General features: G+C 35.3%; 1 protein-coding gene across 1 annotated transcript; it reads left to right on the top strand.

Moving 5' to 3' along the window:
* Window positions 1-35444: 35444 nt before the first annotated feature.
* Window positions 35445-68259, top strand: LOC139898824 (7-deoxyloganetin glucosyltransferase-like). The gene is made up of 3 exons (XM_071881607.1): window positions 35445-35986; window positions 66675-67169; window positions 67771-68259. Exons 1-3 carry the CDS (start codon window positions 35491-35493, stop codon window positions 68184-68186), a joined length of 1407 nt encoding a protein of 468 aa, XP_071737708.1. The 5' UTR covers window positions 35445-35490; the 3' UTR covers window positions 68187-68259.
* The last annotated feature ends 3830 nt before the right edge of the window (window positions 68260-72089 follow it).

Here is a 72089-nt window from a genome sequence, read left to right as displayed (position 1 = left end):
CATTAAAGATATGGAGACATTATCTATATGGTAGCCAGTTTACGGTGTACACTGACCATAAAAGTCTTCGACACATCTTTGATCAAAAACAGCTGAATATGAGGCAAAGCCGATGGCTCGAGTTATTGAACGATTATGACTGTAAGATGGAATATCATCATGGCAAGGCAAACGTAGTTGCCGATGCCCTTAATCGAAAAGATGATGTTAAACGTGTTCGTGCCTTAAACCTGAAAATCAAATCAAATCTTATATCACGAATCTGCGAAGCTCAACTGGAAGCTATTAAACCAACACTTATCGAAGGTGAAGGACCTATCGGTTTCGAGAACCAACTCTAAGTGAAAGCTAATGGTACACGGTACTTTGGAAACAGAATTTGGGTTCCTCGCTTTGGTAATCTCCGTGAACTAGTCTTGGATGAAGCGCATAAGACTAGGTATTCTATTCATCCGGGTTCCAGTAAGATGTACCACGATGTGAAGGAATTCTACTGGTGGCCTAATATGAAAGCCGACATTGCTACTTATGTTAGTAAGTGTCTCACTTGTTTGAAAGTCAAGGCTGAACATCAAAAGCCTTCTGGTCTGTTGACACAACCCGATATTCCGCAGTGGAAGTGGGAATGTATCGCTATGGACTTTATTACTAAATTGCCCAAGTCTTCTAGTGGCAATGATACTATATGGGTCATAGTAGACCGTCTTACTAAATCTGCTCATTTCTTACCGATCAAGGAGACCGACAAGATGGAGAGATTGTCACAACTGTATATCAAAGAAATTGTCTCTCGTCAAGGTGTTCCTATATCAATCATATCCGATCGCGACAGTAGATTCACTTCCAGATTCTGGAAATCCTTACAATCTGCTCTTGGAACTCAACTCGACATGAGTACTGTTTATCATCCGCAAACCGATGGTCAAAGTGAACGAACCATTCAAACATTGGAAGATATGCTTCGCGCTTGTGTTATCGACTTCGGCAAAGGCTGGGATAGACATTTGCCTTTGGTTGAATTCTCTTACAATAATAGTTACCACTCAAGTATTAAGGCTGCACCTTTTGAGGCCTTATACGGACGAAAATGTAGATCCCCACTGTGCTGGGATGAATTAGAGGACAGACAGTTAACTGGTCCTGAAATCATACACGAGACAACCGAAAAGATAGTTCAGATTAAGAAACGAATAGAAACTGCCCGCAGCCGACAGAAAAGCTATGCTAATAAAGGTCGGAAAGATTTGGAATTCCAAGTTGATGACAAAGTCATGTTGAAAGTATCCCCTTGGAAAGGCGTCGTTCGTTTTGGTAAACGAAGCAAACTAAGTCCGCGTTTTGTTGGACCCTTCAAGATTACTGAAAGGATCGGACCCGTGGCTTATCGATTAGAATTACCTGCTAAACTTAGCAGCGTACACAACGTATTTCATGTCTCGAATCTTAAAAAGTGTCTCGCTGATGACACTCTCGTTATTCCTTTGGATGACATTCGCATTGATGATAAAATGCACTTCATAGAGGAACCCGTAGAAGTCATGGACCGATCTGCTAAACGCTTAAAACAAAGCACCATACCTATTGTTAAGATCCGTTGGAATTCACGACGTGGCCCCGAGTATACCTGGGAACGTGAAGACCAAATGAAACAGAAATATCCCCATCTCTTCTCAACCGCTGATGCATCCGAGAAGTCTACCTAAAACTTCGGGACGAAGTTTTTATTAACGGGGAGGTACTGTAACAACCCTCACTTTTTGACTTCTAAATTACTGAATTAACCCTAGGGTTATATGTCTGACTATATGTATTAAGGGTTGTTATATACAATTAAATATTGACCGAATAGTAATTTTTAGTCAACAATGTACGCTTAAATAAATAATATATTATTAATTTATATAATTTGACATAATTTAACTAAGTATATAAACTTTGTATCACTTTTATTATTTAGTTAATGTATTATATATTTAACTATATAATAAATCCAATTATATATAAATGTAATAATATTTACAAACTTACTAAAACTATAGTTTAATAATTAAAATCATAATTATTATTAAAAATATAAAATACCGAATTATTTATTATTTTTATGCAAAATTTGTATTTATTAATTAAATAAATCAAAAATAAAAAAAATAAAAATATAATATTATTGACAAATATTCTTGGAAAAGCATTAAATCAGTTTGTTTATTTATATAAAAAAAATCCTTAAAATAAATGAAAATAAATAAATAAATAAATAAATTACTTTTTAATTAAAAATTGTAATAGAAAACTACTTTTATTATTTTATTTTGTGCATTATCCCATGACCTAACATTTAATATTTTTTAATTTTAAAATCCCATTAAGAATTAAAATATTTCTTTTTATTTTAATTATTTTATTCTTTTTACCTAATTTTTTCAAGTATAAATACTCCTCATTTCTCATTCAAACTTACACCAAAATTTCTCTCATTCTCTCTTTGAAGAATTACTACTAGTAAGTATTCTTTTCTTACTTTTTATTTTTTTTTACTTTTTACTTTTTACTTTTTACTTCGGTTATTATTTTTACCGAAACATGTAAATAATGTTATAAATTATATGCAATTAAAAATAAAATAAATAACATGTATACACTATTACTATTACTAGCACCTATTGATAGTGTTCCAAATGAACATATATTTAGTAGCAATATCGTTCCAATATGTAATGTTTTTAAATGTAATTTCCTTATTTTTAGTTGTAATAGTTAAATAAATAAGTGCGAAGACGAAAGACGCAAATCGCTCGAAAATGAAGATTTAAAGACAAAAACGAAGATTTGAAAGACCAAAACGTCCAAAAAGCTCAAATGTACAAGATACAATTCAAAAGGTTCAATTTATTGATGAAGAACGTCTAAAAATGACAAGAGTACAAGTTACAAAACGCAAAGTACAAGATATCTCAGCGTACGCAAGGACGTTCGAAAATCCGAAACTGGGACATGAACCAACTCTCAACGCTCGACGCAACGGTGTAAAAATTACAAGTCAACTATGCACAAGAATAAAATATAATATTTAAATAATTCATAATAAGAATAATATTAAATAATAAAAAGTTGTTAATTGAGCATAGTTCAGGGGTCGTAAATGAAAATTTGAATTCTAATTTGCCTATAAAACGAACGATATGTTCGATGAATTAGGGAGAGATTTTTTACGATCTTTTTCTTTCTTTCTATCTTTTTCTTATTTTTCTATATCAAATATCAATATCTATATTCTATATCTCTATCATAATGTTAATGTAATAAGATATAACAATAATCTTAATTTTAAATTTAAATTATGATAATAATAAGATTTATGATAGAGATCGTTTGAGTGTGTAAGTCGAAATTCTGTCCGTGTAACGCTACGCTATTTTTAATCATTGTAAGTTATGTTCAACCTTTTTACATTAATGTCTCGTAGCTAAGTCGTTATTATGCTTATTTAAAATGAAGTACTCATGATGTTGGGCTAATTACTAAAATTGGGTTATTGAACTTTGTACCATAATTAAGGTTTGGGCAAAAGACCGACACTTGTGGAAATTGGACTATTGACTATTAATAGATGGGGGGTATTGTCTAATTGAGTGACAACTCATTGGAGTCTGTCGAACCTATCTTCAAATTAATTAACCTAATAATTAATAATGATTATGGTTGTCCTATTTAGTGACGTTCATATGGAATCTGTTATAATCATTTAATTAATCAATTGGGTTGGGTAATTGATTATTCATTCTGATCAAGTGGATGAATTAATATTCATAAACTAATTAAAACAGGGGTGGATTACATACAGTGATAACTGGTGTAATTGTTGACAGAAGTGATAACTGCGTCACAGTTTAAATCCTTAATCAGTTGGAATATTTGACTTCGGGTATAAGGGTAATTTGACGAGGATACTCGCACTTTATATTTATGACCGATGGACTATTATGGACAAAAACCAGATAGACGTATCAAATAAACCAGGACAAAGGACAATTAACCCATGGTAATAAATTAAAATCAACACGTCAAACATCATGATTACGGAAGTTTAAATAAGCATAATTCTTTTATTATATTTCTCATCGTATCTTTATTTACTGTCATTTTATTACTCGCAATTTTATTTTCTGTCATTTTATTTATCGCAATTTATTTTACGCACTTTAATTTTTGTCATTTATTTTTACGCTTAAAATCGACAAACCGGTCATTAAACGGTAAAACCCCCATTTTATAATAATACTACTACTTATTTATATATATATTTTTACAAATAAACTTAATAATATAGCGTTAACTTCACCAGCTCCCTGTGGAACGAACCGGACTTACTAAAAACTACACTACTCTACGATTAGGTACACTGCCTATAGTGTTGTAGCAAGGTTTAGGTATATCCCATCCGTAAATTAATAAAACTTGTGTCATATTTTGTAGTATTTTGTATTAAAAATAATACTATTTCGTACCCTCACGCTACCACATCAAGTTTTTGGCGCCGCTGCCGGGGAGCGCTAAAACGCTATATTTTTAATTATAATAATATTGAAATAAAATATAATAATATAATAATATTGAAATAGAATATAATAATATAATAATATTGAAATAGAATATAATAATATAAAAATATTTAAGAATCTTTACGTAAATTTTTAAAAAAAAAAGTCGTATTTATTAAATACTTCAGGGGTATATTATGTAACTTATAATTAATAATTGCTATCATGTCGCTTTCATGTGAATAGTAAATTAATTAATTTATTTTCATTTACTATTCATGAATAGTAAATGAATTAAAAAAAAAAAGTTTTAAAAAAAAAATTATAATTATAAAAAAAAGTATTAATTTGTAAAAAAAAAAAAAAAAAAAATTTGAAAAAAAAAAAAAAAAAATAAAAAAAAAAAAAAACGTAAAAAAAAAAAAAAAAAAAAAAACGTAAAAAAAAAAAAAAAAAAAAAAAAAAAAAAAAAAAAAAAAAAAAAAAAAAAAAATTTATTAAAAAAAATATATATATTTTTAAAATTTTGTCTATAAAAAAAAATGTTTTTTTTTAGTTTTATTACCTTTAGATTTTTAGACTATAGTCGCAACTTTTAGTATTAAGTTTAGTTTTGCCATAGTTATTTTTACTTCTAGAATTTTTAGGCTTTGCCGTAAAATCCCTTAAGTGCTTATTCCTTAGACTAAGTTTTAGGTGCTTTAGAATTTTACGACGCCGTATTTCGCACTACTTTCTTATTTTTATTTTTCGACGCCTATTTTTCGACCTTTTATTTTTCGACATTTTTCGACGCGCAATCTATTTCTTTCTTATTTCTCGCCATTCTAGTTTTTAGGACTTAGAATTTTTTTCTACTTCTTCTCTAAATTTCTTAAAATTACGAAAATTTATTTTAAGTGGTTAAATTGATAGACATCAAAATTTTCTGGTTCGTAGTAATAGTTGGATTTGTACGTGGACCGGGTTATTGGAGCCAAACAGTACTCAATTATATTGAGACCAAACGAATCCTGCCCCTCTGCTGCATCTTTTGGCTATTCGAAACGTGGGCAAAATCAGAAAAGTCTATTGGTTGGATAACTTATTATAATTTTTCTTTCCTTTTTAAAACTAATAGGATATTCAGTGAATGCACCGAGCAAGACGTTTACCACCTTTTGTACGTTCACCACCTGTAACTCGATCAAGACATCTAGCAAATATTGTCGCCGTTGATTTTTCTTTAGAATCGTCATCTAGTCGAACAAGAACTCCAACTCAAATTTCCGATAATCCATCTTTTGAACCCGACTTCACAATTAAGAACCCGGAGCATATTCAAGGACAATTCCAAGATCCTGAACCACTAATTATTCCTCCTGAACCACAAACCGTTAAATCAGAATCCTCTAGTGATTCGTATTCAACAAATTCAATTATGGAAGTAACGGAACCTCTAAGTATGGAAGACCGAATGAGAGCTAAACGCACTGGCCAAGGTCACGCCATTATTAAGCCAGAAGTTAATGCGCCAGATTATGAAATCAAAGGACAAATTCTACACATGGTAACTAACCAATGCCAATTCAGTGGTGCACCGAATGAAGATCCTAACGAACACCTTCGTACGTTTAAAAGAATTTGTACACTATTCAAAATCCGAGAAGTGGAAGATGAGCAGATCTATCTCATGTTGTTTCCCTGGACTTTAAAGGGAGAAGCCAAAGATTGGTTAGAATCGTTACCTGAAGGGGCGATTGACACATGGGATGTTTTAGTTGAGAAATTTCTTAAAAGATTCTTTCCGGCATCTAAAGCCGTGAGACTTCAAGGAGAAATTGTTACGTTCGCGCAAAATCCAAATGAAACATTATATGAGGCGTGGACAAGATTCGGAAGGATGTTGAGAGGATGTCCTCAACACGGATTAGATACTTTTCAAATAGTACAAATCTTCTATAAAGGCGTAGACATCGCCACACGAAAAGACATCGACATAACCGCTGGTGGATCCATTATGAAGAAAACCGCAACTGAAGCTTACAAAATTATTGATAACACAGCCTCCCACTCGCATGAGTGGCACCAAGAAAAAGATATCTTTCGATCATCTAAAGCGGCTAGAGCCGATTCTAGCCCTGACTTTGATTCCGTTTCCGCAAAAATAGATGCTTTCGAAAGACGAATGGAAAAGATGAATAAAGATATTCACGCAATACGAATCAGTTGTGAGCAATGCGGTGGACCACACTTATTGAAAGATTGTCACATTGAACCAACGATGGAACAACGAGAGAATGTTTCCTATATGAACCAAAGGCCGGGAAATAATTATCAAAATAATTATCAACCGCCAAGGCCAAACTTCAATCGAAATCAAAACATTCTTTACAATCCAAAAGGACCCGACAATAACTCGTATAACCAACAAGGTCCGAATAACCAACCAACTCAAAACAACACTTTCAATCAACAAAGACCTAGCTTGTATAAACCACCACAACAACCCGAAGAGAAAAAGCCAAATCTAGAAGAAATGATGGCAAAGCTGATTGAATCTCAAACACAATTCATTACATCTCAAACCCAAACGAACGAGAGGTTTGATCAGTCATTAAGAACTCAACAAGCTTCCATTTTGAATCTAGAAAAACACGTAGGTACTCTTGCTAGCATGATGAGTGAGAGGGAACAAGGAAAGCTACCGAGTAATACTGAAGTAAATCCTCGGAATGAGAATGTTAATATGGTGTCAACGAATTCTGAAAAACCAGCATCAGAAGATGGGAGGGTTTTAGATGAGAGTAACAATGAAGAAGTTACACCACCACCACCCGAGTATGTAAAGCCAGTGGTGGCACCATACAAACCACCCATCCCGTTTCCAAGAAAAGGAGTTGAGTATGAGCAAGTGATAGGTAATAAAGATTGTGATACCTCTGGAAAGAAGAAGAAGAAAAAGAATAAGAAAGTGCAAGAAACAAAAGCCGTAAATATAAACCCGGTGAAGACAGTTCCACCAAAACCTCCACCTAGGGTAGGTGATCCGGGTGAATTTATTGTTCCTTGTCTACTTAGTGATTGTGTCATGTATGATGCACTAGCAGATTTAGGTGCGAGTGTAAGTGTTATGCCTCTTTCCTTATATAAGAGATTAGGTGTAGGTAAGTTAAGTCCAACGGATATGAGTGTTCGACTCTTTGATCAAACCATTAAGCACCCAGTTGGAATTGCTGACAACCTACCCGTTCAAGTAGGCAATTTAACCTTTCTAGTCGAATTTATTGTCATTGACATAGAAGAGGACCCAAACATTCCTCTAATTTTAGGTCGGCCATTCTTAGCGTCCACCGGGGCGTTATTTGATGTAGGAAATGGAAGAATGACACTTAAAAGTGGTAACAAATCTATCACCTTTATGATTCGAAAGTCTAAATCTCCACCAACTAAAACCGTTGAACCAGTAAAAACGATTGGTAATAACCATGTTGTTTTACCAACTCCAACGGTAGTGCTTAGCAATAATAAAACGCCTAAGTGTGGGGAAAATGAAGTAAAATCTAATGATGACTTGATAATAAAGAACCCCGTTGTTGATACGAAATTAAATGACCCCGTTATTAACAGTTCAATGAAGAAACTTTTTAAACGGGCTATCGATGCTAGAAGTAAGGGGAACTTTAAGTTATGTAACCGGTTAGTATCCAATCTGTCGCCTAAAGAAAAGGCGAAACTAGTTGAATTTTGGGATATTACGGAAGAAGCCGGGCACTGGCTTAAAGAAAAAGTCACAGATAGGCAAGTTGATTATGGACCAAAAGAAATTGACGATGAAGTTAATCACAATTTCGACACCACAGCTACCTAAGTGTGGGGAGATTCAAATGTTCTAAGAAAATGTTATCTAGAGTTAGTTGTTCTGTTCTCGTGTAGTTCCGAGAATGGAATCCGATTGGTCTTTTCCGCTAGCAGACACTAAAGAACTAGTTTTCTCCCCCCATTCTGAATTTTTGTTTTTTTTTAGATTTTATATGAAATTAATATGCTTTTAAGTTTTGTGTGATATTTAAAAACAAAATTTACTTTATTTCATTAAGTTGAAAAAAAAAAAAAAAAAAAAAAAAAAAAAAAAAAATGATTTATAAAATTCGTCGTAAGTTGAAGACTAGGTCATAGAGCCGAAATTGCTTTACCCGAGGGTGGGACGGCAAATTTTGTTATCATTATTTTTAATTTTATTGATCTAAAGTATGCCAAAAAGATATTAGACTTTATAAATTTTTGAACGTGGGGTAATATACCCAACTTCAAAAATATGTATATATATGTTTGTATTTTATATTATGTACAAAACAGGGTAGAACAACGCACTTTCAAAGACTAACATCAAGTTCAGCAATAGCTACTGATTTTGACGACAAGAAGCAAAATATCAAATGTGATGTAAAATAATATTCTTACAAACTGGGTATTTTTAATCACTTTTCTACACTAATCACCCTCATGAATTTATAATTATAGTCTAATTTCATGCAAATGAGGGCATTGCATGATCTCAAGTGTGGGGAAGGGTTATAAATTCTCTCGGGTTTGCACTTAGTTTATTTGCCAAATTTTGTGAAAATTTGAAAAATTTTCAACTAAATGAATTTAAAATCATGTTTATACATATTTATGAACGGTGAAAACTAGGTGATAATACCGAAATTATCGTTACCTCGGAAAGGACATAAATTGAGAAACACCCTAAAACGCTTGAATTCATTTAAAATGAAATAAAAGAAAATAAAAAGGCAAAGAAAGAAACTAAGTGTGGGAAGAATGTACCAAGTTATTCAATTTAAAACATATATCACATATTTTTGTACAAGATTATTGCAGGTACTTTTGCTTTGGACGATACTAATCAGTTTTACCCGGTTTACTGTAATACATTTGAAAGAAAGATGGATCTACACGATGAATCAATTCCATCATTAAAAGGAAGTAAAGTCTTCCGAAAAAGACACGCGCTTCTTGATTTAGGTCATGAAGTTGTCGTCCAGACCAGCTGTAGGTTGACGAAAAATCTAGAAAAGTCATCTCTAAAATCAGCAGGAAATCCACGGACCTCAGCATTAAACAGGGTCGCCAAGTGGTCAGATTTATCCTAACCATGAGAAGGATTTATCTCGTACAATGGGGAGGCACCGTGCAAATTAGCTTGATAAGACTAATGAATCAGATCCCCAGAAAAGGATAATCTCCTTAAAGATTAAAAATCAGCTTTTAAGACTGATAATACTCAATCCTAGAGATTGACCTTAAAGATTGAGAATTCAAACTCATGGAATTCAATGATATCTAAACTCGAGCTTGAACGAGAAAATATTTTGATCAAAAATACAAACCGATTTGTTTTCTGAAAACCCATTTTCAATACGTTCATTACCATTGAACGTAAAATCCTAGGAATTCACCTGGAATTCATTAGGTCACCTGAACCAAATCGGGTGTCAACCGTAAGAACGGTGGTTGCATAGCATGGTCGGAGACAGGACCTTGTGCCAGACCGAAAAATCATAGGATGATCTTTACTATCGCTCCTACCAAGGATAGTTCTAGCATCCGACACGTTAAAAGACCATAATCATCTGCATGTCACGGGACATTGCCTTAACAGTTTCTTGTTCATCGCTTTCCTTTACAACCGGACGGTAGTTTGCCGAAAGGTAATATACGGGACAAGTAAACTGGACGTGTTGCTTTCCTAATACAAGGTTAGCAAGTGGGTAACACAAAACCACAAGTGTTGAGCTAAAATTTTCAAATCTGAAACCCACACAACCCACAAAAATATTTTGCAAACACCGGTGAAGGGTTATTCCGGAAAACTTATCTAGGGTAAAAGCTAGATTAAATTTTCAAAAAGATCAAATGTTTTCATAAAGATCCAATTTCCTTAAGGATCTACATTTTAATAGTCATGTGGGACTGTAAACCACCTTTCAAATGTGCACTTTGCTTTGGAAACCGAAAGTAAATCGGCTATTTGATTGCAAGTGTCGTTGACCTAAACCCGAGGCAACTGTGGATGACACACCCACCTTTAACCATCATTACTGTCATTGTTTATACCGCTATATCAAAATCACTGATGTACAAAATGTGATGAATAAAAAAGTGATTCATGTATGTTTTTATTTCAAGTTCTGTATTGCTTGAGGACAAGCAACGCTCAAGTGTGGGGATATTTGATAGTGTTCCAAATGAACATATATTTAGTAGCAATATCGTTCCAATATGTAATGTTTTTAAATGTAATTTCCTTATTTTTAGTTGTAATAGTTAAATAAATAAGTGCGAAGACGAAAGACGCAAATCGCTCGAAAATGAAGATTTAAAGACAAAAACGAAGATTTGAAAGACCAAAACGTCCAAAAAGCTCAAATGTACAAGATACAATTCAAAAGGTTCAATTTATTGATGAAGAACGTCTAAAAATGACAAGAGTACAAGTTACAAAACGCAAAGTACAAGATATCTCAGCGTACGCAAGGACGTTCGAAAATCCGAAACTGGGACATGAACCAACTCTCAACGCTCGACGCAACGGTGTAAAAATTACAAGTCAACTATGCACAAGAATAAAATATAATATTTAAATAATTCATAATAAGAATAATATTAAATAATAAAAAGTTGTTAATTGAGCATAGTTCAGGGGTCGTAAATGAAAATTTGAATTCTAATTTGCCTATAAAACGAACGATATGTTCGATGAATTAGGGAGAGATTTTTTACGATCTTTTTCTTTCTTTCTATCTTTTTCTTATTTTTCTATATCAAATATCAATATCTATATTCTATATCTCTATCATAATGTTAATGTAATAAGATATAACAATAATCTTAATTTTAAATTTAAATTATGATAATAATAAGATTTATGATAGAGATCGTTTGAGTGTGTAAGTCGAAATTCTGTCCGTGTAACGCTACGCTATTTTTAATCATTGTAAGTTATGTTCAACCTTTTTACATTAATGTCTCGTAGCTAAGTCGTTATTATGCTTATTTAAAATGAAGTACTCATGATGTTGGGCTAATTACTAAAATTGGGTTATTGAACTTTGTACCATAATTAAGGTTTGGGCAAAAGACCGACACTTGTGGAAATTGGACTATTGACTATTAATAGATGGGGGGTATTGTCTAATTGAGTGACAACTCATTGGAGTCTGTCGAACCTATCTTCAAATTAATTAACCTAATAATTAATAATGATTATGGTTGTCCTATTTAGTGACGTTCATATGGAATCTGTTATAATCATTTAATTAATCAATTGGGTTGGGTAATTGATTATTCATTCTGATCAAGTGGATGAATTAATATTCATAAACTAATTAAAACAGGGGTGGATTACATACAGTGATAACTGGTGTAATTGTTGACAGAAGTGATAACTGCGTCACAGTTTAAATCCTTAATCAGTTGGAATATTTGACTTCGGGTATAAGGGTAATTTGACGAGGATACTCGCACTTTATATTTATGACCGATGGACTATTATGGACAAAAACCAGATAGACGTATCAAATAAACCAGGACAAAGGACAATTAACCCATGGTAATAAATTAAAATCAACACGTCAAACATCATGATTACGGAAGTTTAAATAAGCATAATTCTTTTATTATATTTCTCATCGTATCTTTATTTACTGTCATTTTATTACTCGCAATTTTATTTTCTGTCATTTTATTTATCGCAATTTATTTTACGCACTTTAATTTTTGTCATTTATTTTTACGCTTAAAATCGACAAACCGGTCATTAAACGGTAAAACCCCCATTTTATAATAATACTACTACTTATTTATATATATATTTTTACAAATAAACTTAATAATATAGCGTTAACTTCACCAGCTCCCTGTGGAACGAACCGGACTTACTAAAAACTACACTACTCTACGATTAGGTACACTGCCTATAGTGTTGTAGCAAGGTTTAGGTATATCCCATCCGTAAATTAATAAAACTTGTGTCATATTTTGTAGTATTTTGTATTAAAAATAATACTATTTCGTACCCTCACGCTACCACATCACCTATAACCTACTACTTATATTGTAACTTAAAAACATTTTGAGATATGTATTAGAGATGTATAGATCTTCGAACTTTCTTGACGAATGGTTTCTATGAGATTCTAGGCAGAGGGTTTGGATTTCCGATTTAAAAGGTCCTATGGCTCAAGCCCCTAGATCTAAATTAGCCATTCGAAGGGAAAGGGGTGATTGGAAGCTTATCTAATACGGCAAGTATCCTAAAATGGAAAACACTGATAAAAGTAGAAACTCTCTAGTCATAGAAACTTAGTAAAATAAGAAACTTTCTAAAAATGGAAACTTTATAAAAATAGTAACTTACTAGGAATAGAAACTTAGTAAAACAAACTATACTTAAACACATACTTAAACTTAAACATGGGCAAAACACTTAACTACTCTTAAATGTCAATAGGTTGACTTTCCTGCTCACTCGTTCAACTCTTTACTCCGAGGAATAACACTCTCTCTACTTACTAAGGTGAATTCATAGCCCCTCTTTAATTGCTAGCAAACTTACTTACTTTTACTTGGGGTGAGACACATGCTGTTTTTACTTTTTACACTTTAGACACAAGTACCAAACTGTTAAACTATGCTATACCCGGCTATGTCCGACTAAGTCCCTACAGTGATATTTTTAATTGCTGCGGCATGCTTAATTATTGGGGGTAGGCCTATCGAGAGTAACGTCCCCGATACATTTGACCAAGTCATTGTATTACTTAATAATGAAATTAAACCGACAAGGATAGACACAACTTGTCATGGGGCAAACTTGAACGTTTAGTCTAAATATCACGCATTGGCATAACTTTTTGATCCTGCGGGAGATTAACTTTACAAACTAAATCTTGTGGTCTAAAACAACGACAAACTTTTTGTTAAACCTATGAACTTCACTCAACCTTTTTGGTTGACAGTTTAGCATGTTTTGTCTCAGGTGCTGTTTAATTCAAGCTCTTATACTTACCGTTTATGTGATGCTACTTGGACATAGGATCAAGAGATATCGCATTTATTACTTCTGCATGTGAACATTTACGATATTGTTATTCCTATCATTGTAACGACATTTCATTTTTCGCTGCGTACTCATTAAAGTTAAATTCATCATTTAGTATTGTTCTCGTTTATTATAATATGTTGGTATGTTTTGATATTAGTGACGTTCCTTCCAGACCCTATTGGGAGGACGTTACAATTTTTGCTGGTTCAACGGTTTTGTTTGGTGGAGATTTAGACTTTCGACTCACAAAGGTGATCGATTTTTCATCATTACTAAGTGTCATTCTACCCTCTCTTACATCAAATAATTCCCCGGTGGACGCTAAAATTGGTCGACCTAAAATTAGAGGAATATTTGGGTCCTCTTTTATGTCAATGACAATAAATTCGACTAGAAAGGTTAAATTACCTACTTGAACGGGTAGGTTGTCAGTAATTCCAACTGGGTGCCTAATGGTTTGATCAAAGAGTCGAACACTCATTTCCGTTGGACTTAACTCACCTACACCTAATCTCTTATATAATGAAAGAGGCATAACACTCACACTTGCACCTAAATCTGCTAGTGCATCATACATGACACAATCACTAAGTAGACAAGGAACAATAAATTCACCCGGATCACCTAACCTGGGTGGAGGTTTTGGTGGAACTATCTTCACCGGGTTTATCTTTACGATTTTTGTTTCTTGCACTTTCTTATTCTTTTTCTTCTTTCCAGAGGTATCACAAACTTTATTACCTATTACTTGCTCATACTCAACTCCTTTTCTTGGAAACGGGATGGGTGGTCTGTATGGTGCCACCACTGGCTTTACATACTCAGGTGGTGGTGGTGTTGTAACTTCTTCATTGTTACTCACATCTAAAACCTTCCCATCTTCTGATGATGGTTTTTCAGAATTTGTTGACACCATATTAACATTCTCATTCCGAGAATTTACTTTAGTATCACTCGGTAGCTTTCCGTGTTCTCTCTTACTCATCATGCTAGCAAGAGTACCTACGTGTTTTTCTAGATTCAAAATGGAAGCTTGTTGAGTTCTTAATGACTGATCAAACCTCTCATTTGTTTGGGTTTGAGATGTTATAAATTGTGTTTGAGATTCCATTAGCTTTGCCATCATTTCTTCTAGATTTGGCTTTTTCTCTTCAATTTGTTGTGGTGGTTTATACAAGCTAGGTCTTTGTTGATTGAAAGTGTTGTTTTGAGTTGGTTGGTTATTCGAACTTTGTTGGTTATACGACTTATTGTTGGGTTCAGTTGGATTGTAAAGAATGTTTTGATTTCGATTGAAGTTTGGCCTTGGCGGTTGATAATTATTTTGATAATTATTTCCCGGCCTTTGGTTCATGTAGGAAACATTCTCTCGTTGTTCCATCATTTGCTCGATGTGACAATCTTTCGTTAAGTGTGGTCCACCGCATTGCTCACAACTGATTCGTATTGCGTGAATATCTTTATTCATTTTTTCCATTCGTCTCTCGAAAGCATCTATCTTTGCGGAAACGGAATCAAAGTCATGGCTAGAATCGACTCTAGCTACTTTAGATGAACGAAAAATATCTTTTTCCTGATGCTACTCATGCGAGTGGGAGGCTGTGTTATCAATAATTTTGTAAGCTTCAGTTGCGGTTTTCTTCATAATGGAACCACCAGCTGTTATGTCGATGTCTTTTCGTGTAGCAACGTCGCATCCTTGGTAGAATATTTGTACTATTTGATAAGTATCTAAACCGTGCTGCGGACATTCTCTCAACAACTTTCCAAATCTTGTCCACGCTTCATATAATGTTTCATTTGCCTTTTGTGTGAACGTAACAATTTCTCCTTGAAGTCTCACAGCTTTAGATGCTGGAAAGAATTGTTTAAGAAAATTTTCAACTAAGACATCCCATGTGTCAATCGCCCCTTCAGGTAACGATTCTAACCAATCTTTGGCTTCTCCCTTTAAAGTTCAGGGAAATAACATGAGATAGATCTGTTCATCCTCAACTTCTCTGATTTTAAATAGAGTACAAATCCTATTAAAGGTTCGAAGATGTTCGTTTGGATCTTCTTTTGGCGTACCACTATATTGGCATTGATTAGTTACCATGTGTAGGATTTGTCCTTTGATTTCATAATCTGGCGCATTAATGTCTGGCTTAATAATGGCGTGACCTTGGCCTGTGCGTGTGGCTCTCATTCGATCTTCCATACTTAGAAGTTCCATTATTTCCATATTTGAATTTGTTGAATCTGAATCACTAAAGGATTCTGATTTAATGGTTTCTTCCTCGACAATCTCTGGATGAGTGATTTGTGGTTCAGGAGGAATGATTAGTGGTTCAGGATCTCTGAATTGTCCCTGAATATCCTCCGGATTCTCAATTGTGAGGTCTGGTTCAAAAAATGGATTATCAGGAATTCGAATTGGAGTACTTGGTCGACTAGATGACGATTCTAAAGAAAAATCAACGGCGAAAATATTGGCTAGATGTCTTGATCGAGTTACAGGTGGTGAACGTATGAAAGGTGGTGAACGTTTTGCTCAGTGCATTCACTGAATATCCTATTAGTTATAAAAATAAAAATTATATAAGTTATCAAATTAATAGACTTTTCTGATTTTGCCCACGTTTCGAATAGCCAATAGATGCAGCAGGTAGCCAGGACCCTTTAAATCGGAAGCCCACAACTCGCCACTAACAAATCCAACTATTACTACGAACCAGAAAATTTTGGATGTCTATCAATTTAACCGCTTAAAATAATTTTTCGTTGAAATTTAAAGAAATTTTAGAGAAGAAATAGAAAAAAATCTAAGTCCTAAAAACTAGAGCGTCGAGAAATAAGAAAGAAAAAGAGCGCGTCGGAAAACGTCGAAAAATAAAAGATCGAAAAATAATAAAAAGAACGTAGTGCGTCAAAACTTAAAAGTCTGAAAACTAAGAATTAAAAGTTGCATCTAAAAGTATTAAAGCTTAAAAGAAATTCTATATTCAAAACGGCAATAACTTAAAAAGTACAAAAATTTATAAAACGGCGTCGCAAAATTTTAAAGCACCTAAATCTTAGTCTAAAGAAAAAGCACTTAAGGGATTTTACGGCAAATCCTAAAAATTTAGAAATATAAATAACTATGGCAAATACTAAATTTAAAACTAAGTACGTATGAAAAATACAAATTACGAATTAAACGATTAAAATATACAATTTATAAAAAGATATAGAAAGTGATAAAATTACTGATTTTTATAAAAATATTATTTTTATATTATTATTTTATAAAAGTATTAATTTATAATTTAATAAAACTAATTAAAACTAAAAATACAAAATAAAACTAAAAACTAAACTAATTAATATTATAATTAAACCCTAATTAATAATAATAATTTAATTAAAACCCTACGCGTAATTAATGTTGGGATCAGGCCTGTCAGACAGCCTCATGCGATCGCATGATCTTTATGTGTCTGGTCCATGCGATCGCATGGCTTCGGATACCAGGCCAGGTCTTGGGCTGCTACAGTGTAGTGGCCCGATTACAATTTTAATTATTTTTTTTCTGTTTTTAATTTATTTATATAAAATAAATAAAAACTTAATTTTTAAAAACTAAAATAGAAATAGAAAAACTTTTTATTTTAAACAAACTCTTAAAAAATGTATATATTTCGTTTTTCTTTTTATATTTTTGTATTTTTAATATTTAAAAACGTATTTTTACAAAAAGAAATTAAAACTTAATAAAAATCTTTTTTTATAGCGTTTCGCTTCGGCGTTCCCTGGCAGCGGCGCCAAAAACTTGATGTGTGCAGCGGTGTATACGAAATAGTTATTATTTTTATTATGAAATACGGCGAAATTACGATACAAATTACACAAGTTTTATTTATTTATAGAGTGGATATACCTAAACCTTGCTACAACACTATAGCCAGTGTACCTAATCGTAGAGTAGTGTAGTTTTTAGTAAGTCCGGTTCGTTCCACAGGGAGCTAGCTGAATTTAACGCTATATTTTTAACAACTATATTTATATAAAATATATATAATTATATATATTAATATTATTGTAAAAGGGGGTTTTTACCGTTTAATGACCGGTTTGTCGATTTTAAATAAAGCGTAAAGATAAATGACGATAATATAAATGACAGAATTTAAATTGCGATAAAGTAAATTGCAGTAATTAAAATGACAGTAAATAAAGGTACGATGAAATATGAAATAAAGGTATTATGCTTATTTAAACTTCCGTAATCATGATGTTCGACGTGTTGATTTTAATTTATTACCCGGGTTAATTGTCTTTTGTCCTGGTTTATTTGATACCTATCTGGTTTTTGTCCATAATAGTCCATCGGTCATAATTATAAAATGCTCGTCAAATTAACCTTATTCCCGAAGTCAAATATTCCAACTAATTAGGGATTCGAACTGTAACAAGGTTTTAATACTTTGTTTAATGATTACACCAGGTTATCGACTGCGTATAATCCAAAGTTTTATTACTTTGTTAACAATTACACTAATTATCCTTGTATGTAATCCACCTATGTTTTAATGAGATATGAATATTAATTTACCCACTTGATCAGAATGAATAATCAATTACCCAACCCGAATAATTAATTAAATGATCGTAAAAGATGTCGTATAAACGTCACTAAATAGGACATACATAACCATTTTAATAATTATTAGATTAACTAATTTGAAGATAGGTTCGACAGGTTCCAATGAGTTGTCGCTCAATTAGACAATACCCCTTATCTATTAATAGTCATAGTCCAATGTCCACAAGTGTCGGTCTTTTGTCCAAACCTTAATTATGGTACAAAATCTAATAACCCAATCTTAATTTTTAGTCTAACATCACGATTACTTTGGCTTAAATAAGAATAATAATAACTTAGTTACAAGACATTAAATTAAAAGGAAGAACATAGCTTACAGTGGTATTTAATCGAGTAGCGTTACACGGACAGAGTTCCGACTTTAAAACCCGTAAAACATTTCTTACATTAACCCAACTAAACCAAAATTTATTATTAATCTTAATTATAATTAAAATTAAAATTATATATATTACATAGAGAGAAAGAGATATTGAAAAAGGTATATAAATTCGTCCAAAAAATGCTGAATTTATAGAATGTGGCCTGCTACAGTAACTCATGCGATCGCATGAGATTTTAGTGCAAATCTCATGTACTCGCATGGGCTCATGCACTCGTATGGGTTTTATGCCTATTTCCCATGCGATCGCATGGCCGTCAGATCCAGCTCACATATTTTTTGTTTGCTAGTTTGTCGACGTTATTTAATATAATATATAATATATAAATAATTTATATAATTATTTAAATATTATATTATATTCTTGTGCATAGTTAACTTGTAATTTTAGCTCCGTTGCGTCGCGCGTTGATAGTTGGCTCAGGTCCCGGTTTCGGTTTTTCGAATGTCCTTTCGTATAATTTAATATCTTGTACTTTGCGTTTTGCTACTCGTACATTTGATTATAACTTGTACATTTGAGCTTTTTGGTCATTTACGTCTTCAAATCGTCATTTTCTTCTTTTGTCTTCGCACTTATTTATTTAAACGAATATTACATAAAAATAGAACAATTGCAACTAAAAGCTTTAGATATTGGAAGGATATTGATACTAAATATATGTTCATTTGGAGCACTATCATATAAACACAGATATATACATTTAATATAAACAGATATGTACGCCAATCCTTTCTTTCTGTTTAATCTGTCGAGTTAATTAGTATAGCCGGCGACTTCAATTCAAAAGCAAAATTCCAAAATCTGTTGAACATCAATCTCAATTAACAATAATCAAACACAGAATGATAGCAACTCTTTTTATTTTTTTTGTATTTCTTTCCTGTCCTTGTGATTCCCTCTGTCGAGCCAATTTAACTACAAAACAAGCTTAAAAGAACCAGATTACATTATTTAAACTCAATTATATTTTATAAAGTCTGTATTTCAATTCAATCAGTGAAAATAAAATAGAAGAGAGAAAAGAAGAGGCACGACACCCTGTTCGTTCAACTTTTTCACAAAAATTCGAATTCGATGTCAATTGCCAAAACTAAAAACGTAGAGTGGTTAGGAATCGTGTCTTTAAACTATCTGCAAGATTTGGGTTTCCAATTTTCTATATCGATCCTAAATTTCGCGAGTCAAAGTGTTGGTTTCAAAAAGTCAACAAATGTTCTTCAGCCGAATTCGAATTTGTTTTTAAGTTTTAAATGAAATTGATGACTCAGAAAGTTTCTATGATCAATTTAGAACTTTTGTTATGTAGAAAGTAGGATCCAAAACGGGCTAGAATTTAAAATCTCAATGTGAGCTCTTCAAAGTTTGTTTTCGAACAAACAGGTACTGCAGTTTAATTTTTCTTTGTTTCTATTAAACTCAAATCACCAACACCAAACGTATCTGTTTCTATTTTAATATCTAAACCCAATATATAAATTACAAGTATATATATATTTTTTTTTTTGGCCGTCGACTGCTGGGAAGAAGATGAAGGGATTAAAAGCATTAATAATACGAGTTAAATTATCCTGGGTCTGATATTAAGCAGAAAAATAAACATGGTCGAATGGTGGAGTGCTTGTCGGGTGAATGGGAGGTTGCAGGTTCGAGCCCCGTCTTGGGCAATTCATTTTAGAAAATCTCTTTTAAGGGTATATATTCTTGTATTATTATTATTAAAGTTAATATTATTATCATTATTATTAATATTATTAATATTATTATTATTATTATTATTATTATTATTATTATTATTATTATTATTATTATTATTATTATTATTATTGCTAGTGTTATTAGTATTGCTAGTGTTATTTGTTATTGTTAAAAATTGTTATTATTACTAATATTATTATCATTACTTAATGTTATTGTTATTATTATTACTAATGTTAACATATGTATTATTATTATTATAACTATGATCATCATTATTATTATCATTATATTGATCACTAAGATTATTAACTGTATTATTGCTATTAATGTTAAGTATTATCAATATTATCATTTTTACCATTACAAAAATTATTAGTATTACGATTACTAGCTTCAACAAGCAAATGATATATAGATATATATATATATATATATATATATATATATATATATATATATATATATATATATATATATATATATATATATATATATATATATATGTTCAATATACATAACTTAGCTATATTAATACTTTTATATACAAAATGAATACATTTTAGTAAATAATGAAAAATATATAAGTGAATAATATAAAAATTATATCACTAATAATAATATATATATGTACTCGATTATGAATATGTGTGTTAACACATATATGAATGATATAGGTTCGTGAATCTAAGGCCAACCTTGCATTGTTCAATATCGTCATATGTATTTTTATTACAAAATACAGTATTGTGAGTTCATTTGATTCCCTTTTACTCTTTACATTTTTGGGACTGAGAATACATGCGCTGTTTTTATAACTGCTTTATTAAATGCTTTTGAAATATAGTTTGAACTGCGAATACATGAAATGCTTTTATAAATGTTTGACGAGATAGACACAAGCAAAACATTCCTCGAATGAATTATTATGCAGACAGAAGTTCTGTGGATTATTATTGAATTAGTTGGACGTGATAATTGCCACTAATTGTTGTAAATATTTTCCCCTGATTATTATTGCTTGGTAACTTAAGAATTAGAATCGGGTATGGCCCTAATTCACGCGAATCCTAAAGGTAGCTACCGGGTTTAACACCCCCACCCATAATGTTCACTAGACGGAAGGGCTAGTGGGCGTGGTGTTTAGTACTTCGAAGTTTATATGATTATTATACAGACGAGATATTCTGTTTTGGGGATATTATTATGCGCATTATATGTTAAGGTTGGTTACCAAGCCAAGCTATGAAAGCAATGAAAAGTGAATGTTATGTATCGAGAGAATGATTTTTTTATACAGGTTATGTGTATGTTATTTTTGTGCACAAGATATGTGTACGGTTACTAAGATTTATGAAAGATAATTTCGTACATGAGAAAGGTGTATTGTATTTAAAAGATATCGCATGTACATTACAGATGGGTATAGGATTTAGGCCCATTTGTACCATGCAGGATTTAAATCTTGTGGTCTATCAAAATGATGAATTTTATTGTTTTATGATAAACCTATGAACTCACCGACCTTTTGGTTGACACTTGAAAGCATGTTTATTCTCAGGTATGAAAGAAATCTTCCGTTCTGCGTTTGCTCATATTAAAGATATTACTTGGAGTCATTCATGACATATTTCAAAAGACGTTGCATTCGAGTCGTCGAGTTCATCAAGATTATTATTAAGTCAATTATAGTTGGAGGTATTATGAAATAGTATGCTTGCCGTCAACTTTCGATGTAAAGAAAGTTTGTCTTTTAAAAACGAATGCAATGTTTGTAAAATGTATCATATAGAGGTCAATTACCTCGCGATGTAATCAACTATTGTGAATCGTTTATATTGTATATGAACGGGGCATTTCATGCTCAACTCCCGACGCTCATCCTGGCAAAGGATATAAGCGACCCTTCTTGGATGCAATGCATACCTTGGGTGTACTTATAAAGTAGCATAGTCATATACATATTATATCAACCTTTCTTAACACCTTGGTGTATCACCCATGTGAGCGGTTATGATTATGTTTCGAATTATTTCATGTCAATGGTTTTGGTAAAGTCCAAAGGTGTATAGACAAATAAGAACCTCTAATGGTTCTCCGTCATCCTTAAAGTTTTAAAACTAAGTTTGTATTGTAGTGTGTTAAACTTCCATTTATGATTTAAACCAGCCTTTACTTAAATCTACCCAATAAATCTCTTAGTTATTCACAATGTACTTCATTCGCGGTGTTTCCTAGAATCTCTTAGTTATACACTTATAGTGGTTTTATAGTTTCTAACCTTGACCATGCTCAAGTGATCCTATAGTACATCGACATTTTACTATACTGTTGTAAGTTGTAACAATATTTTCGTGAGTCTTATACTCTTGACCAATGTCTTAATCTGGTCTGACGATAATTTCCAATGTACTTTATAATAATTCCGATGGGTTCATACCTTGACCAATGTATAAACATAGATAATTAATTACCTTTATAATTGTCGACTTTATAAAAAGGTTTTAATCACATTTATTGGTGGAAGGACGATTATAACGAGGTTTAAAATCATAGACAGAAAGCGAGTACGAAACGATAATCATCACTAACTAACATTATTAAATCATGGCAAACAATCAAGTAATTACTCACTAATCATGGCAATAAACATATCTATAATTAATAAATCACAAACATCAAACAAGAACATTATGACAAATTAATAAAAGAAGGGATATATATTACCAATAAATATTGCGTGTAGAATTATACTTGTATTTTTTCAAAATATCCAAAGCATTACATGTCTAAACTAGCTTCAACTCCAAACAATTACATAAATCTCATACTTTTCTCTCTCTAATCTAGGGAGAGTAAAAATGTATGTAATTGATGTAGAAGTTTGGTGGTGGCTGGAAGTGATGGTGTGGTAGAATGTGGAGCGAATGACCTTTAAATATGAAAAATTTAGCATGCATCCTGTGTAAACGAGTCGGGCGAGCTCGAGCCTTTGTGCAAATCGTGTAAACGAGTCGTGTAGTGGTAACCCGTGTAAACGAGCCTTGTGGGCAAAATGTGTAAATGAGACGTGTGGTGGTAACCCGTGTAAATGATCCATCTGGTGGTAACCCGTGTAAATGAGCCGTTTGGGCAAACCGTATACACGAGCCGGGTAAAAGAGTCGAGCCGGGTACACGAGATCGTAACTGGATTTTTCACCGTTTTCGCTCTATCTTCTTCGTTTCTCATCCGTTTTAAGCGATTCTTACGCCCACGAGTTCGTAATCAAATATCGTATAATATAAGATCAACTAAATCATATTTTCTAGAATTTATAAAATAAGTTATTTAAACGCGAGTGAATTGTCTTAACCGGTTTTTCCTCGTTTTTCATCCGTTTTTAGTGATTCTTGAAACATACACTCCGTAATGAAATAATCCATTAAAAAGAAAATAAATGCTTACTTTGATGATAATGTTAATTACTTCATCTTAAATGGGGAAAATATCAGTGGTAAAAACGTTACTTTTTAGCCGATATCAGAAGTCATTAAAGAATGGGCAAAGAAGAAGCGCGCGAACCAATGAACAATAAAGTTTGGACACCGCAGGAAGAGGTTTGATTTGCAAAGTGATGGTTTTAGGGAAGGATGTTGGTTTATTCTTAACGATAATATTAATCTTAACCAATGTCAATAAGTGTTTTAATGAAGACACCTGCACATAACTAAAAGGTGATGGTAGACATCTTGACATAAAAGGTGATGGTAGACATCTTGACATAAATATACAAGTTCATTGATTCATACTTACTCTAGCAAAAGACCAAACTAAATGAAGCTTAATCTAAAATATATGCCACACGGTTTGGTCCACGGTCGACCGTGGGTCAGACCGTGGAAGCCCTGCATACTGGTTTATGAAACCAAGTGCATGGTCGACCTCATGGCTGACCGTGGGTCGATCGCAGTAGGTTCATATGCGTTAGACACACCTGATCATATTGTAATATAGTTATGAATTCGTTCACAGGGAGCAGCGTTTAAGATTTTAAGACTGATAATTATTCTGAAGATTTATGTTGTAAAATGAGGGTTTGAATAAACTAATAACGCGATAATAAATAAAACGAATAACCAGATAGATGAAGCAGTGTTCACTCAGATGATTCACTAGTGACGTGGATTGTTCTTTCAATTAAAACTGATTAAATGTCTGATAAGTTATAATTCAATTATTTAAACTTGACTAACTCACGTTAATCTCATTTGAAACAATCAAATCATACATGATAAAACTATTGTGATTCAATCTAGGTTAAACTCACATAAAACCTTAATTACACCGATCACTCGGAGCAACTACACGACTGTGCTATCAAATTACCAATTAATTACCATTCACACTCACATGTAAATGTCTAAATTTCCTAAGAGTTGAAGCATAATCCATTTACCACTAATAAACTCACATAAACTAGGTAACTAATTATGTAATTAAATTAAAGTAACCAATTTGCACAATAATCATTAATCAATTAGATTCGGCTATTAAGATTTGATTCGGATTAAAATCACTTAAAATCCTAACTACAAAGATCACTCAATGTAATTATCACGATTATGATTCAAACCTACCATTCAATTACCGATTAGTTCCTTAATACAATCACTTGAAATCAAAGTCCTAATCGTCTAGATCACTAAATGTGTTGAAGTACACGTTATCTACCATCAATTATCTCACAATAATTAATTGATAACATATATAATTGAATTAAAGTAGAAAGCATGCATAACAATGGGTCTTTGACCAAACTTAAATAAATTAAATCAATCAAACATTAAATTCATGAGATAAAGAGCAATCCAACAATCAAAAGCTATTACATCTGAGTAAACACTAAGGGTTTTAGCCAAACATGATCATAAAATCAAACAAACAATGGAAATAATAAGAATTTATAGTTTTATCACTAAAAGAGATGAAATCTAGAGTACCAATGATGTTGTAATGATCAAATCTTCAATCCTAGATGAAAGCCCTTTAGATTTGGTAAAGAATGGCTTTTGAATGACCAAAATCGCCCAACCCTAACTCCCAAATCGTCAAAAACAAGTTCTCCCCGTATGAAGCTCGAATTTTAGGTTTTATAAGTTTTTTCCCGTTTTTAGCAGATCCCGGATAGGGAAGTAGGGATCTCGATTAGGGAAGTAGGGATCCCTAATGGTGATCCTTCTTTTTCAGCTTTTTTCAACTTTTTGGCTTGGAGATCCCTTATAGGGATCTATGGAGATCCCCATTAGGGAAGTATTTCTGATTAAATCTCATAAAATCATGTAGATCCCCAATGGGGATGTGTTGAGTTCCCTGATGGGGATTGCTACTATTTTAGGCGTTTTTTCTTTTGTCTCACCGGATCAGCTCGGATGACAAATACACTTCAAATCTTCAATAAAAACTCATAAATTAGCATGAATCCAAGTTTTCCCTCTATCATACGCAAGCTCAGTTTTCCATCTAAATAAGTACCAAAACTTCACACAACGAACGTGAAACCATGATATTTAGGACCGATATTGCGAGATATATATATATATATATATATATATATATATATATATATATATATATATATATATATATATATATATATATATATAAAATGAGCAATATCAGTTCTATCCAAATCTTTGATCAAATAAAGTTTGACCACTTCGGAGCATCTATAATTTATGAAACTTATTTCGACATGCTTAGAATAGTTGCCCCTTCATATCCAAAAGAGTTTGGTCACTAGAAGGCTAATCTTGGTTAATCACACATAATGACATCATAATGACGTTTTAGCCTTGATTAAGGATAACACATAAGTGTTACAGGAAAACTTGTGCTCCTAAAATGTTTTTAGAGATACTTAGGATGATCATCAAGTCCCAACCAAGAGTTTCTCCTTCCTTGTACATGTGTGGATATTAATGTATACTTATACATTAATCTTGCAAATGCCACTTTGCAAGTAAACTTACATAGCCTTGGCACAATGCTATGTCATCACTATATGTTTAATCCTAGATTAATTAGTGATCTCTTGTTGGTCATTACATAAGTATTACTTGACTACTTGCTACTTGACTACTTTCTATTAATACATGAGTATTATTTAACTATGTGCTAAATGACAACTTGCTAGTAGTTACTTAATATATGTATGAACTTTGTCTTGCTATAAGCCATAGGTTAGGAAATTACAAATGTATGCTTAGTCTACCCAAATGCATTAAGTGTAACTTAGTTAATAACAATTGATATGTCATAATCAAATAGTCTTAAGTGCTTAAAGAAGTATTAACACACTTATTGAAATATAAAAAGAAACACGTTTAAGTTTAGTGACATGTCTAAGAATGATTTAGTCTTGATTAACATGATGTTTTACAACATACTTAATTAAACTTATTTGTTTCACTAGGTAAGACATTATTAACACATCTAATTAATCCATGTGTAAGCTTAAAGATGAATAAATGACATGCATAGTGATTAATTAGGTTTTTGTCATCAATGACATGTTGACCAACCAATAGGACTTAAGCAAGTGTGTTAAAAACAAACAAAAGATTATGACAAATCTAAGATTACTTCAATTGGTTATCAAGACTTGTATTCAAGAATGTTGGGGTTCCCTCTTTGGTTATGACAAGTCACTATCAAAAGAATACAATCAAGGAGAATCATACACTTAATGCATATAGTACTTGTATAGGATGTTGGGTATCTTTTACAGGTATTAAATGAAGTAAAGAGGCCAAAAGAACCAGGTTTAAATGAATTCAAACGGCCATATAATGGCTAGATGAAAGTGACTTAACAACGTGCGGTCGACCCACGGTCGACTGTGGGCTGAGCCGCAACAACAGCTAGTTTTATTTCTCTCTCTCTCTCTCTCTCTATCAATATCAAGACTTGGAGATCTTTGAAGATTCGACCCTCTTTGCATGCTATAACTCAAATTCATCAGAGAATCACAAGATCATAATTCATATATAGTTTTGTGATTAGCAAGAGAAGTTCTATGATCTCATAGATTGTAGAAGTGTTGTAAACTTACTATCTTTGTGAGTTACTTAGTGTTGTATTATCCTTTGAATTGTCTTAGGATTTTCATCACTAGAAAGGGTGAGTCTCGTGCTTTGTAACTAGAAGCATAAGCTAGCTTAGCTACCCTCTTCCTTAAAGGGAACTAGAAAGTTGATTTATTCCATTGGGGATTAATACTTGTCCAAGGTGAAGGCATGTTGATCTAAGTTAGAGGTAATCTTTCAAAGGGATAGAAAGATTAGGTTTGTTGTCTACAAAGGAGTACAAGATTTTTAAATCGGATCTCTACCGGATTTGGAGAAAAGGCTTAGTGAAGCAAAACTCCCGAATAGTGAATCGGGGAGTGGGGTAAAGTCGATTAGTTAATATCCACCCGAACCACTATAAATTCTTGTGTTTATTTATGTTCTTTACTTTACTTTTTGCACTACTTCAAACATAAACACTACGCACATTGAGTTTGAGTTAATTAAGTTGATCAAGGATTGTTCAAATCTTGTTGATCATCGAAGAAGTTTAAAAATCGTATTAAGTAACTATTCACCCCCCTCTAGTTACTTACAGTTGGATTGATACGTCTGAAGATCCAAATCAAGGAAACTCTAAAAAACAAACGAATTTATGGGGTAACGTAGCAAGAAATTTCAACGATGAAGATGGTGTCGAGGAGAAGATACGTTATTGAAAAAATGGCTTTATTTGAACAAGGGGTGCAAGGCTTCCTCGAGGATATAATGAATAATAAAAACGCAACCCAGATACAACGGACAAAAAGAACAAGAATTTTACGATGATGGGCTAATATCGTATATTCAGCAATAAATGAAAATGTGTTCCTTCAAAGATGTTTGGGAATATTTGAAGGATAAATCGAAGTGGCGTACTGCTGATCGAGTTAGTGGAGGTTTACGAGATGAGGACGATGATGACGTCTACTGAACTTTTGATATCACGGACGATCGAGCTAACCAGCTGTTTGGTGAGAATGTAATCCAGCGGCCCGTAGGGAGGAATCCGAAAAAGATAGCAACTATAAGTTTTGCTTCTTCTGATTACTACTACATCCTCTTGTGGAACAAACTCCTCAAAATAGAGGAGTTAATCGAAGATGTAAACACGTAAAAGAACTTGTTTTTGGAGAGAAATATTGAAACGAGGGACACAATCATCTAGACAGAACGTTAAAAAGGTGAGGTCGAAGTTACAAAATAATTGCATCAATTGAATGTTTAAACATTACGAATTCGAGGAAAAAGAAACGTGTTATGAAGCTGAAGAAGAAGTCGCTCTAAGAGTAGAGTGACTTAAATCAACTGTTGGATGATGAGAAGGACGGATAGTTTTTATTTTATATTATTGTATTTTTCAATTTTTAGAACTTTATAGTTATTGTCTTGTTTTGTATTTTAAAGATTTTTTTATAATTGTAATCGTTTTTAAAATTTAATATGTGTGTCTGATATAATTATTTTATTTTATTAATTATTTAAATTTAATTTAACTAAACAAAATAAAAAAATAAAATGATCTCTACTAGTTTAAAAGAAATTTAAACAACTTCGCTCTACCCCTCAACACATCACCTCAACCCCTTATTATACCAGCACACTTGTCATGTCAGTGTCAACTATCTCACTCATCCATCAACACAACAAAAATTCTCATTACCGTTACAATATGTCTTAGACCCTAGGTATATCCATTCTATAAATAAATAAATATCTTGTCTAATTAGATACATCTCATTAGAAATACTATAGTACATATATTGAAACTTTATTTACATACCTTTATAGTTATAAAAGATAGAAATGAATCTTTTTTTTATTTTACAAAAATTTGAAAGAACGAAAACTTGAATATACATGTTGAATCTCTTCATGTACCAGTAATATGGTTGGCCTTTCAATATGAACTTATTCTTTTGTCTTCTCTTGAAAAAGAAAAATGCTGAGGAACTCACGTACACCATCAACACGGAATATGTTCCTTATTATACACAGTAATGATAATTATTCGAACTACTCGTACGTTATTTCATGATGTTCTCTAGGATCAGTTCCTTTTAAAAAATAACCCCCGTCGAGGATTGGCCTATGAGAAATTGAAATTTGACGACGAGGAAGCATAGTGTGAATAGTAAACTTTTTAAAGGAATGTGAAATGTTATAGTTTCAGATAAAACTGAATCCAGAAAACATTGTTTAAATAAGGAAATTAAGAATTTAGGGTTTGTAAAAAACAGGCCTTGGGAATGTCGATTTCTGTCTGTCATTTTAGGGTTGCAGAAAATCGGCCTTCCCAAGGCCAGTTTCCGACTGGGATTCAACATGTCTAAAAAGTGCACTTTTTTATGGCTGGATTTAACATTGTTAAAACCTGCATTTTCAAAGCTGGTTATACCAGATTTATATATATATTTTTAAAATACTATTTTTGTAAATCTTCTTAAAAAGACAATTATTGGAAGGAAAAAAAAAATTCTTGAAAAAGCCTAGTCTAAAGGTCCAACAAATTGTTGAGAAGAGAGGATCGCCTGGACATTGGGGGATACAAATTTGAGAGAAAATAACTCTATTACTCACAAGAATAGATTACACGAGTATTTACAAAACTCCAAAAACTCTCAAACTCACACACACTCTATAGGTTGTGATTACACTTCTCTGAGTGATTTGGGATGATTTACAACTGAGGTTTACACCTCTAATTTATAGCTAAGATCTTATAGCGGTAGATAGGTGTGAACGAGGAAGGTTGGCGGAAGTTGACGGCCGTCATCGTGTTCAAGTTTGCTTCTTCTTCATGAGTTGTTCAAAGATGTCTTACTTTGAACATCTAGAAAGATTAGGCTGGAAACCACTGGAAACCATCAATTCTCCCCCTCCAGCCAAATCCACGAACATTCCAGTTATGTCTCTGCATAACTCCAACTTCTCTCGAGTTACCACCTTTGTTAACATATCCGCAGGATTCTCCTTTGTATGGATCTTCACTAGTCTCAACAGTTGTCGATCAATTACCTAGCATATCCAATGATAACGAATATCAATATGTTTTGTACAGGAATGGTACATGGAGTTCTTGCTCAAATCTAGAGCACTCTGACTGTCACAATATACCTTGTACTCCTTTTGCTTGATTCCAAATTCTTGAAGATAACGCTTTAACCACAACATTTCTTTTCCAGCTTCCGCGGCAGCAATATATTCTGCTTCGGTTGTGGATAATGCAACACACTTCTGTAGTCTTGACTGCTATGAAACATCTCCTCCTGCAAAAGTGTAAATGAATCCTGGAGTAGATTTCCTACTATCAAGATCTCCAACCATATCTGCATCTGTATAGCCTTCCAAGATTGGATCAGCTCCCCAGTAAAAAAGACATATCTTCGTTGTACCTTTAAGATATCTGAGAATCCATTATACCGCATTCCAAATCTCTTTCCCGGGGTTAGAGAGAAAACGACTCACTGTTCCCACTGCGTGAGCAATATCGGGCCTCGTACACACCATTGCATACGTCAAACTTCCAACTGCTGAAGAATATGGTACTGACGACATCTCCCCGATCTCTTCCATGGATGAGGGACATGATCTCTTACTTAACTTGAAATGGTTGGCTAATAGAATGCTAACAGGTTTGGCATTATTCAAATTGAACCGTTCAAGCACTAGTTCAATATACTTCTCCTAAGATAGCCATAACCTTCTATTCTTCCTATCTTGTGTAATCTGCATTCCCAAAATTTGTTGAGCCTGTCCTAAGTCTTTCATGTCAAAAGACTTAGAGAGTTCCTTCTTCAGCTGGTTGATCTTCGTTGCATCTTTCCCTACGATCAAAATATCGTCTACATATAGTAGAAGAGCAATGAAATCTCCTTCAGAAAACTTCTGAATGTAGACACACTCATCTGCTGCAGTTTTCTTGTACCCTTGACTCACCATGCACGAGTCAAACTTCTTGTACCACTACCTAGGTTCCTGCTTTAAACCGTACAAACTTTTCTTCAGCTTGCATACGAGGTTATCTCCTGAAACCTCAAAACCTTCTGGCTGCTCCATGTAAATTTCTTCTTGTAAATCTCCATGAAGAAAAGCTGTCTTTACATCCATCTATTCAAGCTCCAAGTTCATACTTGCGACCAATCCAAGTATGACTCTAATTGAAGTCATCTTGACTACTGGTGAAAATATCTCATCAAAATCAATCCCTTTCTTCTGTTGGAATCCTTTGACTACAAGTCGTGCTTGTATTTCACCACTTTTTCACTAATATCCTTTTTCAGCTTGAACACTCATTTATTTTTTAGTGCCTTCTTCTCGCGTAGAAGTTCTACAATCTCATAAGTTTGATTTTTCTGTAGAGAATCCATCTCATCCTGCATTGCGAGCAACCATTTTTCTTTGTCCTTATGAGATACTGCTTCTTGAAAACTCTCTGGTTCTCCATCTTCAGTAAGTAGAAGGTACTCGGATTCTGGATATCTACTCGATGGAATCCGACCTCGTTCAGATCTACGAACTTCTGGAATATATTGAGGAGATCCACCATCATCTTCGCCTTGTGATGGTCTTGGAACGTCTGGAAGATGGGGTTGTAGTCCCCCCTGCTCAGCACCATCATTTTTCTCATTATCTTCTACTTCCGGTATTTCATCTTGCACTGTATGTTCATTTCTCATAAATGATTCCGTTGTTGCCTCTGGCATCTGAGCAACAACATTTGTCTTCTGAGATATTGTGGGATTTTCAATATCTTATATTGTCTGGCTTTCATGGAACACTACATCCCTACTTCTGATCACCTTTTTCTCCTTTGGATCCCATAATCTGTATCCAAATTCTTCATCTCCATAGCCTATGAATATGCATGGAGTGGTCCTTGCATCCAGCTTATGTCTGAGCTCTTTGGATACATGTGCGTACGCCAAACATCCAAATACTCTTAAGTGAGAGTATGATGGATCCTTTCCAGACCAAAGTTTCTCTGGAACTTCAAAATTCAGTGGTACTGATGGAGATCGGTTGATCAAGTAACATGCGGCTCTAACTGCTTCTCCCCAGAATGGCTTTAGCAGCTTAGCCATACTGAGCATGCTCCGAACACGTTCCATGATTGTTCGGTTCATTCTTTCTGCTATACCATTATGTTGAGGGGTACGTGGAACTATCTTCTCATGTCATATGCCATATGATCTGCAATAGGCATCAAACTGCCTGGAAGAGTATTCACCGCCGTTGTCGGATCGAAGACACTTTAACTTGTTTCCTGTCTCACGTTCTACCGTGACATGGAATTGTTTGAAGTAATCGAACACCTGGTCCTTCTTCCGCAAGAAATATACCCACACCTTTCGAGAAGCATCATCGATTTAGAAAATATCGATTGCCGCCAATTGATTCAACCTCTAAGGGACCGCAAACATCAGAGTGTACCAGACTGAGTAACTCTGATTTTCTCGTTGAAGAGGAATTAAACGAGACTCTATGCTGCTTACCAAACAGACAATGATTGCAAGGATCTAGTGCAGCGTCCTTGTCTACATTGATAAGCTTCTTCTTTATTAGGGTAGACAACCCTTTCTCACTCATGTGACCCAGTCTCTGGTGCCATAAATTTTGTGAAGCCTCCTTTTCTGCAACATTAATGCTGTCTGTGCAGATCTTCACATGAGTCTTGTACATTGTGCCACAAATGTGTCCCCGAGCGACTATCATAGCAGCTCTTGACAATTTCCATGTGCCTTTACTGAAATGACTATCATAGCCCTGTTTGTCGAGAGCTACCCCAGAAAGTAAATTCAGCCGAGGATCTGGCACATGGCGGACATCCTTCAAAGTGATTGTGCTCCCAGAACCTGTCTTTATCTTGATATCACCAATTCCGACAATCTCAGTGGAACTGGAATTTTCCATCTTCACAGCTCCAAAGTCTCCAGCTTTGTATGTTGTGAAGTATTCCTTGTATGGAGTCACGTGGTAGGAAGCTGCAGTATCTACCACCCATTCCGTGTCTTCTCGTGAGACGTGAAGGCATGTCTCATCATGGGTTGAACAATAAGCGACATCACCAGAGATAGTCACTAATGTTTCTCCACTCTTATTCTTCGGCTGTGAACTGCTTTGACCTTGTTCCTCTTTCAATCTATAGCAGTTCTTCTTCATATGTCCCTCTAATCCACAATGATGGCATTTATATGTTAGTTTTCTACCATCAGCTGACCTGCCCCTGCTCTTGCTTCTGCCTCTACATTTATTTTTGCTACTCATTCGCTGTCTCTCCCGATTCTCTGTGACAAAGGCATGGGTCTGATCTGTGCCCATGTCCTTTCTCCTTGCCTCTTTACTGAATAGGGCATCCTTGACAATTGACATGGTAAGTTTGCCATTCGGGGCTGAGTTGCTGAGTGTTACTACCAGCGTTTCCCAACTATCGGGAAGGGAACTAAGTAGCAGTAGTGCCTGAACTTCATGGCCAAGCGGCATCTCTACAGACGATAACTGGTTGACCAAGCTCTGAAACTCACTGGTATGCTCGGCAACTGAAGTTCCACTTTTAAGCTTCATGTTGACTAAACGCCTCATCAGTAGGGCTTTATTCCGAGCAGTCTTGGCCTGGTACATGTCCTCCAACTTTTTTCAGAGAAAAATATGCGTATGTCTCTTGTGCAACATGGTGGAAGACACTATGATCAATCCATTGACGGATCTGACCAATAGTTTTTCGGTTTGATTTCTTCCAATCTATCTCTTTGGCTGAATCAGGGTTTATACCCTTTAATTCAATAGGATCGAACAAATCTTTACAGCTGAGGAGATCTTCCATCCGAGGTTTTCACAGCGTGTAGTTTGTGGCTGTGAGCATAATCATAGCTTCCGAAGATGATGTTGACTCTTCTATGGACATTATCACATTACAAATAATTTTTCAACACAAACGGGGTTGAATTGTAGAAAACAGAGATCACCGTTACGTCCAGAACGGTTGAAAATGGTGGAATAGACACTTCGCGGCTTAAATTCCACTTACGGGGCAAAATTATAATTTTTATAAACTTCAGGGACCAAAAATGAAATTCTGAAAATTTCAGGGACCAAATTGTAAAATTTCAAAATTGCTACAGTACTGCTACAGTAACTTGGTACAGTACTATTACAGGAACTTGCTACAGTGCCGCCAGCTGCTATAGTGAATTGCTATAGGACTGCTACAGTGAATTGCTACAGGACTTCTTCTCCGGCGAAAATTCCGGCACCGGTCGTCTTCTCCGGCGAGATTCCGGCGAGTTGACCAAACTTTGACCGCGTTTTCTGGGCTCGTTATAACTCCGTTTAAGTCACTGTTTTTTGCGTTGGACTCGGTTCGACGAGACGAATCCAATGGTACACTCAAAATTGGATTTTGAGGAAACTTCAGAAGACCCAAAAATCTCGACCAACGTCTCTAACCAAGCTCTTGATACCACTTGTTGGGAAGAGAGGATCGCCTGGACGTCGGGAGATACAAATTTGAGAGAAAATAACTCTATTACTCACAAGAATAGATTACACGAGTATTTACAAAACTTAAAAAAAAAAAAACTCTCAAACTCACACACACTCTATAGGTTGTGATTACACTTCTCTGAGTGATTTGGGATGATTTACAATTGAGGTTTACACCTCTATTTATAGCTAAGATCTTATAGCGGTAGATAGGTGTGAACGAGAAAGGTTGGCGGAAGTTGGCCATCGTGTTCAAGTTTGCTTCTTCTTCATGAGTTGTTCAAAGATGTCTTACTTTGAACATCTAGAAAGATTAGGCTGGAAACCACTGAAACCATCACAAATTCCAAATTGAAATTGAGCCGTACTAAATGCTATAATTGACAACTCGAAGTTGTACCAGTTTCAAACGAAAGAAAAAGGCTAATGATTTAACTAATTAAAAGTGTTTTTTTATTTTTCTTCTTATCCGTATTCGTGGTCTTATATATGCATATAGCGGCACACATAGAAGTTAAAAATACACATCACTCTAAAAACACAAGTTGCAAACCTAAAGTTGAATCATCAATTTAATAGTAGTATAATGCAGAAACCTCATGCAGTATGCATACCCTTTCCAGCACAAGGCCACATAAACCCCATGCTTAAACTAGCCAAAATCCTTCATTCAAAAGGCTTCCATATAACCTTCGTTAACACCGAGTTTAACCACCAGCGTCTTCTCAAGTCACAGGGCTTAAACGTCTTAAACCGGTACGAATCATTTCAGTTTCAGACTATTCCTGACGGTTTACCGCCACCAAAAAACGTGGATGCGACCCAAGACATTGCATCTCTATGCAAGTCCACATATGAAACCTGCCTGGGACCATTTAAGACGCTTATAATGAAACTAAATGAGTCGAGAACAATGCGACCGGTGAGCTGTATAGTGGCTGATGGGTCAATGGGTTTCACCCTTGATGCAGCTGATGAATTGGGGATTACTGAAGTTTTGTTTTGGACACCTAGTGCTTGTGGTTTTTTGGCTTATACACACTATGAGACTCTTTGGGAAAAGGGACTTATTCCGTTAAAAGGTACTGTTATTTTTAATTTGTCCTAGGAACAGAGTAGTGTATGTTATTTGATACTCCGTAATTAGCATTAGCATGAAAACAAATTAGTAATTAAACAAAGCCTCAACCAGGAAACTACTTAAAAACTTGTTTAAGGATAATGGAATCAATTACATTACCGTTAGTTTGGCCGTCAATTATGGTGGCGTGACCACCCTGTCGGTGGTGGTTGCCAGCCGGTTGGCGGGGTTGCGATGGTTAATTGGTAGGGGTTCCTTGGGTCCCGGATTTTATACTGGCGGTTGTGGTTGTGTCTCTGGATGTTAGTTTTCCAGTTGTATCACGCGGCGATCGATTTCTAAATTGGAGATCAGGTTTTAGCTCAGGCAGTGTGCTTGGTGTTCCTCTTTATGACGGCTCGTAAAGATTCTGATTGCCGGTGTTTGATTTTCGGCGGTTACGGATGGCTTCGGCGTTCTCCCGAAAGCCCCAGTATTTTGTCGGAAATGGTTATAATCTGACCGGTACTTCGGAATCCAGTTGTAGACTTATTTGTATGGTGCTAGTCTTGTTAAACTTTGTACACCCTGTTAGCAGTGACGGAGGATTGTAAGGTCGGGGGCCATGGTCTTCCAAAAAGTTTCGTCCTTACCAGCAATTTGTATAGATTTAGGGATTAAATATGTTAAATTTCATTCTTGGCTCCATCAAATAAATATTTGAATGTCTGGCATACGGTTTATCAATCCTTGGTTATTAAATTATGATAATACATCTTTTTATTGAGTTTTTTTGGTTGTCTCATTGTAAATTGCCTTGGTGATTAGGTTGTGTTTTGGTCCACCTTGTTTTTGTTTGTTCACATGTGTGTTTTTTTTTTTAAACGGCAATTATATATATAAATAAACTCAAAAGACTACAAATAGTTCTCACAAAAGAAGTAACATAACGATACTGAGCTAGAATCCTATGTTTACATCATAACCCACATTTACACTTGACAAACAATGGCTATAAAATAAGGATACGAGGATTATGTAACCAATCGAGCCAATCGAGCTTTTTTTATTTGCACCTATTCCCGATCCACTCGAAACTCTTGACTTGAATCTCACAAAGGGCAACCGCCGGCGACCAACTTAATTTTTTGAAAACCGTATTATTCCTATATTTCCAAATCAAGTATAAACTCGCCCATATCAAACCTTGCCAAATCTTCGCGCCCAATTCCGAATATTGACCTTAAGAAGTTTCGTCTAATAATACATCAAGGTTTTGAGGAGACGAATTCGGACATATACCCCACCAATTGAATATTTTTTCCCAAATAACCCGAACTTTTTGACATGAAAATAAAGCATGATCCACCGATTCGACGACGTCATCGCATAGAGGACAAAGGACGGAGTGGAGATCAATACCACGCTTGTCGAGTTGTGACAAAACGGGGATTCTCTCCCGCCTCACCCTCCATATGAAGACGCCTATTTTTTTAGGGACCAGCCTGTTTTTCAAGGAAATAATCGTCGACCCAGTTGAAGGGAAACATGAACTCATCAAGATTTTTGTTGCAGCCTTCGTTGAGTATTTCTGTGATCCGCACCCTTTCCAAATCTATCGGTCATCTCCATGTGATAAAGTGACATTTTCAATCAGCCCTTCCAACTCAGTTAACTCCCCTCTAGTCCAACCAGTAATGTTACGAACCCAACTCCAATTTGGATAGCAGTTTGTACCATCCCATTTCAATCTATCCGCCACCTTTGCATTGTCATTTGAATCTAATCGCACCAGACGCCTGAATTTGTTCTTTAGAGGCTCGTCAATTATCCAAGCATCGTTCCAAAACTTTGTATCTTTGTCGTTCCCTAAAATCTTCGTTAAAGACTTCGTGAAATCAGCATACATGAAATGTCCCGTTCTTATTGATTAAAAACGTTCCATATTAATTGATTTCATTGCGAGGTTTTGACCTCTATATGAGACGTTTTTCAAAGACTGCATTCATTTTTAAAACAAACCATAACCTTTATTTCATAAATAAAGGTTCAAAAAGCTTTACGTAGATTATCAAATAATGATAATCTAAAATATCCTGTTTACACACGACCATTACATAATGGTTTACAAAACAAATATGTTACATCGAAATCAGTTTCTTGAATGCAGTTTTTACACAATATCATACAAACATAGACTCAAAATCTTGTCCTTATTTTAGTATGCAACAGCGGAAGCTCTTAGTATTCACCTGAGAATAAACATGCTTTAAACGTCAACAAAAATGTTGGTGAGTTATAGGTTTAACCTATATATATCAAATCGTAACAATAGACCACAAGATTTCATATTTCAATACACATCCCATACATAGAGATAAAAATCATTCATATGGTGAACACCTGGTAACCGACATTAACAAGATGCATATATAAGAATATCCCCATCATTCCGGGACACCCTTCGGATATGATATAAATTTCGAAGTACTAAAGCATCCGGTACTTTGGATGGGGTTTGTTAGGCCCAATAGATCTATCTTTAGGATTCACGTCAATTAGGGTGTCTGTTCCCTAATTCTTAGATTACCAGACTTAATAAAAAGGGGCATATTCGATTTCGATAATTCAACCACAGAATGTAGTTTCACGTACTTGTGTCTATTTTGTAAATCATTTATAAAACCTGCATGTATTCTCATCCCAAAAATATTAGATTTTAAAAGTGGGACTATAACTCACTTTCACAGATTTTTACTTCGTCGGGAAGTAAGACTTGGCCACTGGTTGATTCACGAACCTATAACAATATATACATATATATCAAAGTATGTTCAAAATATATTTACAACACTTTTAATATATTTTGATGTTTTAAGTTTATTAAGTCAGCTGTCCTCGTTAGTAACCTACAACTAGTTGTCCACAGTTAGATGTACAGAAATAAATCGATAAATATTATCTTGAATCAATCCACGACCCAGTGTATACGTATCTCAGTATTGATCACAACTCAAACTATATATATTTTGGAATCAACCTCAACCCTGTATAGCTAACTCCAACATTCACATATAGAGTGTCTATGGTTGTTCCGAAATATATATAGATGTATCGACATGATAGGTCGAAACATTGTATACGTGTCTATGGTATCTCAAGATTACATAATATACAATACAAGTTGATTAAGTTATGGTTGGAATAAATTTGTTACCAATTTTCACGTAGCTAAAATGAGAAAAATTATCCAATCTTGTTTTACCCATAACTTCTTCATTTTAAATCCGTTTTGAGTGAATCAAATTGCTATGGTTTCATATTGAACTCTATTTTATGAATCTAAACAGAAAAAGTATAGGTTTATAGTCGGAAAAATAAGTTACAAGTCATTTTTGTAAAGGTAGTCATTTCAGTCGAAAGAAACGACGTCTAGATGACCATTTTAGAAAACATACTTCCACTTTGAGTTTAACCATAATTTTTGGATATAGTTTCATGTTCATAATAAAAATCATTTTCCCAGAATAACAACTTTTAAATCAAAGTTTATCATAGTTTTTAATTAACTAACCCAAAACAGCCCGCGGAGTTACTACGACGGCGTAAATCCGGTTTTACGGTGTTTTTCGTGTTTCCAGGTTTTAAATCATTAAGTTAGCATATCATATAGATATAGAACATGTGTTTAGTTGATTTTAAAAGTCAAGTTAGAAGGATTAACTTTTATTTGCGAACAAGTTTAGAATTAACTAAACTATGTTCTAGTGATTACAAGTTTAACCCTTCGAATAAGATAGCTTTATATGGTATGAATTGAATGATGTTATGAACATCATTACTACCTCAAGTTCCTTGGATAAACCTACTGGAAATGAGAAAAATAGATCTAGCTTCAAAGGATCCTTGGATGGCTTGAAAGTTCTTGAAGCAGAATCATGACACGAAAACAATTTCAAGTAAGATTTCCACTCGAAATAAGATTGTTATAGTTATAGAAATTGAATTAAAGTTTGAATATGATTATTACCTTGTATTAGAAAGATAACCTACTGTATGTAACAAAGGTTTCTTGATCTTGGATGATTACTTGGAATGGATTTAGAAAACTTGGAAGTAAACTTGCAATCTTGGAAGTATTCTTGATTTTATGAAACTAGAACTTTTGGAATTTATGAAGAACACTTAGAACTTGAAGATAGAACTTGAGAGAGATCAATTAGATGAAGAAAATTGAAGAATGAAAGTGTTTGTAGGTGTTTTTGGTCGTTGGTGTATGGATTAGATATAAAGGATATGTAATTTTGTTTTCATGTAAATAAGTCATGAATGATTACTCATATTTTTGTAATTTTATGAGATATTTCATGCTAGTTGCCAAATGATGATTCCCACATGTGTTAGGTGACTCACATGGGCTGCTAAGAGCTAATCATTGGAGTGTATATACCAATAGTACATACATCTAAAAGCTGTGTATTGTACGAGTACGAATACGGGTGCATACGAGTAGAATTGTTGATGAAACTGAACGAGGATGTAATTGTAAGCATTTTTGTTAAGTATAAGTATTTTAATAAGTGTCTTGAAGTCTTTCAAAAGTGTATGAATACATATTAAAACACTACATGTATATACATTTTAACTGAGTCGTTAAGTCATCGTTAGTCGTTACATGTAAATGTTGTTTTGAAACCTTTAGGTTAACGATCTTGTTGAATGTTGTTAACCCATTGTTTATTATAACAAATGAGATGTTAAATTGTTATATTATCATGATATTATGATATATAATATATCTTAGTATGATATATATACAGTTAAATGTCGTTACAACGATAATCGTTACATATATGTCTCGTTTCGAAATCATTAAGTTAGTAGTCTTATTTTTACATATGTATTTCATTGTTAATACACTTAATAATATATTTACTTATCATTTAACATAATTAACCAAGTGTATCAATATCTTAATATGATTCATATGTACCTAGTAAGACGTTGTTATAACGATAATCGTTATATATATCGTTTTCGAGTTTCTTAAATTAATAGTCTCATTTTTATGTATATAACTCATTGTTAAAATACCTAATGAGATACATACTTATAATAAAATCATGTTAACTATATATATAACCATATATATGTCATCGTATAGTTTTTACAAGTTTTAACGTTCGTGAATCACCGGTCAACTTGGGTGGTCAATTGTCTATATGAAACCTATTTCAATTAATCAAGTCTTAACAAGTTTGATTGCTTAACATGTTAGAAACACTTAATCATGTAAATAAAAATTTCATTTAATATATATATAAACATGGAAAAGTTCGGGTCACTACAGTACCTACCAGTTAAATAAATTTCGTCTCGAAATTTTAAGCAGTTGGAGGTGTTGACGTATCTTCTGGAAATAAATGAGGGTATTTCTTCTTCATCTGATCTTCTCGTTCCCAGGTGAACTCGGGTCCTCTACGAGCATTTCATCGAACCTTAATAATTGGTATCTTGTTTTGCTTAAGTGTTTTAACCTCACGATCCATTATTTCGACGGGTTCTTCGATGAATTGAAGTTTTTCGTTGATTTGGATTTCATCTAACGGAATAGTGAGATCTTCTTTAGCAAAATATTTCTTCAAATTCGAGACGTGGAAAGTGTTATGTACAGCCGCGATTTGTTGAGGTAACTCAAGTCGGTAAGCTACTGGTCCGACACGATCAATAATCTTGAATGGTCCGATATACCTTGGATTTAATTTCTCTCGTTTACCAAATCGAACAACACCTTTCCAAGGTGCAACTTTAAGCATGACCATCTCTCCAATTTCAAATTCTATATCTTTTCTTTTAATGTCAGCGTAGCTCTTTTGTCGACTTTGGGCGGTTTTCAACCGTTGTTGAATTTGGATGATCTTCTCGGTAGTTTCTTGTATTATCTCCGGACCCATAATCTGTCTATCCCCCACTTCACTCCAACAAATCGGAGACCTGCACTTTCTACCATAAAGTGCTTCAAATGGCGCCATCTCAATGCTTGAATGGTAGCTGTTGTTGTAGGAAAATTCTGCTAACGGTAGATGTCGATCCCAACTGTTTCCGAAATCAATAACACAAGCTCGTAGCATGTCTTCAAGCGTTTGTATCATCCTTTCGCTCTGCCCATCAGTTTGTGGATGATAGGCAGTACTCATGTCTAGACGAGTTCCCAATGCTTGCTGTAATGTCTGCCAGAATCTTGAAATAAATCTGCCATCCCTATCAGAGATAATTGAGATTGGTATTCCATGTCTGGAGACGACTTCCTTCAAATACAGTCGTGCTAACTTCTCCATCTTGTCATCTTCTCTTATTGGCAGGAAGTGTGCTGACTTGGTGAGACGATCAACTATTACCCAAATAGTATCATAACCACTTGCAGTCCTTGGCAATTTAGTAATGAAATCCATGGTAATGTTTTCCCATTTCCATTCCGGGATTTCAGGTTGTTGAAGTAGACCTGATGGTTTCTGATGTTCAGCTTTGACCTTAGAACACGTCAAACATTCTCCTACATATTTAGCAATATCGGCTTTCATACCTGGCCACCAAAAATGTTTCTTAAGATCCTTGTACATCTTCCCCGTTCCAGGATGTATTGAGTATCTGGTTTTATGAGCTTCTCTAGGTACCATTTCTCTCATATCTCCAAATTTTGGTACCCAAATTCTTTCAGCCCTATACCGGGTTCCGTCTTCCCGAATATTAAGATGCTTCTCTGATCCTTTGGGTATTTCATCCTTTAAATTTCCCTCTTTTAAAACTCCTTGTTGCGCCTCCTTTATTTGAGCAGTAAGGTTAGTGTGAATCATTATATTCATAGATTTTACTCGAATGGGTTCTCTGTCCTTTCTGCTTAAGGCGTCGGCTACCACATTTGCCTTCCCCGGGTGGTAACGAATCTCAAAGTCGTAATCATTCAATAATTCAATCCACCTACGCTACCTCATATTCAGTTGTTTCTGATTAAATATGTGTTGAAGACATTTGTGGTCGGTATATATAATACTTTTGACCCCATATAAGTAGTGCCTCCAAGTCTTTAATGCAAAAACAACCGCGCCTAATTCCAAATCATGCGTCGTATAATTTTGCTCGTGAATCTTCAATTGTCTAGACGCATAAGCAATCACCTTCGTCCGTTGCATTAATACACAACCGAGACCTTGCTTTGATGCGTCACAATAAATCACAAAATCATCATTCCCTTCAGGCAATGACAATATAGGTGCCGTAGTTAGCTTTTTCTTCAATAATTGAAACGCCTTCTCTTGTTCATCCTTCCATTCAAATTTCTTCCCTTTATGCGTTAATGCAGTCAAGGGTTTTGCTATTTTGGAGAAATCTTGGATGAATCTTCTGTAGTAACCAGCCAATCCTAAAAATTGACGTATATGCTTCGGAGTTTTTGGGGTTTCCCACTTTTTAACGGTTTCGATCTTTGCCAGGTCCACCTGGATACCTTCTTTGTTCACTATGTGACCGAGGAATTGAACTTCTTTCAACCAAAATGCACACTTTGAAAACTTAGCGTACAGTTTTTCTTTCCTCAATACTTCTAGCACTTTTCTCAAATGTTCTTCGTGCTCTTGATCATTCTTTGAGTAAATAAGTATGTCATCGATGAAAACAATGACAAACTTGTCAAGATATGGCCCACACACTCGGTTCATAAGGTCCATGAACACAACTGGTGCGTTAGTCAATCTAAACGGCATAACCATAAACTCGTAATGACCATAACGCGTCCTAAAAGCAGTTTTTGGAATATCATCCTCCTTTACTCGCATTTGATGATATCCAGAACGTAAATCGATCTTCGAATAAACCTACGAGCCTTGTAGTTGATCAAATAAGTCGTCAATTCTCGGCAGTGGATAACGGTTTTTGATGGTAAGTTTGTTCAACTCTCTGTAGTCAATACACAACCTAAATGTACCATCCTTCTTCTTGACAAACAAAACAGGAGCTCCCCATGGTGATGTGCTTGGTCGAATGAAACCACGTTCTAATAGTTCTTGCAATTGGCTTTGCAGTTCTTTCATCTCGTTGGGTGCGAGTCTATAAGGAGCACGAGCTATTGGTGCAGCTCCTGGTACAAGATCTATTTGAAATTCAACAGATCGATGTGGAGGTAATCCCGGTAATTCTTTCGAAAATACATCGGGAAATTCTTTTGCGACGGGAACATCATTGATGCTCTTTTCTTCAGGTTGTACTTTCTCGACGTGTGCTAGAACAGCATAGCAACCTTTTCTTATTAGTTTTTGTGCCTTCAAATTACTAATAAGATGTAGCTTCATGTTGCCCTTTTCTCCGTACACCATTAAGGGTTCTCCTTCTTCTCGTACAATGCGAATTGCATTTTTATAACATACGATCTCTGCTTTCACCTTCTTCAGCCAGTCCATGCCAACTATTACATGAAAACTCCCTAACTCTACTGGTATCAAATCAATCTTAAATATTTCGCTACCCAGTTTAATTTCTCGATTCCGGTATATATTATCTGCTGAAATTAATTTACCGTTTGCTAATTCGAGTAAAAATTTACTATCCAACGGCGTCAATGGACAACTTAATTTAGCACAAAAATCTCTACTCATATAGCTTCTATCCGCACCCGAATCAAATAAAACGTAAGCAGATTTATTGTCAATAAGAAACGTACCCGTAACAAGCTCCGGGTCTTCCTGTGCCTCTGCCGCATTAATATTGAAAACTCTTCCGCGGCCTTGTCCATTCGTGTTCTCCTGGTTCGGGCAATTTCTAATAATGTGTCCCGGTTTTCCACATTTATAACAAACTACATTGGCATAACTTGCTCCGACACTACTTGCTCCGCCATTACTCGTTCCGACACCATTTTTTCCTTTCGTTCTGTTAACCCCTGGTCCGTAGACCTCACTTCGCCGCGGTATGACCATTTCTTTTACACTTGTTGCAAAATTTGGTGAAGAACCCCGATTGATACTTTTCACACCTTTGGCATAGCTGCTTCTGATTGTTGTTGTTGTTGCGGTTGTTATTGTTGTTGGGATGATTGTTGTAGTTGCTGTTGTTGTTGTTGTTGTTGTTGTTGTTGTTGTTGTTGTTGTTGTTGTTGTTGTTGTTGTTGTTGTTGTTGTTGGGCCGTTTGTTGTAGTTGCGATTGATGTTGCGATTGTTGGGATAATTGTTGCGATTATTATTGTAATTACTGTTGTTGTTGTATTGGTGATTCTTATCACCGTTTTCCTCCCACTTTCTTTTGACTTGCTTCACATTGGCCTCTTCAGCTGTCTGTTCTTTAATTCTTTCCTCTATCTGGTTCACTAGTTTGTGAGCCATTCTACATGCCTGTTGTATGGAGGCGGGCTCGTGTGAACTTATATCTTCTTGGATTCTTTCCGGTAATCCTTTCACAAACGCGTCGATCTTCTCTTCCTCATCTTCGAACGCTCCCGGACACAATAGGCATAATTCTGTGAATCGTCTTTCGTACGTGGTAATATCAAATCCTTGGGTTCGTAACCCTCTAAGTTCTGTCTTGAGCTTATTGACCTCGGTTCTGGGACGGTACTTCTCGTTCATCAAGTGCTTGAATGCTGACCACGGTAGTGCGTACGCATCATCTTGTCCCACTTGCTCTAGATAGGTATTCCACCATGTTAATGCAGAACCTGTGAAGGTATGCGTAGCGTACTTCACTTTGTCCTCTTCAGTACACTTACTTATGGCAAACACCGATTCGACCTTCTCGGTCCACCGTTTCAATCCGATCGGTCCTTCGGTTCCATCAAATTCCAAAGGTTTGCAGGCAGTGAATTCTTTGTAGGTGCATCCTACACGATTTCCTGTACTGCTAGATCCAAGGTTATTGTTGGTATGTAGCGCAGCCTGTACTGCGGCTATGTTTGAATCTAGAAAAGTACGGAATTCCTCTTCATTCATATTCACGGTGTGTCGAGTAGTCGGTGCCATTTCCTTCAAAATAGTCAAATGGAACAAGTTAATCATACAGAATATTAAGAGTAGTTAATAGTATTTCGTAGCATAATATGAACTCATTTATAAAAGCTTTTTCTTCATATTAGCGTTTTATAAGTTTAAATTCGGGTAGTACCTACCCGTTAAGTTCATACTTAGTAGCTAACATACCATTTCAACTACTACAATTCTATATGAAAAACTAATCACAAAAAAAATATATATCATATTCAAACCTTTATACAATAACTTGCAAACTTACAATACCGCTATTTTACATATAGCATGAAATATAGCACATAAAACTTTGATACAAAGTAGTTGCGAAGATAATTCTAGTTAATAAATAAGGCGTATAGCAAAGGCAACAAAGATACGTAATTCATACGTCCAGAAACAAGTCATGCATTCTGGTTTTACTAATACCACTTCCCATCCTTGGTCTTGTGGAACATAACCGTTGTGACCGATAGTATGACAACGTGTTGTAACGTCATCAAAGGGACGAGGGTTACGTAATGTCCAACAGTCCTGTAACAATCTAAAAACCTCATTTCTTACCCCAATTACCGACTCCGTCACTTGTGGGAACGTTTTGTTTAATAGTTGTAGCCCGATGTTCTTTTTCTCACTTTGGTGAGAAGCGAACATTACTAACCCGTAAGCATAGCATGCTTCTTTATGTTGCATGTTAGCCGCTTTTTTCTAAATCATGAAGTCCTATATTCGGATACATTGAGTCAAAATAATTTCTTAACCCGTTGCGTAAAATAGCATTTGGGTTCCCCGCAATATATGCGTCAAAGTAAACACATCGTAACTTATGGGTTTCCCAATGTGATATCCCCCATCTTTCAAACGAAAGTCTCTTATAAACCAAGACATTCTTGGAACGTTCTTCGAATATCTTACAAATTGATTTCGCCGTAAATAGTTGTGCCGAAGAATTCTGACCGACTCTAGACAAGATTTCATCAATCATGTCTCCGAGTAGGTCTCTTAAAATATTGGGTTGTCTATCCATTTTGTGTTTTTATACTGTAAAATAGACAAGAGTTAGATTCATAAAAAAAAATACTTATTAATACAAGCAATTTTTACATATATCATAAAGCATAAGCACACTATATTACATATATTACACTACACGAATACAACTATCTTATTCTGACTCGCTCGTTTCTTCTTCTTCGGGTTTGGTTCGTTTTGCCAAGTTTCTAGGGATATATGATGTTCCCCTAATACGAGCTGTCGTTTTCCACAACGGTTTAGAAAAACCTGGTGGTTTAGAGGTTCCCGGATCATTGTTACAACTTAAGGGCTTCGGGGGTTGACGATACATATAAAGTTCATCGGGGTTGGAATTAGATTTCTCTATTTTTATGCCCTTTCCCTTATTATTTTATTTTGCCTTTTTAAATTCAGTTGGGGTAATTTCTATAACATCATCGGAATTCTCGTCGGAATCCGATTCATCGGAGAATTGGTAATCCTCCCAATATTTTGCTTCCTTGGCGGAAACACCATTGACCATAATTAACCTTGGTCGGTTGATTGAGGATTTTCTTTTACTTAACCGTTTTATTATTTCCCCCACCGGTTCTATTTCCTCCTCCGGTTCCTCCTCTTCCGGTTCTGATTCTTCTTCCGGTTCCTCTTCGGGAACTTGTGAATCAGTCCAATATATATTCGACTCTTCGTTATTATTAGGTGAGTCAATGGGATTTGTGCTAGAGGTAGACATCTATCACACAATATCAAACATGTTAAGAGATTAATATATCACATAATATATACATGTTAATAATATATAGTTTCCAACAAAAATGTTAAGCAATCATTTTTAAAGAAAACACGGTCGAAGTCCAAACTCACTAATGCATCCTAACAAACTCGATAAGACACACTAATGCAAATTTTCTGGTTCTCTAAGACCAACACTCGGATACCAACTGAAATGTCCTTTTCTTATTGATTAAAAACGTTCCATATTAATTGATTTCGTTGCGAGGTTTTGACCTTTATATGAGACGTTTTTCAAAGACTGCATTCATTTTTAAAACAAACCATAACCTTTATTTCATAAATAAAGGTTCAAAAAGCTTTACGTAGATTATCAAATAATGAAAATCTAAAATATCCTGTTTACACACGACCATTACATAATGGTTTACAATACAAATATGTTACATCGAAATCAGTTTCTTGAATGCAGTTTTTACACAATATCATACAAACATGGACTCCAAATCTTGTCCTTATTTTAGTATGCAACAGCGGAAGCTCTTAGTATTCACCTGAGAATAAACATGCTTTAAACGTCAACAAAAATGTTGGTGAGTTATAGGTTTAACCTATATATATCAAATCGTAACAATAGACCACAAGATTTCATATTTCAATACACATCCCATACATAGAGATAAAAATCATTCATATGGTGAACACCTGGTAACCGACATTAACAAGATGCATATATAAGAATATCCCCATCATTCCGGGACACCCTTCGGATATGATATAAATTTCGAAGTACTAAAGCATCTGGTACTTTGGATGGGGTTTGTTAGGCCCAATAGATCTATCTTTAGGATTCGCGTCAATTAGGGTGTCTGTTCCCTAATTCTTAGATTACCATACTTAATAAAAAGGGGCATATTCGATTTCGATAATTCAACCATATAATGTAGTTTCACGTACTTGTGTCAATTTTGTAAATCATTTATAAAACCTGCATGTATTCTCATCCCAAAAATATTAGATTTTAAAAGTGGGACTATAACTCACTTTCACATATTTTTACTTCGTCGAGAAGTAAGACTTGGCCACTGGTTGATTCACGAACCTATAACAATATATACATATATATCAAAGTATGTTCAAAATATATTTACAACACTTTTAATATATTTTGATGTTTTAAGTTTATTAAGTCAGCTGTCCTCGTTAGTAACCTACAACTAGTTGTCCACAGTTAGACGTACAGAAATAAATCGATAAATATTATCTTGAATCAATTCACGACCCAGTGTATACGTATCTCAGTATTGATCACAACTCAAACTATATATATTTTGGAATCAACCTCAACCCTGTATAGCTAACTCCAACATTCACATATAGAGTGTCTATGGTTGTTCCGAAATATATATAGATGTGTCGACATGATAGGTCGAAACATTGTATACGTGTCTATGGTATCTCAAGATTACATAATATACAATACAAGTTGATTAAGTTATGGTTGGAATAAATTTGTTACCAATTTTCACGTAGCTAAAATGAGAAAAATTATCCAATCTTGTTTTACCCATAACTTCATTTTAAATCCGTTTTGAGTGAATCAAATTGCTATGATTTCATATTGAACTCTATTTTATGAATCTAAACAGAAAAATTATAGGTTTATAGTCAAAAAAATAAGTTACAAGTCGTTTTTGTAAAGGTAGTCATTTCAGTCGAAAGAAACGACGTCTAGATGACCATTTTAGAAAACATACTTCCACTTTGAGTTTAACCATAATTTTTGGATATAGTTTCATGTTCATAATAAAAATCATTTTCCCAGAATAACAACTTTTAAATCAAATTTTATCATAGTTTTTAATTAACTAACCCAAAACAGCCCGCGGAGTTACTACGACGGCGTAAATCCGGTTTTACGGTGTTTTTCGTGTTTCCAGGTTTTAAATCATTAAGTTAGCATATCATATAGATATAGAACATGTGTTTAGTTGATTTTAAATGTCAAGTTAGAAGGATTAACTTTTATTTGCGAACAAGTTTAGAATTAACTAAACTATGTTCTAGTGATTACAAGTTTAAACCTTCGAATAAGATAGCTTTATATGTATGAATCGAATGATGTTATGAACATCATTACTATCTCAAGTTCCTTGGATAAACCTACTGGAAATGAGAAAAATAGATCTAGCTTCAAAGGATCCTTGGATGGCTTGAAAGTTCTTGAAGCAGAATCATGACATGAAAACAATTTCAAGTAAGATTTCCACTCGAAATAAGATTGTTATAGTTATAGAAATTGAATTAAAGTTTAAATATGATTATTACCTTGTATTAGAAAGATAACCTACTGTAAGTAACAAAGGTTTCTTGATCTTGGATGATTACTTGGAATGGATTTAGAAAACTTGGAAGTAAACTTGCAATCTTGGAAGTATTCTTGATTTTATGAAACTAGAACTTTTGGAATTTATGAAGAACACTTAGAACTTGAAGATAGAACTTGAGAGAGATCAATTAGATGAAGAAAATTGAAGAATGAAAGTGTTTGTAGGTGTTTTTGGTCGTTGGTGTATGGATTAGATATAAAGGATATGTAATTTTGTTTTCATGTAAATAAGTCATGAATGATTACTCATATTTTTGTAATTTTATGAGATATTTCATGCTAGTTGCCAAATGATGGTTCCCACATGTGTTAGGTGACTCACATGGGCTGCTAAGAGCTGATCATTGGAGTGTATATACCAATAGTACATACATCTAAAAGCTGTGTATTGTACGAGTACGAATACGAGTGCATACGAGTAGAATTGTTGATGAAACTGAACGAGGATGTAATTGTAAGCATTTTTGTTAAGTATAAGTATTTTGATAAGTGTCTTGAAGTCTTTCAAAAGTGTATGAATACATATTAAAACACTACATGTATATACATTTTAACTGAGTCGTTAAGTCATCGTTAGTCGTTACATGTAAATGTTGTTTTGAAACCTTTAGGTTAACGATCTTGTTGAATGTTGTTAACCCATTGTTTATTATAACAAATGAGATGTTAAATTGTTATATTATCATGATATTATGATATATAATATATCTTAGTATGATATATATACAGTTAAATGTCGTTACAACGATAATCGTTACATATATGTCTCGTTTCGAAATCATTAAGTTAGTAGTCTTATTTTTACATATGTATTTCATTGTTAATACACTTAATAATATATTTACTTATCATTTAACATAATTAATCAAGTGTATCAATATCTTAATATGATTCATATGTACCTAGTAAGACGTTGTTATAACGATAATCGTTATATATATATCGTTTTCGAGTTTCTTAAATTAATAGTCTCATTTTTATGTATATAACTCATTGTTAAAATACCTAATGAGATACATACTTATAATAAAATCATGTTAACTATATATATAACCATATATATGTCATCGTATAGTTTTTACAAGTTTTAACGTTCGTAAATCACCGGTCAACTTGGGTGGTCAATTGTCTATATGAAACCTATTTCAATTAATCAAGTCTTAACAAGTTTGATTGCTTAACATGTTGGAAACACTTAATCATGTAAATAACAATTTCATTTAATATATATATAAACATGGAAAAGTTCGGGTCACTACAATACAAACCGTCAATTTCGTGACCTGTTTTAACAATAGCTCGCCATGTAGAGTTAGAACAAGATACTGATGAATCCCCACCCGAAATAATTAACCCCGAGTCCCCAAAAATGCTTTTTATAACACTAACCCACAAGGAGGTGGGTTCGGTAAGAAAACTCCACCACCACTTGCCGATTAGCGCAAGATTTTTAATTTTTAAAGAACCAAGATTAAGACCGCCATCCGCCCAAGGGCGAATGACATCTTCCCATCTAACCCACGAGATTTTTGCCTCGTCACCCTCCCCTCCCCAAAAAAATTTTCTTCTCACACTCTCTAATTTTTTGAGCACGCATGGCGGGGCACGGTAGAGCGAAAAGTAGTACAAGGGTAAACTATTTAGAACCGAAGACACGAGCGTCAAACGTCCACCAAAGGACATCGTACGTGTTTTCCACTCCGACAATATTTTCTTGAACTTATCAATTACCGGCTTCCAACTTGAGATTTTATTCATTTTCGCACCAATGGGTAATCCAAGGTATATGAAAGGAAATGTCCCCACGTTACAACCGAAGGTATTAGCCAAACACTCCACCTCATGTTTGTCTACTCCCACACCAAAAAGGTTACTTTTATTGTAGTTAATCTTTAAACCGGAGCATAATTCAAAACACTTTAATAATTTCATAAGACTTTCAATGTTATCCAAACTCCACTCCCCAAAAAACAAGGTATCGTCTGCGTATTGTAGATGTGAAATTGGGACCTTGTAATTACCAATTTTTCGCCCCAACATAAAGGTCATTTGCAACCGCCGATTTAGTGAGCCAATTAAGGCCTTCCGCCGCAATAATAAAAAGTAACGGTGACAAAGGGTCACCTTGTCTCACGCCCCTACCAAGCTTGAACTCTTTCGTGGGGGAGCCATTGACAAGAACCGATATAGAGGCCATTTTTAAGCAAGAGGCAATCCACCCTCTCCATTTGCTACCGAACCCCATAAAACCCATCATATCGTCTAAGAATTCCCAACTAAGGCTATCGAAAGCCTTCACAAAATCCACTTTGAATAACAAAATTTTGATGCGATTACTTATTAAAAATTCGAAAGACTCGTTTGCAATAAGGGCACCATCCAAAATATTTCTACCTTTGATAAATGCACTTTGTTCAAATCCTACAAGACGCGGAATTACTTTTCGAAGTCTAAGCGATAAAAGTGTTGCAATAATTTTGTAAAAACTACCAATTAAGCTAATGGGTCTATATTCGTTTAAGCACACCGGGTCCATATTTTTAGGGATAAGTGTGATAAAAGAAGAGTTACAACCTTCCGATATAACACCTTTTTCCCAAAACCAATTGATTGCCGCCACCAAGTCCTCTCGGATGATATTCCAAAACTTCTTAAAAAACCTCAAATTAAAACCATCCGGCCCGAGAGCTTTGTTACTTGCACAAGAGTTAACTGCGTCCCAGATTTTATCCTCCAAAAAACTAACTTCCAGATTGAAAGATTCCTCATCAGTTAATTTTGTGAACCAACTTTCAACAGAATTATTTTGCTCAGCAATACCCTCACTATTTTTGTCCAATTCTGATTGACGAAGGCCATTTGGTCATATTCAGGCCCATGTACAACCGGCCCAATACCTCCAGCTGCTGGAACATCACCAGGCTCATTAATCGTATATCCCCCTAAAATCCTAGGCCTTCTATTTTCAACCTTTTCAAACTGCTTTCTAAAATGATTAAATATATTTTCTTTAACCGTAATCGGATCCTCAATCCAAACCCCATCAACCATTAGACCCCTAAAATTGCATTTGCTATATTTTCTACGAATCGAAGCATGGAAGTATTTTGAGTTTTCATCACCATCTAGCACCCACTTAACTTTAGCCTTTTGTTTTAACATGTTTGTTTTAATATTCTCTTTTTCAACCCAAAGGCGTCTACATTCTAACCATTTTGACCGATCATCATCATTAAGGGCTTGACATTCCGCTTTAATTTCCCACTCCATAGCTTCATTTTTCAACGTTTCAATTTCTTTATCAAGAGATCCATATTTTGTATTACTCCAAGACCTAAGAGAAGACTTCACATTCTTTAAACGATCTCTAAATACACAATCTTTCCTAAACCCCTTAACCGGTTGTTCCCGAGCCTCATTTATAATCTCACCTACTTCAACACAATTAAACCATTCATCGAAGACTTTAAAAGGCTTTGGACCATAGTCAAGAATTCTACCTCTTAATAATAATGGGCAACGATCCGAGAGATGACGATCGAGACTAACAATAGAAAGATCCGCCCAAAGATTAAGGAACTCATCTGACACCAAAAATCTATCTAGGTTACTAAATTTTACCCCATCATCGCTGATACGAGTGAACTTTCTCCCACAAATAGGTATCTCAATAAGACTATTCCTAGTGATGAATTCATTAAAATTATCGGCACGGTTTTGATTAAATTGAGAATTCAAACGATCCGAACTAACTCTAACTTCGTTAAAGTCCTCACAAAGAAGCCATTTAGAATTGATGCTAAGTAGTAATTTTTCCATCAAATCCCACAATAACGTTTTATTACGATCGTTATGTGGCCCATAGACATTAACAATTGTCGAATCCTCCCCGGTTACCTTCCACTTCCCCCTAATTGCTATAAAAAATTCACTACTTGTATAACTCTCTACATCAAAAGAACTTTTATCCCATATTACTAGAAGCCCACCCGATTTACCCACCGCATCTTTTTGCAAAAACCCGAAATTAGAATCCCCCCATAAAGAATGAACCCAACTCCCCGGAACCGACTTACTTTTTGTTTCTTGAAAAACCGCAATACAAGGTCTTTCCTTGACACAAATACTACGCACCCACCCGAATTTCCCTTTAACCGCGAAACCTCTAACATTTAATGATAAAATCTTCATGGGAAACAAAAAACAAACGACTAAGGAAAGAGACAAAGGACGAACTTACGTTGGAATTGAGGTATGTAACATCCCGCCTTTTTCCGTTTACTTTTCCGTTTAACTATTTAAAGTCCGTTATATGATTATGACATCCCTCGTTAATACGCGTTTTAAAATATCTCGTTTAGGTAATTCACGCACCCGCAACCGAACTAGAGGGACCATTGTTGCCAAGAGAGCAAAGAGGTGACTAGGTCAACTAGTCAACCCTTCACTCTCATCCATTCATTTATTTCTTTTTCTTTTTCCTCTTTCTCTAACACTTTCACCAAATCTCTCAAACACCACTTCAAGGATTCATCATCCAAATCAAATCGAGCAAGCATCCATCTAAACAAATTGCATATTCGGAATCCTCTCATCTTCCTCTTCGATTCCATACCGATTTCATCAAGTTTGGGTAACTTTCTAAAATCACTAGATTTTGTGTTCTTGATGTTTTTAACTTATAAAAGTGTTAATTAGTGTCTATGGCTCAAGTCTAACATGAATATATGAATTGTATGCTCGATCTTGTTGTTTTGAAGTAACTAGCATGAACTTGAATTTTGGTGTGTTGTTCTTGAGTTTTGGATGATCATATGTTGTTAGATGTTAAAAGTTCATGTTCTAATTGTGTTCCTAGTATCACTAGCTTCAATTTGATGTGTAGGTTGCTTTAGAAAAGTTCATGAACTTGATTTATGATTTTGGTGAATTTGGGTTAGGGTTTGATGAACTTGAAATGGACTTTTGATGCATTGAATGCCATGGATTATTATTGGTAAGTGTTTAGTTGGATTGTATGCTTGATTACTTTCGAAACGGCATATCATTCATGTAAATTGGTTGCCCGAATCATTGAATTGCATTTATGAACTTGTATGCGGTTAATGTTAAGCATTAGATGCGGTTTTAGTTGTTGTAATAGGTAGATTGATTGATGAATTGTGTTTGGTTGTTTTCCTCGTCAAATTTCCTTCCCAACGGTATAAGATACTCGTCTTGATTGTTTGCGGATCATAAATGGTGATTGTTTGAAGTTAGGTTCGTGCATAAAACTTAAAAACTGCCAGAATTCTCTGCACAGGTAATGGCGCGGCGCGCCATATACCCGCGCGGCGCGCCAATGTGGTCTGTCCAACTTTGTCAATTTTCGAATAATGTTTGCTATGCTACGCACCTCCGATTCACACGTAACTTGTTCTAACATGCTCATACATGATTAAAAACCTCAGAAAAATAGTTCGGGACCCGACCCGAACGTGTTGACTTTTTCGTTGACTTTGACCGACCAAAGTTTGACTTTTTGTCAAACTTAACCAAATGACTATGCAACCTTCCTAACTTGTTTCTATACTTGTACCTTGCATGAAACTTGACAATTTGATTTCACATGATACATAATCGAGTCGTAACGAGCCGTAGGACTAATTGAACATCTTTGACCTATCGTGTTTACCGTTATTGATACGACCTATTTGTTTAGGTCAAGACTAGCACTATCCTTCGCACACGTTACTTTGTGAAGTACTTTTCATACGTGCACTCAAGGTGAGATCATAGTCCCACTTTTACTCTTTCGAACTTACATTTGGGATGAGAAAACATAAACGTTTCTTTTTACTAAGTGAACACAAGTACAGGAAAACAAACATTCTACATATGAGTTTGAACAAAAATCCTCAATTCGATTATCATTAGTTACACTTGCCGGGTGTAAGCGAGAACTTATGTTATATGGCCATATGGGTTTGACAAACCCTCATTCAAACGGTTCGCTACCGTTTACGAATGAAATGTATTTTCGAGAAACAGTGTATGTTCTAACACTATTGTGATGGGGTTCTATGGAAGGAATGTTAAGCATTGATAATTGGGTGCTCGTGAAATAAACTTTTGGAATGTATTACTATTATCTCATTGTTGCAAATCTTGTGGTTCACTTGTACTTACTTACTCAAACCTATGATTTCACCAACGTTTTCGTTGACAGATTTCTATGTTTTTCTCAGGTCCTTGAACAATACATGATACATGCTTCCGCTCATTATTTTGATACTTGCATTGGATGTCGTGTATACATGCATACATGGAGCGTCTTTTGGCTACGTTTAAATTGTGTCGCATAAGTTTCATTTGTACTTATAACTTTGTAACGTAACTTGTGGTGGAACTATTCTTGTGAAATTTGAACAATCTTTACATTTGAAATGAATGCGACATATCTTTTGGTCAAACGTTGTTTTAAAGACTTATGACCACGTAACGGTACCTAAGTAGACGGCGCCGTCAATGACGATTTTGTCGGGTCGCTACAGATGGTATCAGAGCGTTGGTTGTAGGGATTTAGAGTTCATTGGTGTCGACCCCGAGTCATAGGGTACATTAGTGAATCTAGACTACAACCGGCATATAGACCGAAGTAGGAACTACTTGACTATTTGTGCATTATACTCGAACTCTCCTATCATATCTAACTCTTATTCGATCTTGATATCACGTTGTTAAATTTGATTGACACGCCACCTTGACTTTATGAAGTAGTGTTAAATGCACATGTGAATCAGGGTAATATAATTTCCGTGATTATATTACAGTGGTTCACATGGACGTTCCGGCATTATGACATAAAGAATTTAAGGCGGGTTAAGGAAATTTTATCTTTATCCTTATTCCATATCACGGTTGGTATTATTGAGAATACTAACCAACGATATTCTTGTGTCTTGAAGGAACAATGCCTCTTCGCCGTGCGCCACGCCGTGAAACTCCCGAACAAGCTCTACAACGCATGATAGCCACCGCCGTAGATGCGGCCATGGCCGGTCACTCTTCCAACAACAATAACAATAACAACAATCACAACAACAACAACAACAACAACAACAACAATGGAGCCAGTAACTCAAACGAAGGGTGCTCCTACAAATCCTTCATGGGGTGCAAGCCTCACACTTTTGATGGAACCGGGGGACCGGTCGTGCTCACCCGATGGTTTGAGCAAACGGAAGCCGTCTTTAGCATAAGCGGTTGTCGGGACCAAGACAAGGTCAAATACTCCACTCACACCTTCGCCGGTGTCGCTCTTACATGGTGGAATACTTATGTACAATCGGTGGGTACCGATGAAGCTCATGCCCTCTCTTGGGCCGACTTGAGGGAAAAGATGATTGTCGAATATTTCCCTCGTGAAGAAACCCGAAGGCTCGAACAAGAGCTAAGAACTTTAAAGGCGATCGGAAATGATCTCAAGGCTTATAATCAACGATTTTCCGAACTAGCCTTGATGTGCCCAAATCTTGTGAACCCCGAAGCTTTAAGGGTTGAACTTTACATGGATGGCCTTCCAAAGAGTATCAAACACGGAGTAATGTCATCCAAACCCACTAATCATCAAGAAGCTTTGAACATGGCCCGCAAATTGATAGAAACGGTTGACGAAATCGTAGTTCCGGCACCTAAAGCCGAGGACAAGTCGGGTAACAACAAAAGAAAATGGGAAGCTCCCCAATCAAGCAACAACTTTGCCAAGAAATCTTTCACCTCCGACGGCAAGAAGGGTTATGCCGGAAATCTACCTCTTTGCAACAAATGCAACAAACATCACTTTGGCGAATGTAGTAAGATAATTTGCCATCGGTGCCAAGGAATTGGTCATAAGGCCAACGATTGTAAAAGTGCCACTCCCGTCGCTCGAAAGTGGCCCAATGCACCAAAGACGGGTACTTGTTACGAATGTGGCCAAACGGGCCATTATAGAAATGCATGCCCGAAGAGGAAAGATAACCCCAATACGCGCGGCCGAGCTTTCAACATCAACACCGAGGAAGCCCGAGATGATAATGAATTAGTCACGGGTACGTTTCTTCTCAACAATTCTTATGTCTCTTGCTTATTCGATTCGGGTGCCGATAAATGCTTTGTATCCAAGACTTTGACTCATTCTTTTAGCACTCCACCTCTTCCATTAGATACCACTTATACCATTGAAGTGGCTAACGGGAAACTATTAAGTGCCGACACATATTACCGGGGGTGTACGTTAAACATTTTGGGTAAGGAATTTGAAATTGACTTGATACCCATGGAACTAGGAAGCTTTGATGTAATAATCGGTATGAATTGGTTAGTCAAAACGAAATCTCACATCCTTTGTGATCTTAACGCAATCCGAATTCCTATCGAGAATGGTGAACCTTTGATTGTTTATGGCGATAAGAGTTGCACCAGACTCAACCTCGTTTCGTGCCTTAAAGTTAGAAAACTACTCCGTAAGGGTTGTTTTGCGATCCTTGCCCACGTTAAGAAAGTCGAGTCAGATGAGAAGCATATCGATAATGTGCCAATTGTTAGTGACTTTTCCGATGTATTTCCCGACGAATTGCCGGGTCTTCCACCTCATCGACCGGTAGAATTCCAAATCGATCTTATTCCGGGAGCCGCACCCGTAGCACGTGCACCGTATAGACTTGCTCCATCCGAAATGCAAGAATTGCAAAGTCAAATCCAAGAACTACTTGATCGTGATTTTATCCAACCTAGCCATTCACCTTGGGGTGCTCCGATTTTGTTTGTTAAAAAGAAAGACGGATCCCTACGAATGTGCATTGACTATCGTGAACTAAACAAATTGACGGTTAAGAATCGATATCCTCTCCCTCGCATCGATGACCTCTTTGATCAATTACAAGGGTCTTGTGTATATTCAAAAATCGATCTCCGCTCGGGTTATCATCAATTGAGGGTTAAGGGGGAAGATGTCTCCAAAACCGCTTTCCGGACTCGTTATGGTAGTTATGAATTCCTTGTCATGCCATTTGGTCTCACTAACGCACCGGCGGCGTTCATGGATCTTATGAACCGCGTGTGCAAACCGTATCTCGATAAATTCGTTATTGTGTTCATCGATGACATATTGATCTATTCTAAAAATGAAGAAGAGCACGAACAACATCTCCGACTTGTGCTTGAACTCTTGAGACAAGAACGACTTTATGCCAAATTCTCTAAATGTGAATTTTGGTTGAAGGAAGTTCAATTTCTTGGTCATGTTGTAAGTGATCAAGGTATTAAAGTCGATCCCACAAAAATCGAAGCCATTAGTAAATGGGAGACTCCTACTACTCCTACTCACATTCGTCAATTCTTGGGTCTCGCCGGGTACTATCGTAGATTCATCGAAAACTTCTCTTTGGTTGCACGTCCTCTAACCGCATTAACTCACAAGGGAAAGAAATTCATTTGGGCGACCGAGCAAGAATCCGCGTTTCAAATCTTGAAGACAAAGCTAACCACCGCTCCTATCTTGTCACTTCCCGAAGGCAATGATGATTTTGTTGTATATTGCGATGCCTCGAAACATGGTTTTGGGTGTGTATTGATGCAACGGAAGAAAGTCATTGCTTATGCCTCTCGACAACTAAAAATTCATGAACGAAATTACACGACTCATGATCTCGAACTCGGAGCCGTTGTCTTTGCACTTAAAATGTGGAGACACTATCTTTATGGAACCAAGAGTACTATCTTCACCGATCACAAAAGCCTTCAACACATCTTCGATCAAAAGCAACTAAACATGAGACAACGACGGTGGATTGAAACTTTGAACGATTACGATTGCGAGCTTCGTTACCATTCCGGGAAGGCAAACGTAGTAGCCGATGCCTTAAGTCGAAAAGAAAGAGCGGTGCCTCTTCGTGTCCGAGCCTTAAACATCACCATCCACACAAACCTTAATAGCCAAATTCGGGTAGCCCAAGATGAGGCTCTCAAGGGTGAAAACCTTTCACACGAGCTCTTGAACATTCTCGTCTCTCGATTCGAAATTAGGGAGACCGGACTCCGATATTACGCCGGAAGGATTTGGGTGCCTAGTTATGGGGACCTACGAAGCCTTATTTTAGATGAAGCTCATAAGTCACGATACTCGATTCACCCCGGTGCCAATAAGATGTACCACGACCTTAAACAACTATATTGGTGGCCGAACATCAAAAGGGACGTAGCTACTTATGTTTCCAAGTGTTTGACATGTTCCAAAGTCAAAGCCGAACACCAAAGACCGTCCGGACTACTTCAACAACCCGAGATCCTGCAATGGAAGTGGGAAAGAATAACGATGGATTTTATCACCAAGCTACCAAAAACGACGGGCGGTTATGATACCATTTGGGTTATTGTTGACCGTCTCACCAAATCCGCACACTTCCTTGCCATGAAAGAAACGGACAAAATGGAGAAACTTGCACAACTTTACATTAAGGAGATCGTAGCCCGACACGGTGTACCTTTATCGATTATCTCCGACCGAGATGGCCGTTTCGTTTCTAGATTTTGGCGTACATTGCAAGAAGCGTTGGGAACGCGTTTAGACATGAGCACCGCATATCATCCTCAAACCGATGGACAAAGCGAACGTACAATTCAAACCTTAGAGGACATGTTACGAGCTTGCGTGGTTGATTTTGGAAAAGCTTGGGACAAGCACTTACCTCTCGCCGAGTTCTCTTACAACAATAGTTATCACGCGAGTATTAAAGCCGCACCTTTTGAAGCGCTATATGGCCGAAAATGTCGTTCACCTCTTTGTTGGGCCGAGGTAGGCGACGTGCAAATCACCGGACCCGAACTCATTCACGAAACCACCGAGAAGATCGTACAAATCCGAGATAGGCTTCGGACGGCCCGGAGTCGTCAAAAGAGTTATACCGACAAATGACGCAACGACCTCGAATTTCAAGTCGGTGACTGAGTAATGTTAAAAGTCGCACCTTGGAAGGTGTAACTCGCTTTGGGAAACGCGGGAAGCTAAATCCGCGGTATATTGGTCCTTTCGAAATCTTGGAGCGTATTGGAACCGTTGCTTATCGTTTAGATCTTCCGCCTCAATTGAACTCCGTTCATCCTACCTTCCATGTATCTAACTTGAAAAAGTGTCTTGCCGAACCCGATATCATCATCCCTCTCGAGGAACTTACTATTGATGACAAACTTCATTTTGTGGAGGAACCGGTTGAAATTGTGGACACCTCCGTCAAGACATTAAAACAAAGCCGAATCCCAATTGTCAAGGTTCGTTGGAATGCCAAAAGAGGACCCGAGTTTACTTGGGAAAGGCAAGATCAAATACAAAAGAAATACCCTCACTTATTCCCGATTCCGGAAACACAAAATGTCGAGGAAGAAACAACAACTACTACGCCTACTTAAATTTCGGGACGAAATTTCTTTTAAGGAGTAGGTAATGTAACATCCCGCCTTTTTCCGTTTACTTTTCCGTTTAACTATTTAAAGTCCGTTATATGATTATGACATCCCTCGTTAATACGCGTTTTAAAATATCTCGTTTAGGTAATTCACGCACCCGCAACCGAACTAGAGGGACCATTGTTGCCAAGAGAGCAAAGAGGTGACTAGGTCAACTAGTCAACCCTTCACTCTCATCCATTCATTTATTTCTTTTTCTTTTTCCTTTTTCTCTAACACTTTCACCAAATCTCTCAAACACCACTTCAAGGATTCATCATCCAAATCAAATCGAGCAAGCATCCATCTAAACAAATTGCATATTCGGAATCCTCTCATCTTCCTCTTCGATTCCATACCGATTTCATCAAGTTTGGGTAACTTTCTAAAATCACTAGATTTTGTGTTCTTGATGTTTTTAACTTATAAAAGTGTTAATTAGTGTCTATGGCTCAAGTCTAACATGAATATATGAATTGTATGCTCGATCTTGTTGTTTTGAAGTAACTAGCATGAACTTGAATTTTGGTGTGTTGTTCTTGAGTTTTGTATGATCATATGTTGTTAGATGTTAAAAGTTCATGTTCTAATTGTGTTCCTAGTATCACTAGCTTCAATTTGATGTGTAGGTTGCTTTAGAAAAGTTCATGAACTTGATTTATGATTTTGGTGAATTTGGGTTAGGGTTTGATGAACTTGAAATGGACTTTTGATGCATTGAATGCCATGGATTATTATTGGTAAGTGTTTAGTTGGATTGTATGCTTGATTACTTTCGAAACGGCATATCATTCATGTAAATTGGTTGCCCGAATCATTGAATTGCATTTATGAACTTGTATGCGGTTAATGTTAAGCATTAGATGCGGTTTTAGTTGTTGTAATAGGTAGATTGATTGATGAATTGTGTTTGGTTGTTTTCCTCGTCAAATTTCCTTCCCAACGGTATAAGATACTCGTCTTGATTGTTTGCGGATCATAAATGGTGATTGTTTGAAGTTAGGTCCGTGCATAAAACTTAAAAACTTCCAGAATTCTCTGCACAGGTAATGGCGCGGCGCGCCATATACCCGCGCGGCGCGCCAATGTGGTCTGTCCAACTTTGTCAATTTTCGAATAATGTTTGCTATGCTACGCACCTCCGATTCACACGTAACTTGTTCTAACATGCTCATACATGATTAAAAACCTCAGAAAAATAGTTCGGGACCCGACCCGAACGTGTTGACTTTTTCGTTGACTTTGACCGACCAAAGTTTGACTTTTTGTCAAACTTAACCAAATGACTATGCAACCTTCCTAACTTGTTTCTATACTTGTACCTTGCATGAAACTTGACAATTTGATTTCACATGATACATAATCAAGTCGTAACGAGCCGTAGGACTAATTGAACATCTTTGACCTATCGTGTTTACCGTTATTGATACGACCTATTTGTTTAGGTCAAGACTAGCACTATCCTTCGCACACGTTACTTTGTGAAGTACTTTTCATACGTGCACTCAAGGTGAGATCATAGTCCCACTTTTACTCTTTCGAACTTACATTTGGGATGAGAAAACATAAACGTTTCTTTTTACTAAGTGAACACAAGTACAGGAAAACAAACATTCTACATACGAGTTTGAACAAAAATCCTCAATTCGATTATCATTAGTTACACTTGCCGGGTGTAAGCGAGAACTTATGTTATATGGCCATATGGGTTTGACAAACCCTCATTCAAACGGTTCGCTACCGTTTACGAATTAAATGTATTTTCGAGAAACAGTGTATGTTCTAACACTATTGTGATAGGGTTCTATGGAAGGAATGTTAAGCATTGATAATTGGGTGCTCGTGAAACAAACTTTTGGAATGTATTACTATTATCTCATTGTTGCAAATCTTGTGGTTCACTTGTACTTACTTACTCAAACCTATGATTTCACCAACGTTTTCGTTGACAGATTTCTATGTTTTTCTCAGGTCCTTGAACAATACATGATACATGCTTCCGCTCATTATTTTGATACTTGCATTGGATGTTGTGTATACATGCATACATGGAGCGTCTTTTGGCTACGTTTAAATTGTGTCGCATAAGTTTCATTTGTACTTATAACTTTGTAACGTAACTTGTGGTGGAACTATTCTTGTGAAATTTGAACAATCTTTACATTTGAAATGAATGCGACATATCTTTTGGTCAAACGTTGTTTTAAAGACTTATGACCACGTAACGGGACCTAAGTAGACGGCGCCGTCAATGACGATTTTGTCGGGTCGCTACAAGGTAGACCACCTCAATCCGATTTTTTCGCCATAACTTTTGACATCCTCACTATTGAGTGATTTTGTTCTTCCATCATCATTTTTCTTCTTCGGGATGTTTTTTTCACCTCTTGAAATTACCACCCTTCTTCTCCCAATCTTCCCACATGTTCGACAATTATACGCATTACTTTTATTACATTTAGAATCACATTTACTTTTGTTTTTCAGTCTCATAATTCTCGTAGCAGCCATGCAATTGGACATAGCTACCACATAACAGTCGCTACAATATGACACCTAAGTCGTCCCTTTTTTACTTGCTTTTGATTTCTTTCTTTCGTTTCTTGGAGGTCTGACGTTATACGTATCATCACCAATAGTGTTATCATCTTCTGAACATGAAAAAGCTGCACCAGATGTCAAATCCTTATGTCCCTTTTCCGGATCTTTTATTGAGTTGGAAGCACGATTGTTTGTTTTTGACCTAGCCCGAATATCATCAACATTATCTTTTCCTGGACTTAAATTATTTCGATCATTCTTGGGCCCAACAGACTTTGGCCCATCACTCATATTTTCATTTGTAATCGGGCTGTTATCTTTTCCTGGACTTAAATTATTTCGAACATTCTTGGGCCCAACAGACTTTGGCCCATCACTCATATTTTCATTTGTAATCGGGCTGTGGGGCATATTAGGTTCCATCCGAACATTAATTACTGGAGGAGAATAAATATTTGATTGGTCCACCTCATCACATGTATCTCTTTCATCATTTAGATTAGGGTTACCTCTTTCTACATCATTAAAATCTTCGTTGGGACCTTCAGAATTTCCGTTACCCAACCCTTGTGTTTCCCCAACAAAATCCTCATTATTATAATTGTTGACATCACGTTCCCCAATGTTACCAGACTCCTCATCTTCCAAATTCAAACCCTGAGATACCGCCGGAGAAATTACTTCTACCGAAATATTAGACTCTGGACCCTTACCGTCACCGGAAAATTTTGAATCTTCATTATCATCATCATCGCTGATAAGGACACCATTGAACAGGCTAAATTCATCATCATCTGGGGATTTATCATCATCCAAATCACTGGGAATATCATCAGATTCGATGAAATCCGAATCACTGTAGTATGAAGAATTCTCATAATAACATCTATGACACTCATGTTTACAACCCCGATCAACATTATACGAAATTTTATCAGACTTCTTAATCTCCTTGACCTCTTCATTAACATTAACAAAATAAACCTTGGATTTGTAAATTAACTTCAACGAATCTTTAACAATTTCGGGTTCGCGTAACTTGACGAATACCCTACCATTCATCAAAGATTGATTACCATTTATGGAGCAATTTTCGAACAGATAAACCACCCCGTACCACTCAGCGATTGATTTGAAAGTGTTATCAGACCAGCATGGTAATGGGACACCACTGATGGATAACCATGCCATTCGATTTTCCGGCCAAGAAGAGAAATCCCATTTACTTATTTTGTGTAACCATTTATTAAGAGAAAGCTTACCATCAATCGCATTTTTCACTGCCTCTAATGAAGATAGGATCAACATGACACCCAGATTCCCCAACCTTTTCACTTCCACGTTTGAATACCCTTCTGCTTGCAGGATCGAATCAAGATTCTCTAAAATAGACGGATTCTTTGCCTCAGCAACAATTGCCCTATTCAGTAATTCATTGTTTTCGATACACCAGTTGTCACCAATTTCAGCTGCTTTATCCTTCTGTTTTACTTCAACATCGTTTTCACATCTTCTCTTCCTCATATCATTAAGCGAATCCCGTAGATCTTTCCTCATATCATTTAAAGAGTCACGCAAGTCTTTCCTATCCCGACCCAGAACATCAGTGAACGAACGACCATCATGAAATTTATTTGCATTAAAGCCATTGAAACCCATGTTGGTACTTGGGATATTACGGTTTAGTGGAGGAAAAGGATTGTTTTTTGGTGCCCTAACAGTCGCCATGAAGACCTTGATTTTGAACTCTTCAGATTCATTAAATTTGATCTTATCAAGCGACTGCAGCAACCTGGAAGTGTCAGTAACGTCTGCAAACCTTACAAAAGCGAACTTTTTCCCATTTTGCAATCGTTTTCCAGGAACAAAGACATCCCTAACCGACCCAAATTGTTTGAAAATTTTCCAAAACTCCACGATTTTGAAATCCTCCGGGAAATTGAAGAACATGTATGACGTCAATCGATTTCGGTTTAACCACCCGCTGCTATAGTTCTCATAGTTGTCGTTGTGCCGCCCTCGTACTCGTTCTGTGCCCGCCCTTGTCGTGCCGAACCTCGCTCCTACACTTTCTCTCTCTTGTTTTTCTCTCTCACACATTCTCTCTCCTCGTAATTCCTTTTTTATCAATTGGTACCATGATGATCTTCGAATCTTTTTTTTTTTGTATTATTATTATTTTTTTTAAAGGAAAGGCGGTACTAGGGAGGTGGTGGCCCGCTTACAAAATTGTGTTATTAGTATAATATTTATATTTATTTATATTTATATTTATATTTATTTATATTTATATTTATATTTATAATATTTAAAGGTAAAAAATGTATATCTTAGTCGCCCACCCTAATGACAGTCATTGTAGAACACTAGAACTTATCCATTTCGTCCAAAGAAGAAAAAAAAAAAAAAAAAAAAAAAAAAAAAAAAAAAAACTCAATCTCCGCCCCTAATAATTAGGATGAAATGAAGCCACATCACCTTGATATCTCCTTTAAGTAGATCCCCCATTCTCGTTCTTATTTGGTAGTTCCCGTTTAAGCCTAAGTACTTTTCCTTTATGTAGATCATGCTGACTTAACCAATGGCTACTTGGACACCATCATTGAATGCATACCTAGCATGAAAGGCTTACGTTTAAAGGACATGCCAGCTTTCATAAGAACCACAAATCCAGATGATATCATGATTAATTTTATTATCAGAGAAACTAAAAGAACAAGTAAAGCTAGGGCATTAATACTCAACACCTTTGATGACCTGGAATACGATGTGTTGAAAGAGCTCTCATCTATTTATCCTCAAGTGTACTCAATTGGACCTTTAAATACTCTTGTAAACAAATTGGTTAACAATGATATGCAATTGTTGGGTTCTAGTCTATGGAAAGAAGAGACGGAATGCCTGCAGTGGCTCGACTCGAAACAAGTTAATTCGGTTGTTTACATAAATTTTGGAAGCATAACTGTCATGACACCCCAACAACTAGTCGAGTTTTCATGGGGACTTGCTAATAGTAACCAGACGTTCTTGTGGGTTATTCGACCGGATTTGGTTTCAGGTACAAGTGTAAATGAGATGAGTCGAACTCGAGTAGGCTTGAGTACACTCTCTTAAAAAACGGTAAGTTTGAGAGCGAGTTTGAGCTCGGCTCGTTTGATATTATACAAGTTCGAGCGAGACTCGAGTTCGACTCGTTTATATTACTGAATTATAAAGTTATTTATATTACTAATATAATCAGAATTCATAGTATATTATTTGATTATATAAATAAACGGCTTAACAGCAGTGGCGGAACTTAAACCCGAATATAGATAGGGTGGGTGCAAAAACTTAATAAATTTTTCATTGTCAGCGGGTAAACATCAATAAAAACCTTATTTTTTATTAAAAAAAAAAAACTAGTGTAATTTTTTTTTTCAAATCGAGTCCCTACCCGTATTGGCGTATTCACTAGCATCTGCCACTGCTCGTGAGCATGTTTGAGCTTGGTATGAGATGTTCGAGCTCAAGTTCGTTTACTGATTAAACGATCTTCAGATAGTGTTCAAGCTCATGCTCTACGCTTGACTCAAATGGACTTTTTAATGTGTCAATTTATATGTGCAAGAACCCTTCAAAATATGAACTTTATTCATTTACACCCCTAAAATTTTCAGGTGATTCATCAATGCTGCCACCTGAATTCGTGGAGGCAACCAAAGATAGATCAATGTTTGCAAGTTGGTGCCCTCAAGAAAAAGTTCTTAACCACCCATCAATTGGAGGGTTCTTGACGCACTGTGGGTGGAACTCGACCCTCGAGAGTATATCATGTGGGATCCCCATGATTTGTTGGCCGTTTTTTGCTGAACAACAAACGAATTGTTGGTATATTTGTAATCAGTGGGGTATTGGAATTGAGATGGACGATGATGTCGATAGAAAACAGGTTGAAAAGCTTGTGAAGATTTTAATGGCAGAGAAAAAAGGTGAAGAATTGAGAGAAAGAGCAAGAGTTTGGAAGAAAAAGGCAGAGTCTTCATCATCTTGGTTGAACATAGACAAGTTGATCGACCAAATTCTTCTTATATAATTAGTTATGGAGTTGTAACTTTAGACTATTTGTGAATGCAACATAATATAATCTTAACCGAAAATTGAATTAATAGAATATTCAGTTATATATAAATATGTCTGGATCGTACATTTTTTTTTTAAATCAATGATCTTAATTTCACTCACAAAACAAATTTATGCATTTTCACCAACGTATATTTACCCCTATACTTGAAGCCACGATGTCATGGATTATACTTTGTGCTAAAATTTTATGTTTTGATGACTTTCTTTACTTGAGAGTGTTTCACTCTGGGTAAAGAAATGACTTGTTTTTATTCTCGGAGAATGATTGTTTACATCTCACCTCCTCTATACACCACTCATGTGGTATTGAGTTTTGTTGTTGTTGTTGTTGTTGTTGTTGTTGTTGTTGTTGTTGTTGTTGTGTGATTAAATATCACAAAATGAAAAGCCTAATCGGATTAGCTCAAAATAGCCCAAAAAGAAGCCCCATATAGGAAAATCAAAAAAGCCGAACATGATGCTTAAACATAAAATGTACACAAATAATCCATCACATAGTTGGAAGCCTCGCAGTTCAGATATATATTAACTACAAAACCTAATTTACGACTAAGCCCAATAATAAAAACTCATACGAAAACCTTTAAGTAAACCAAATACCACTAAGACTATTAAGCCCAATAAAACAAACATTTAAAAATACTGCCCCATAGTCCAAACGAGTTGAAGAACCGTCGCTTAGCGGCGGGAAACGTTTTTGATATATTCGATAAATAAAAAGGATTATAGTCTTCTTCAAAGGGCTTCAAGTCTCACAAGGGTAAATCGATAGTTGAGTAATCCGTTTGGTTTGGTAGTTTGGCTCGATTGTTAGCTGGTTATTTTGTTATTTTTTTAGTAGTTTCCTTTGTTTCGTTGTGATGTATATGGTTTTAGTTTTTAGCATTTTAGCTCATGATGTGTTGCTTGTTGGTTTGGCTAGCTTTTGTCTAGGTCGGATTGTTATCGTGAGCCATGATGCATACAGCTTGTACCTTCGTCTAGTCTTTTTTTCTTTTCCTCGGAAAATGGCTCGTTCTATATAGTTCTCGTTTTTCGCCACCAAGAAAAAAGATAAAAATAAAAGAAACTATAAATTAAATTAATGCTGCGGAGCACTAAATCAACCTTTAGTTGTTTGGTTGTTTAGTTAGGATATCGACTAAAATTAAGTTAATGTTGACGAGCACTAAATTTATTTTTAGTTGTTTAGTTTGGATATTCGAAGAACACTAATTATTAATTTCATTTTTACGTATAATCGTATAAAGTATTACGGAGTATAAATTTATTTATATTATTAAATTATAAAATGTAAATATAAATATAAATTTTCTTCTGGTGGCCACTTTTTCTATCACGTGTTACGTGCGTCAATTTGCGTTTGGGTTCCAACTCTCATTGCAACGTCTAGAAAGCGTACAGTGTACTCCAGCTGTGAACAGTTTTTAAAGGTCGTTTCTTTACTTATCCGCCCAATTTTACTCGTATTCGTTGATTTTCTTTTCAACGTACAAAAGGGCTGTAAATGAACTGTATTGTACTCCTAGTTCTTATGTTTGTTACATGTTGCAGTATCCATTGTCGTTTTATAAGCATTTAAATTGTTACGGAGTATTTCGCTATTTTGTGTTGTTTCATTATAAGTGTTTGTTTTATTTTTTAATCAAGCAAAAAAGACTTAAATAAGTACAAATAATATTTAATTTGTAAAAATGTACTAATTAAATTTTTTTTATAAAATCGTATGTCTAGTTGAAATGGACACTTCAATTATCTAGGGTGAAAGTGCTACGGAGTAATTCTTTATGGTAGTAACTAGTAAGAGTAATCCACAAGTTTTCTCTTCTAAAATTAAGCATATATACTGTATAATACATAATCTCAAAATTGTACCCCCTATTTCGAGTTGTAAAAAATTATCACTCGATCCAATGTATTTTTATCCGATTCATAATAAATATGAAAAATTTTAATGAATATAAATACGAATATGGATGAACCTAAATAAATATTATTATAGATGAATTTTTTTTATCCATTAACATATGAATTAACAACCGAAATACATACATAATTACATAAATATAGTTTTATGCAAATACATTTACTATTACAAATGCATTTACCGTTACAGATACGTTTTGATTGCATCTATACAATAAATTAACTAATATATTATAATTAAATACTTATCCAGGGACGCTGTTACTTGTGGGCAGGGTGGGGAACCCGGCCCCAGTCGATTTTGAAATTTTAGTGGAAAATTTTTAGATTTTTCGACTTTGCCCCCAGTATAATTTTTTTGCTCCAAAACCTTCAAATTTTGCCCAAAATTTTCATCAAAACCTTCAAATTTTGCCCACAAACATTCAAATTTTGTCCAAAAACCTCTATATTTTGTCTAAAAACCTTCACTTTTTGCCTCAAAACCTCCATATTTTGCCCAAAAAAGTCGTTACGGTTTTAAAATTTTGTTCGCCCCCGGTGGAAAAAAAATCATGCTTCCGCCACTGTGTATATCTAATTAAATAAATATACAAATTACACATTTAATCTGGCATAATTCATGTTTAATAATAAATTTAACAAATTGTGTTATATTCATGACAAAGGTTACACGTTCTTATGAATAGATTCAAACTATGTCATATTATATTATATTCTCGACAAAATTTTCACTCGAGAATCAAAAGAAGATACTCTAAACGCAACATCTGGGGACTTAGTATTAACGGGGTATAGTGTGAGGACCCAATCGATATTAAAGAGGAAGCCTTCAACCATTTCAAGTCTCAATTCAAGAAACATTCGAACTAATTTACTCGGGTTTGATCAGTCAGCAGTTTTAGAAGTAGCGTTCTCAGAAAGTGAATTTTTCGAAGCAATTAAGGAGTGTAGTTGTTCGAAAGTGTCGGGCCCTGACGGTTTCAACCTTAAATTCTTTAAGCAGAATTGGGAATTAATCAAAGAAGACCTTATTAATGCGCTCAATTGGTTTAGGGATAAGTGTGAGATCTCAAATGGTTGTAACGCCTCCTTCGTCACTCTTGTTCATAAAAATCCGGATTTGTTAGGTTTGAGTGATTTTCGCCCTATTAGTGTTAACGGTAGCTACTATAAAATCCTAGCTAAGATACTTTCTATACGAATTCGTAAAGTCATTGCCAACTTAAACGGAAGAGAACAAAATGCATTCCTAAAAAGTGGATACATCTTGGATGATGCGCTCATAGCCAACGAAGCCATCGATTTCCTTAGAAAGAATAAGAAGAAAAGCCTTATTTTCAAAGATGATTTCGAGAAGGCCTTTGATAGCGTAACTTGGGAATTTCTTTTAGAAATGATGAAAAGAATGGTGTTGGGGGAGAATGTGGGTTAATGTGGGATTATGCTTAATGACAATAGTAATCTTAACCCATAAAGTGTTTTGATGATGACATATGCACATAACTAAAGGTGATGGTAGACATCTTGACATAAATATACAAGTTCACTAATCCACACTTAGTCTAGCAAAAGACCAAAAACAAATAAAGCTTAAAATAAAAACTGAGCTACACGGTTAGGGCCAAGGTCGACCGCAGGTCAGACTGTGGAGACATGCACCAAGATTTATGAAATCTGGGCTGCACGATCGACTCCACGGCTGACCGTGGATGTAATCTTTCAAAGGGATAGAAGGATTGAGTTTGTTGTCTAAGGAGAAGTACAAGGTTGTAAATCGGATCTCCACTGGATTTGGAGAAAGGTGCGTAGTGAAGTAAAAATCTCGATTAGTGAATTTGGGAGTGGATTAAGGTGGATTAGTTAACATCCACCTGAACCACTATAAATCCTTGTATTTATGTTCTTTACTTTACATTCAGCACTA

The sequence above is a fragment of the Rutidosis leptorrhynchoides genome, chromosome 3 (genome assembly GCF_046630445.1).
Source record: "Rutidosis leptorrhynchoides isolate AG116_Rl617_1_P2 chromosome 3, CSIRO_AGI_Rlap_v1, whole genome shotgun sequence".
In the NCBI taxonomy this organism is placed as follows: Eukaryota; Viridiplantae; Streptophyta; class Magnoliopsida; order Asterales; family Asteraceae; genus Rutidosis; species Rutidosis leptorrhynchoides.
This window is presented reverse-complemented; position numbering and strand designations above follow the sequence as displayed.

What these genes read in the sequence shown, in the direction of transcription:
- LOC139898824 (XM_071881607.1), top strand. Translation starts at nt 35,491, where the DNA reads ATGCAGAAACCTCATGCAGTATGCATACCCTTTCCAGCACAAGGCCAC. An exon ending in GGGACTTATTCCGTTAAAAG is followed by an intron (nt 35,987 to 66,674) that starts GTACTGTTATTT and finishes TCCTTTATGTAG; the next exon opens with ATCATGCTGACTTAACCAAT. An exon ending in TCGACCGGATTTGGTTTCAG is followed by an intron (nt 67,170 to 67,770) that starts GTACAAGTGTAA and finishes TAAAATTTTCAG; the next exon opens with GTGATTCATCAATGCTGCCA.